Here is a 72,089-nt window from a genome sequence, read left to right as displayed (position 1 = left end):
AGTGGTTGGTGGTTCTCCTCCAATATCTATGATTTCACTACATTCTTATATATATATATATATATATATATATATATATATATATATATATATATACACTTTGTGCCATAAATACAAAATGTTGCATTTCCTAGATTGCTAACTGATGATTCCTTCTGGAATTTCTTCAATCATACTTTATGGTATAAGATGAGTCACCATGTTGCTTAAAATAGTACAGTAACCAGCAAATAATAGAAATACATCCATAAATATATGATAATACCATGTCCGAGGTTAATTGTTAGAGAAAAAGTGTAATGGAATCACTACATGAGTCCCCAAGCTATACACACACACACACACACACACACACACACACACACACACACACACCTTAAATGCCAACTCAGTCAAGCCTTAGTTTTTTCACATTATTACAATAGGTAGTAGTAATTAATTAATCGCCGGGATTAATTAAAAATATTGCATCAATTATCCCAGGTTTCCACACATGACTAATGCCTTATATAATTTATGGAAAATGGAAATTGGGCTTCAGTTCTGTCAAAATAAGGACATGTTTAAAAAAATAAATGAGTGAAGTAAATGAACAAAGCTCATCAGTGCCAAGTGACTTTGCCGGAGCATCTTTGTCACATTCATACTCAATACTCATGGTAAAACTACAGCCTGAGACTGGCAGCCCACAGTCACTCGGCCCTGATGCTCTCAGTCACGCAGGAATCTCATGAAGCACTGAACTGAATGCTGCCATTTCCTGGAAGCATATCTCTTATTTAATTATTCTAAGTTTAAATATTTTAGTGTGTCTTCTTATGTTGTATTCTCTGAAAAAAAAATTATCCTAAAAGGACCACAGGAATAAACTGTGGGGAAAACACTTTCTGGCACTAAATTCAAAAAAAAATTTTTAAATATCTACAATGATGACAATATTTTGAAATTTATTAATGTGCTTTTACTGCTGCCTCTGAGCCCATCACTTTAATTGCATATGACTGGAGGCAGCAAATGATATTTTTGCTGATGAAATGCAAAGAGAAAGAATGAGGTACCACCCTGCTTCTGATATGCAAAATAAAATTATGCACCCGGAAATACGCCTGCATGGCAGCTCTCATTTTGAAAGACTACGAGCTCCCAGACAGCAGCTCTTGGGATTGTTCACTATTCCAGCCCCTGTGCACAGAATCTGGTGAAAGCAGACAACAAATATTTTGCAAATGAATGAGTGAATGAACAAATGAGAGCGAGTTGTAAATTTTATTTTGTCTCCTGGAGCATGTCGGCAACCAAGCCTGAGTTTACAAGTCGGCCTACAGTTCTCTCGTGGGATAGAAAAATACAACATTCTGTAGTGGTAAAGGCATTCGACTTGCTTTTCTATCAAAGGAATAGTGTGATGCTGGAGGGCTGAAGAGGGACCCCAGCATCCCCTCCCTATGGAGACTGCAAGAAGAGAAAAGGGGGAGTAAGACACAGGAAGTATGAGCACTGATTTTTTGTGTGCATCAGAAGAGCAAGGAGATAAAAAAAAAAAAAACTTCCACCATCTTCCACGCAAAATATCATCTCCCCTGTGACTCTCAAACCAACCTGGGGAGTTGCCACATCAATTTGTCAGTGCTCTTTGGCAAGATAAAGAGAGGAGGGGGTGATGTTTAGCTTTCTGAGCAGCTCCTCCTGGCTCCCCTGCGGCGCAAGAGAGACAACAGAAGTAGCTGAGGACCCAGCCAAGGAGACTGACAGAAGGTTGGGGAGGAGTTCTGGAGCAAGGATAAAACACAAGGTCAATCCCAGTTGAATGAAGGGCCCAGCTACCTAGAGAGAAATAAGACTTCTCAGAGGTTGGAGGCAGTGCATAAAACATGCCAGGTGTGTCATCTGCTGCCTTACACATCAGCATGAATTTAGCAGCTTGAAACCCTACCCGTTAGTTAGCTACAGTAAGTAGTCAGTGGTCCAGCACAAACAATCAGGTGTGTTTTGTTTGCTTCCCTGCTGCTGTGATAAAGCTATAACCAAAAGCAACTTGGGGTAGAAAGGGATTACATGCCCCCACAGACATGCAAGTAACTCCTTAGTTGAGGAGCCCTCTTTCCAAGTGACCCTAAATGTGTTAAACTGACAAGAACTAACCTATGTTAACCGGGCTCTCTGCTTGGGGTCGAACAAGGCTCTCACTCAGAGTGATGCCAGCATGCGCTCTCATTTGAGGGCTGGAGAATCAGTTTAAGCTCGTTTGAAATCTTGGCATAGTTCATTTCATTGCAACCATAGGGCGAGGGGCTCTGAATTTTTGCGGACAGTTCACTTGATGGATATCCTCTAGAGACCAGCATAGTTTCTTGCTACCTGGGCATCCTCAATATGGCTACTTCTCCCGTCACAGACACATGGAGACTCTCCACTCTCACCTCAGAAAGGACGCTGTCGTAGTTACTTGTCTACTTCTGTGAAGAAACACCATGACAAGGACAAATTACAAAAGAAAGCACCTAACAGGGGGGCTTGCTTAAAGTTTCAAAGGGTGAGTCTGTGAGCATCATAGCCGAGAGCACGACAACAGGCAGACAGGCATGGTGATAACACAGCTGAGAGCTTACATCTCTGGACCACAGTCATATGGCAGAGAGAAAGAGACCAGGCCTAGTATGGGCTTTTGAAACCTCAAAGCTCATCCCCGCCCCCACCCCCGGAACATCTTTCCTCCAACAAAGTTACTCCTCTAAATTCTCTCCAGAACAGTTCCACCTACTAGGGACCAGGCATTCAAATATATGAGCCTATGAGGGTCATTCTCATTCAAGCCACCACAGACTCCATACTTCAAGTGTTTTCACTGGGTTAAATCAGGCCTCCTCAGATTAAACTGACTTTAGACCTTGATTATAGCTATAAAATCACTTCATCTCTGCCATGTAATGTCACTTAAGCATAGCTTCCCATCGCCTTTGCCACAGAGTGTTGATGAGAAGCAAGACAAGACACGGGTCTCACCATACTCAAAGAGAGAGGATAACACACAGGGACAAACACTGGGATTACTGCCCCCACCCCCACCCCCGACTGTGATCTTTTCTCCAAGCTGGGTTCTAGCCATCAAAGGGAGAGGAGCAGAGAGCAGGCAAAGTAATGATGGTGATCACTATTTCAGAGGCTGTGGAGGCCATTAAATACCCCTGCCATGAGACTTGACCTTGGATTCTTCTCTGGAGACACCCAGACATATCGAAAGAAGACAAGGGCAAGCTGACTCAAAACTGATGAGATTGACCATTGCTACCACAAGACTGGGCTTTCCCTGAACCATCTGAGAGCAGGCAATTTATAAGCATCAAGTACAGTTAACATTTCCTCTTTTAAATTGTTCTTTTTAATGAAGGGATAGTGAAAACAGCAAACTAATTAAAAACAAAGGGCACACAGATGTGTGATGCAAAATCATTTGACCAGCTGCACATATGAACATATATTCATAAAGAGTTTTTTAACCTAAGTATTTACAAGGTGTCATTACCCACAGTAGATATGATTAATGATAAATCATGGAAAACCATAAGACCATCTTGAATAAACTCAAAATGTACAATGTTTAGAACAAGAAAAAAATCTTATTTTGAACAAAAAAGAAGATATTGTAACTTACGTGAAAATCAGTTTTTTTTTTATTTTTTAAATTATTTTATTTTTGTACATATACATTTATATTATTACACATATATCAGGTTTTCCTCTTAATTACTGTATGAATGTTGATTAAGTCTAGAATGCCTGCCAAAACAGTTGTCAAAGAACAAGCTTACCCAAACCACATACACGGCACACTACTATCTTCCACCCCCCACATGTGAGTGCAGCTTACAGGAAAAGTCCTCATTGTCTCCTTAATAGGATTTATGCTGTACCACATTCACTTGAAGCATTTAATATTGTACTTAGTGCTTTTTATGTATAATCTCAAAAACTCATTGAAACATTAGCGAGTGACAGGTGACGATAGCCTTTTTGGAATTGAAACATTGGAAGGTCAGATAATTCACCCAAAAGCCATATGATGAGTAAGCAATCCTGCAATGACTTAAGACTTACCCACCAACTTTGGAAGGCCATGCTTGTGATTTTAATACTGGTCTCATACTGGTCTACAAACATCTACTAGACTCAGGATGTGTTTCAGAATCTTCTCTCCCACTTCTACAGTCATAGCGGGATAAGGCAGTGTCTCTCCCAACCCATTATGCTTTGCTACCTCCAATACAGAAAGACACTCCTCAAATTCCCAAATTTGGGTTGGTTGGTGTCCTCTCAGGGTCAGTAATGGACACTTGAAGGGGCTTAGAGTGGGTGGCCCTGGGAGTCCAGAGCCTCTGGGCACATGAGAGCCCTGGGTCACTCCTCTTCTGGAGCAGTCCCTTTTGCCCGTTTCCTCTTCTTTCTCACGTTGCAGGGATTGTTCCACCTCCATCTTTTCCACTGGTTGTTACTCTAAACCAAGGCTTCTCTCATCTCCAACATTCTGCAAAGCAGAAGCCAGTCTCCAAATTCTATTCTTCTTATCAGAGAAAAAGGCAAATCAGAAGTTCCCCCATTCATGCCGCCCTTCCTACAAAATGTGGGAGCTCACATTTGCATGTAATTTTCAGTGACCAGACTGAGATATTCAGGTGAAAGGGAGGTGAATACAACCAGTTGCTATGACAACAGCAAGATATAAAATAGCATAGCAATTCTTAGGACAAGCTTTTAAAATCACATAAATTTGAATAATAATAAGGAAGCCACTCAAAAGTACGTATATAAAAATGACCAGCCAATTGAAAGAATGAAGTACACCATATAAATATACTACTCTGAATTAATCAGGCAACTATAGATACATACACACATATGTGTATGTAATTCTAACCCTCAAGAGACTATGAGAAAAACAAGCAGGATGGATCACAATTCTGCTGCCTCGGTAAAGTTACTTGTCAGAATGATGCAGCTGCATCTATGGTAAATTTTCTCCATGTATACCACAACGCCGAGACTCAAGTCTCAAGAGATTGTGTGGGCAAGCGCAGAGTGGAAGCAGCTTTTCCTGACCACTCGACACTATTGACAGCCTCCTGCTGAAAGTTTCCTGGTTTCTCTCTGCTTCCCATCCCACTTCCTGTCTATTCAAGGGTTATTCTCTTCTTCTCCCTTTCCCAGCATTCTCTTATGTCTAATGAGACATCCCTAGTAACCTCTTGACTGGTGACTCCCACGTCTATACTCCCACTCATAAACCCTCCCCAGACATGCAGCTCTCCGCCGCCCCCCCGCCTCCGAAATCCCCACACATTTTCAATCATGTCTCAAAATTACCATTCCTGTACATAACCTGAAAGACCATCTCTCCTCTTCCTGAACCCTCTGATAAGGACAGTGTCATAAGCATCGTCAAATCAGAAAGATCTCTTCAGTCATTGTCTCTCTGCTCTCTCTCACACTCCGACAAGAGCATTTACTGCTTCCAGCTCTGAAATAGCTACAGAGCCTTTCTGCTCTGTACAATCACGATGGCTCTCATCAAGTCTAAAACAATCCAAACTGCTACACAAACCACACCAATGGGTGCCCTGTCATTCAAGCTTTCCTTGTTATGATGTTGTCATTTCATTAGAGAGTTCCAGGTCTTGCTCCAGATCCACTGAGTCAGAACCTACAACAGGGGCCTGGGAATTTATCACTTTCTAAGTGTTCTCAGATGGTTCCTGATTTCAGGCTAGTAGAGCCTACTCGGTCCTACCAGAATGACTTAACAGCCAAAACTTTCTGTGCCTGTTACTGGTAAATGAAGTACAAACTCCTCACATCTGAGCTCCTTCACATTTTAGCATACACATATTCTTCAAGCCATCTTCCCCAGAACTGCTTCTCACAGACCTCATGCCCCAAATTACTACCTACATATTCTAGAGCTGTGTCCTATCTTTCCCAGCCATAGTCCTTCATTTACATAATACCCTCAGTCTGCAGCAAACTGTATCCTTGTCTCTGAGTGTTCAAACTGCATCCATCCTTCAAAGTTCATCCTAGCTTTATGGCCATTTTTGCAGCACCACAATAGCAAGTGGACACATCAAGTGCTGTGTGTTGTGGTGCCAGTGTTTGGGTGCAAGTCTGCTTCTCCTCGATGATGTAAATGCTCCCTGGAGAAAATGACTCTACCATTATTCATCTTAGTATTCTCACAATGTTACAGTAAGTGGTACACAGCTGGTGCACAGAAATGTTCTGATGAAACCGTGAAATAACAATAATTAGAATGCACACTTTTGGAGGGAGGGAAATGGGTCAGCCCACTCCCGACTTTATTTATGGTACATTTTTTTCAACCTCCCTGATGTGACTCACATGATTATCACAGTCTGAGTGCACATTTTTACTTTTCCCTTTTACTAACCAACTCCTTGAAGGGAGTGCCTCTCTAAATATGTCCCCTTCCCAGCCATGGAAAAAAGAAAAAAGTGAGTTATTTGCCAAAATGCAGATTCAAGTTTGTTCCCAGGCCTGAACTCCCATGTCTGGTAAAAGGAGCCCAAAAACCTGCCCCACCACCACCAGCAGCAGCAGCAGCAGCAGCAGCAGCAGCAACATTCCTAAGTGACTCTGTTCCTTGAGGATGATGAGAATGTTCCAAAGCCCAAGTCCTCTGGGACCCCAACCATGAGTCCTCACCATGAGCGTGATGCTTCTGCTTTGTGACCTTTTATACCTTTGTGGGTTTTTTTTTTCACTTTTTAAGGAATCAAACCATTGTGATAAGTGGGAGTAGTAAATGCCAAGCACTAAAACAGGAAAAATGTGATGCAAAACACATATCTACTAATGGTGAAGAATAGAGTGCCTCCCCCCATAGTTAACTGTCGCTGCACATGTCTCTGCTCAAGCATGTACTAGTTCTGGGCTCTTGGTCCGGCTGTTTAGTCTCTTCTTACTTCAACCTCTCTCTATATAAAATGGAATATCAGAGACACCTACATTGTCATCTAAGATGATGTTAGGGACCACATGAAGTCACTCATGAAGGCGAAAGAACCTTCTAAGAAATGTCAGTCACTATTTCTCTGCATTATCACTATCCCAAAAGGTCCTTTCATTGTAGTTGAGAAAATGTGACACAAAACTAAAGGAGATCAACGATAAACTCTTGAGAATTCTGTTTCTTCCATCTGTTTCCTTCCCAATACCTGAAATAGACAAATGTCTACTGAACCTCTAAAAAAAAAAAGGACTTCAAACTGAGGAGGATCCAGTAGTGAACTAGAGTTAAAACTCCAATAGCTTTGTCACTGTCCCAGTGGGAGAATAAGGTCTCAGCTGTGGTTTCCATGTCAAAGTATATTAATAGAGGCATTCCCGCTCCCACCCACTGCATTGTTTTCCTTGCATGTATTATTTCAACTATTCTTCTACTGCTCAGAGGATTTAGGAAGATCTGTCCCTTGAAGACTAAACTGAATCTTCCCATGGACTAGTCTGCTGGGTGTTCCCTCCTCCATAAGTTGGGGGTTGGGGTCTCCTTCTTCTAGAAAGATGAAAGAGATGGGTAAATTTCACTATGCTCTTTATTAGGCCCCCTAGTCCCACAATCCCCTATGTGTAGACTGTTTTCATCCAAAGTGTGATTGCTGGATTCAAAGTCATTGCCCAATCATTATTTTACATCCATGTAGGTTATACTCTGGCAAAGACTCTAGAAATTGAATTTGTATGTATTTACTCTAAAGAATGCTCTCTGCGATACCCCATGTTTCAAAAACATTAATTAAATAAGTTAAAATTAAATGAAAGACAACCAAAACCTCAAAGAATATGCTGTCTCCTAATTTATTCTCAAAAGCCATTTGTTTATTTTTCTGACACCTAAAGGGCATAATTTCTTCTTACAGAGATTATTTTTTTAATCATTCTATTCTAATAACAGCTTTTTCTGGGGTGAATTAACATATAATAAGAGAACTCCTTCTAAAGTGTACAAATCAATGTTTCTAATAATTTATAGTCATACAAAATTCACCAGTATGTAATTTTCAAATATTTTCATAACTCAAAAAGCAACTTTATGCCAAGTCACACTCCATTACTCCTACCAAGGCCTGGAAACCATTAATTTCTCTTTTTGTGGTCTTGTCATTACATATAGCTCATGCACTTAAAATAAGCAATCTGTGGCATTTGTGGCTAATTTCTTTTTCTTAAAATATTCTCAAATTCCACCCCACCATGCTGTGCTGCATATCAGCACTCCATCCCCTTTTATTGTTGACTACTACTCTGTTGCATAGACAGAGTGTTTTGTTAATTGCCTCGCTATCTGATGGACATTTAGGTAATCTCATTTTGGGGGTAGCATGAATAGCTTCACTGTAAGCGTGACATACATATTGTGTGTGGTTAAATGCTTTTATTACTCTTGCATATATGGATAAGAATCATCCCAGTGACCTGGTAACCTTAGGCTTGGTAACGGAGATGTCCTACAGTATGTATTTACTTATCTACAATCCCACCAGCAGTAAACCTATCAACACTTTTCTCTGTCACTCTAATATGTGTGAAAAGGATTCTTATCATAGTTTTAATTGAATATGCTTAACAGACATTTGTGCATTACCTTCAGGAAAATACCTATTCACTCCTTTGCCAGGATTAACTTGTATTATTTTTACCTTTTTACTGCTGAGTTGTAAGAGCTCTTAATAGGTAGATAGATGATTAATGATAGATAGATAGATAGATAGATAGATAGATAGATAGATAGATAGATAGATAGACAGACAGACAGATGCTCACAGCCAAACTCTGGGGTGGAGCGCAGGGATTCTTGCATAAGAGTTTGGAGACAGAAAGACCTGGAGCTCCACAAGGAGACCCATGGAGCCAACAAATGGGGTGGGGTGGGGAGGATGCTGCAAAGACTGATGCACCAGCAAAGGACCATGCATGGTGAGGACCTAGATCCACTGCTCAGATGTAAGTCACTAGGCAACACAGTCTCTCTGTGGGTCCCATAATATGGGGAGTAGGGGCTGCCTCTGACATGCACTCTGGTGCCCACTCATTGGTCACTTCCCCCTGGTGAAGCAGCCTTGCCAGGCCACAGAGGAAGAGGATGCAGGCAGTCCAGATAAAACTTGATAAGCTGGGGTCAAATGATAGGAGAGGAGGGCTCCCTCTTTCTGAGGACTAGAGGAGGGGAGATGAGGGAGGCAGGGAGGGGCTGGGAGGAGATGAAATAGGGGATTACAATTGGGATGTAGACAAAAATTTTTTGTTAATTATTAAGATTTTTTTTTTAAAGAACAAGAAAGTACCTAATCAGGAAAATGATTTACAAATACTTTTCCAGGTCTGTCGAACCCTTTTTACTTTTTGGCTGGTGTTCTTTGAAACAAATGGGGTTAACTTTTATTTAAAGTTTCTTGTTTATGTTTTATTTTATGCGCATGAGTGTTTTGCCTACATATATGTATGTGCACTGCTTGCATGCCTGCTGGCCAGAGAGGCCAGAAGAGGGGGCCAGGTTCTCCTGGAACTGAAGCTATGCATGGTTGTGTGCTGAGGACTAACTCAGGCCCCCTGCAAAAGCGACAAGTACTCTTAACTACCAGGCTTATCTCGCCAGCTTGAAGTTTTTTATAAGACTCAGCGTGTGTGTGTGTGTGTGTGTGTGTGTGTGTGTGTGTGTGGTCATTTTTGTCTTGTCAGAAATCATTGCCTAACTGAGAGTCTGGAAGATTTGCCCCTGTACTTCCTTCTAAAAGTTTTATAGTTTCAGCAATTATGATTATTCTGTTTCATGTTGTCTAACAGTAAGAATCCAACGTCACTGCAGTGCCTGTCAAACGCAGCTGTGCCAGAAGCATGTTTTTAAAGACTATTTTAAAAACATAGCAGACTCTCTTATAGTCCAGGCTGAACTAGAAGTCTCTTTGAGGCTGAGGACAACCCAAGACTCCTGGGGCTCTCATCTGTATAGACGTATTGCTGGTACCACCACACGACAGTTAAGACTTCGCAGCATAATTTTCAGTCTCAGTTCACCATAAATGAATGGTTGATCTCTGGATTCTTGATCATATAACACTGACCATCCATCTTCACGCCAGCGTTGCCTGGCCTTAACGGAAGTTTTATACTAAGCTCTTAATAGGGAAGTGAGCTGTGCTCTTGATTCAGATGGTGGCTGTTCAGAGTGCCTCACATTCCCGATGGCCAGCCCTATCCGTCCCTACACTAAAGGCAGCTAGCCTTTGAAAAAGATTACATCAAACTTATGTCAATTTAAGTACTATTTCTGTCTTCACTGTATTAAGGTTTCTAACCAATGACCAAAACATGTCATTCCATATATTTTGTGATTCTCTTAAGACTTTTTCCTGCTTCTCTGTGAAAAACATCTCACACTTCCTTTCTTACATTGTTATAAAATATTTTATTATTGTCTTTATTAATGTCATCAAGGGAATAATCTTTATAATTTTAACTTTGAGATGTTTATTGCTACAGAGTGTATAAAAATACTGTTCATTTGTTTATTTTGTTCTTGTACTCTATAACTTTGCAGAATTCATTATTTAAGTTCTCAAGGTTTTTTGAGGATACGTTTCTTAGAAACTTCTTTATAGGCTATATCATCAATGTTATCTGTGAATAGAAATCGCTTTATATTTTCCTTTTTAGCATGGATATATTTTATTTTATATGCATAATTGACCTAACTAGAGCCTTCAATACAATGTGAAATAAAGAAAGTGAAGGTAGAGATTCTTAAACCATTCTCCAGTTTACGGAAAAACAATGACCTGTGAGTTCTTCATAACTCCCTTTGCTAAGAAATCTCTTCTGAGGTAAGTAGGCTACCAGGATAAGACCTGATAGGCTTTGATCATATAGTGGGGAAGGAGGTTCCCTTCTGTCACAAGCCTAGGGGAGGGGAATAGGGTGAAAGAGGGAGGGAGGGGGAACAGGAGGATACAAATGAGGGGATAACAATTGAGATGTAACCTGAATAAATTATTTAAATAAAAAGAAAAAGGAAATTTCTTTTATTTCTATAGATTATTCCAGTGGTTTTCAGTTTTTCATAAACACTGATTAGATTTTGTTCAGTGTGTTTTCTGTATCTACTGAGATGGCATGTTGGTTTTACTCTTTGTTGTATTACTAGCATCTTTGATACTGACTGAGTCTTCATAAACTGAATATCCTTATGGTACTGGGACAATCCCACTTGATCATTGCATATTATCTTTATTCCTATGTTGTTAAACTTATTTTGCTGGTATCTATTTGAGAATATTTACCAGAATACTCGTGAAGTACGTTGATCTACAGGTTTTTTTTTTATTTTCCTTTTTAAAAAATTTGTTTGCTTTACATCCCAATCATAGCCCCCTCTCTCATCTCCTCCCAATCCCACCCTCCCTCCCATCAGCCCCCTATTTCCCTCCCCTAGTCCTCTAAGAGGAGGAGCTCTTCTCCCCAATCAACTGACCACAGCCTATCAAGTCTCATCAGGGCTGCCTACATCCTCTTCCTCTAGCATGATAAGGGACCCTACCAGGGAGAAGTAACCAAAGAGCAGGCAACAGAGTCCATGGCAGCGGCAGTCCCTGCTCCCCTTATTAGGGGACCCATATGGAAACTGAGTTGCCTATCAGCTATATCTGAGTTGGGGACCTGGGTCCTCTCCATGCATGGTTCTTGTTTGGTGCAGGCCCCCCTGGGCCCAGATCTGTTGGTTCTGTTTGTCTTCTTGTGGAGCTCCTGTCCTCTCTGGATCCTTCTATACCCCCACTCATCCAGAGGACTCCCTGCGTGCCCTCTACCCAAAGTTTGGCTGTGAGACATAAACTTCTGCTTTGATCCTCTGCTGGTAGAGCCTTTCAGAGGACCTCTATGGTAGGCTCCCATCCTGTTCTCTCTCCTCAACTGCTTCTGGTGTCTATTCTGCTTGCCCTTCTGAGTGAAAATTAAACATCCTCCCTAAGGTTCTTTTTGTAACTTAGCTGCTGCTTCTTCTTCTTCTTCTTCTTCTTCTTCTTCTTCTTCTTCTTCTTCTTCTTCTTCTTCTTCTTCTTCTTCTTCTCCTTCTTCTTCTTCTTCTTTGGTTTTTGGAGACAGGGTTTCTCTGTGTAGTCTTGGATGTCCTGGACTCACTTTGTTGACCAGGCTGGCCTCGAACTCACAGAGATCCACCTGCCTCTGCCTCCCTAGTGCTGGGATTAAAGGCGTGCGCCACCACGCCCGGCTGTTACTTAGCTTCTTTAGTTCTGAGGATTATGATATGGTTATCTAGTTTTCTTCGTACACTGATTTTGGCATCAGGATCATACTGGCCTTCAGAAATGAGTTCATAGAATCTCATCCATGTTTACTTTTTGGAAGTTTGCAAACGATCAAGTAATTCTTTTATTCTTATTATAGTCTGTGCCAGTAAATCTTTTTGAGGCTTATTGAGACATGTTTCACTGCCAGACATACGGTCTATCCTGGAAATGTTCCTGCACACAAGAAGGACTTGTATTGAGCAGTTTGTGAATGGTGAGTTCTATGTGTTTGCTGGGTCTAGTTGGCTTATGGCATCGTTCAAGTCTTATTGAGGAACAATTTCTGTTGACTGTTTCCCTCCTGTGTATGATTTATACTTTTCTGACTATCATGTCTATTATACTTTTTGTTGAAAACTAGACATTTTAAACACTGATTCTCCCTCTCCCCAGCATCCTTCGTTTTAATTGTTCCCCATTCACTGGTGCTGCTGTTTGTTTAATGGCTTTTCAGGAGTTCTGTAAAGTCTGTAATTTTTTTTTGTCAAGTTGGTTTTACTAGCTTAATGTTAAGCTGAGGGTTAAACATAAATTTCTTGAATTCATTGAATTACTAAGTCTCTCAGCTTCTACTAAGGGACTCTATGTTGAGGGCGGGGAACAATATCAACATTCTAGTAGTTTTAAAACATGGCCAACCCTCACATCTTGCTATGTGTGCCTGTAAGTCTGCCAGAGGTGAGATAGTAGGATGTCCCTAGGTTGGATGTTTCCCAGCTCTGCAACAGTGGCTACATAATGGTCCTTCTATAAATGTAACTAGCCTTCTGCAAAAATGGGGTACACAGTTTCCTAAAGCCCCCGGTGTGCATCTCATTTGCTGGAATTTGCCATCGGTTCTTTGTTTAATATTTGCCCACCCCCATCATATAGTTGTGTCAAGTAGATGGACTCTGAACAACTGCTGTTGAGTGCTGTGTGTCAGCAATCTCCTAGGGCCAGGGCTCGCCTTGCTAGGTGAGCACTAAGTTAGATCAACCGCTATGAAGGGAGCTCTTCCAAACAGGGTCAAAACTGAAGACTCTTTGGAAATGGATCTTTACAGCGAGCTAAAAAAAAAATTTTTTTTTAATCTATCCTCCTTCAGTGACTGCTGGGTTCTTAGTCTCTGTAACAATGAAGTGTGTGAGCTTGTTAGTTGTCAGTCATGACATGGAAAGGGGCAGGCGACCGTGCTAAGATGCTCATGGCTCTTACTGAAATGAGGACATTTCTCTGAAGTGACCCAAAAACTTTTGCAAAAAAAAAAAGTGTTAGTTTTCAAATTTCTAAAAATGAGTTGCTTTCCCACTTCTTGCAGTGTTTCTGGATTTCTTACAATGAACATGTGTGGCAGAAGCTGACTCTTCTCTAGGCCTGCTGGCCTCCTGAGTGCTGAACTGCCCCAGTAGTTTGTTCTGGGACAGAAGCACTCAGCTGAGGAAGTAGGCAGACCAGGTTATGAGGGCCCCAGGAGACAATGTTATAAATGATACAGACGGTTTGCTGAGTGACAGACACATGAGGGATCTTTTGTACATTCCTCAGCATAAGCTCAATGCAATTTACTGAATACCTGCAAACCAACCTCAGCTCTATCCATGTAAAACTGAGCATGGAACTCCCAAAATCCTGATGGAGGCAGTCGCTTAGACGTCCCATCCAATGCAATGCGCTTGCTAATGAGGTCCCTTTAGGGTGACCTAGAACTGTACAGCTCCATCTGTCATTGGATAATGTTGTTATGACCTCTTTTTGTAACCTTTAGATAAATAAAGCTTGTTTGATGTCCCCAGATGCAATGTGTGTCTGGTCGTTCCAAACCTGCTGCACTTGACATTTGTTAATTCAGTCAACTTCCATTTGTTTAAAAAAATGGAAAAGAAAACTGATTTAATGAATCTGTAATATCATTCATAACAAATAAAATGAAAATGACAATCTGTTGGCTATTAAGTAGACAGTTCACATTAAATTAAAATAAAGACTTTCTCTTTGATCTACAAATTCTGAGTTCTTTCAAAGATGTGCCTCGGGCTTACTACCAGTATGTTAAGATGCATTAAATTTTTTCTACTGTAGAATTTATTAAGTTGTATAAAATTTGCTTAATAAAATTACTTCAACTGTACTACACTATCTCTAGAGAAAATAATTTTTAAATAATATTCTTTCTAAGCTATCTTAAAAGCAAAGGGTGGTTTTAAAAGTAGACATAGAAAGTTGCCTATAAAAATACATAAATGACCAAAACGCTACTGAAATCAGTTGTAAAAGAAGAGGAAGGGAGGGTGTAGCAACTACTTGCACCCATAGTCTGAGTTTTCAAGGAAGAAGCAAAGGGTTTTTTGTGAGTTATTTGGGGTTTTCTTTCTTTCAAAAGTGTGTGTGTGTGTGTGTGTGTGTGTGTGTTGTTTTCTGACATACTAAATATTGGAAGGATAACAGCATACACAGACACCCATTTTTAAAAAAAAAAGCATACATACCAAAACAAATTAAATTATAGAAGCCTAGTCAGTTATTTTTCTTGTGAGGAGTAATAAACTCTAATTAGATAATTAGGAACAGAAAATGTCTTGGTCTCAGATCCAGGACCTCGTGATGTACAGATGTGATTGCTTCCCTCCTGTATATCATGTCTCACCTTCTGACTGTACAGGAGCCCTGAAGAAGAGCAGCTGCCCTGCTGAAGTTCAGTATATGGTCCTCACATAGCACAGCAGTCACTGGTCCTTCCATGTCAAAGCCGTTGCCTCACACAATCAACAAGGCGATTGTGGGCTTTTGTTTGCCTGGGCTTTACATGTCTTAGCTGTGCCTGGGCTTTACATGTCTTAGCTGTGCCTGGGCTTTACATGTCTTAGCTGTGCCTGGGCTTTACATGTCTTAGCTGTGCCTGGGCTTTACATGTCTTAGCTGTGCCTGGGCTTTACATGTCTTAGCTGTGCCTGGGCTTTACATGTCTTAGCTGTGCCTGGGCTTTACATGTCTTAGCTGTGTCTGACCTTTCCACTGCATGTCTTAGCTGTGCCTGGGCTTTCCCCTACATGTCTTAGCTGTGCCTGGGCTTTACATATCTTAGATGTGCCTGGGCTTTACATGTCTTAGCTGTGCCTGGGCTTTACATGTCTTAGCTGTGCCTGGGCTTTACATGTCTTAGCTGTGCCCCGCCTTTCCTCTACATGTCTTAGCTGTGCCCGGCCTTTCCTCTACATGTCTTAGCTGTGCCTGGGCTTTACATGTCTTAGCTGTGCCTGGGCTTTCCCCTACATGTCTTAGCTGTGCCTGGGCTTTCCCCTACATGTCTTAGCTGTGCCTGGCCTTTCCTCTACATGTCTTAGCTGTGCCTGGGCTTACCCCTACATGTCTTAGCTGTGCCTGGGCTTTCCCCTACATGTCTTAGCTGTGCCTGGGCTTTCCTCTACATGTCTTAGCTGTGCCCGGCCTTTCCTCTACATGTCTTAGCTGTGCCCATCATGTACACGGGTTTTCAGAATACGCTTCATTTTACATGCTTCACTGTTGCCTGCTTTGTCTTGCTTATTAAGCTGAGAAATGCAGTCTTCTCAACTATAGGGAACATAAAGAGAGGCCTTTCACCAGAAAGGAAGCCTCTTGGGGAAACCAGAATTACTGAATTGTACAGTAGGAGGTGGTGGGGGGAAAAAAAAGTTACATGGCACTGCACCTAGAAGCCGTAAGAAATGATAACCAGCCTGAGCCAGTCCAGGCTTCCCAACATGCATAATTCAATATACCTGACCAACTGCATGCGTAAGTACCTTAGCAACTTTAAGTAGGTATAAAGACAGAAAATAGACTTGGATTAATGCAACAGAAATAACATTGGACAAATTCTACTCATACAACCCTCCAGCAAAATATCTGGAGCACTCCTCCTCAATTATTTCTAATATTTGAATGTGCTGTTGTACTGAGCTGGTATTAGTTGAATGAGATTGACCTCTAATAATTTCATTTATAATTTTTTTTAATTCTTGGGGTTTTTCTAATTGTTTTGTAATTGCTTTATGATGTGAAGATTGACTGTCAGCTTTGAGATGTCCGTATATTCTTTGACCAGATTGTTTGCAAATCCCTCTGTGGTTTTATGAGGTTTATCACTTATATCTGGATTATAATCACAGGCTCCACTTATACTCTAATATCCAAGCTGTAAAATATTGCAACAGACTAACATAAACATGAATGAGGGGACTGAATTGGGGAGCTCCAAAATCTTTTGACCCATTCATTTCATGCACAGGGTGAGTGACACATATACCAAAGAAATCCTCTGGTTCCAATCTACATTCTAAAATAAGCAAAGTTTATTCTAGTTATCCTGCATAATATACTAATTGGAAGCTCTGTATAAAGAAAAACCAGGCCACAAGATCATTTAAGTCAAAAAACAAAATGAAAATACTGAAAGACATAAGAAACGTCTTCCATGCTGTTCTAGATCAAAGGCTCCTCATGCTATTATTTAATCTTTATACTTTCTAAAAACAGCCTATAGTAAGCATAGCGATGACATGTCTCTCTGTTCTCCATTATATCTCAAAATTTATTTTCCTTCATTACTTCCTGTCTTTCCCATTGGTTTCATCATCTTTTCAAACAATGGATATTTAGAAAAACCATCTCTTTGCTGGCATAATCTGTATAGTGCCCTAGGTGCAATATCTCGGGATGTAAAAGGCTTTGCATGATAGTTTTACTAGAACTTTCCATTCAAGTGTCCCATGAGTTTAGCCGGTAGGTCCTTGATCTCCTGCTCTAACATGAAGATGCTGTCCAAATAAATCACCAATTTCCATCTAAATTTAGATGCTTCAAACTCCTCTGAATTTTCTCATTTTCTTCAGTCTCTTATATTCTTTAGTCTGCATGACATCTCAGCCAGGACACCTCAGTTGCTTAAACAAATTCACAGGGACACAGAAGACACTCAGCCTTACCTTCACCTCCCTTTGCAGTGCCCTGAGGGCATCCCTACATGCCACTGGCCTCGGAAAGCATCACTGTCAGAACGTATTATGCAGTCAGAGTGCTGCTGGAGCCTGCAGTCACCAACTTGGAAACCGCTGAACCTGCACTGCAGTCACAGCCATTTCTGATATAAGCAGTGACACCTCCTTAAAATCCCCTTCATCGCCATGTTTCCACCAAGGCTTCTAGAAACTTCCTGAGGAGCGTATCTCTCCCCTGAAGAAAAAAAAAACCTATTATGAATAAATAAAGTACAGCTTCTTCAAAATGCATAATTGACCCCTAGCAATTTTTAAATGTTTGGCTTTGTTTGATATAGCTGAAAATGCCAGCATAAAATAAATGTCATCAAACACAAGGAGGAAAAAAATGTCTTTTTAACGAGAAACAATCCCCCCAAAAAAAGTTTATTTTGAAAGCCAACCTATTATGGGACATGAGACAATTAAGCAGTGTGTTTATGGCTATTCGGGGAAAACTGTCTACAGCTTTATAAAAATGGCAGAATTGTGTGTGAAGTGGAGCAGGTCTGTCTCCAGCCCAGAATCAAGGACAGAAATGTCTTTTCCTACCACTGAGGGTTCTTTAATTATCTTCTTCAGTCCCTCAGCACAGAAAAACTTATTTTCCACAAAGAGAGCAAGGACCCCTGAGATAATGCAGACACAACACACTGAACCCTGGTGAGCCATTTTCGTTAGCAAGTGAAGCAATTGGGACTTGCCATGCCCTGCTTTCAAGTATAGAACTTTTTTTCAAATGGTTTAATTAAAAAGTGATTAATTTGTATTCAAGAAAAATTCGAGACATTACAAAAATCCAGGGCCTGTGATCTTCAGCCCTGAAGCCTGTGATGAGCCACAGAGAAGATGACCCAAACACACACAGTGAGCACCAGGAAAAGGAGCGCAGCCACAGACTGCAGGAACTGCATGAGTCTAACACACTGTCTCTACTCTGAAAAAAAGAACTGGAAATTCATTTCAGAAATACTCCCTAACTTTACACTGTGCCATATATAGCTGTATGCAACTGTATAGTGTAAAGTCTTTATAGAGCATATTAATTCAGTCAGTCTCTACAAAAGTTTCATTGTCTGATTTAAAGACATCCTTGTAGATAGTTTGATTCTGAATGTCTTATAGTTTGTGGGTCCCACCTTGCTATTATCTCTCAGAGCTGGACAAGTAGAAATAAGATAAAACCGTACTGGACATTAACTTAGCTTTATGCCCCTGTGACAAAATATCTGAGAAAAAGAATTTGAAAACAGAGAAAGGTTTATTTTGACTCAGAGTTTTAGGGGATTTAGTTCACGGGCTTCTTGCTCCCTTCCTTCAGGGCATATAATAAGGAGACCATCATGGAAGAAGGGTGTAGCATAGAAAAGCCCCCCAGGAGGCATTGGGGGAGCCAGAAACAAAATACACTTATCAATGGCACCACCATAGTAACCCATGTCCTTCAGACTCCTGAAGTTCCCATCAATACAATTTAGAACTCTGTGATCTGATCACTTTGAATATTGCTTTACTGGAGACAAAGCCTTCAGTACCTGACAATCTGGGGCCCATTTCAGCTCCAAATCACAATCAGAATGGATTTGCCTGAATGAACTTCTGTAACAAGCCCTCAGACCTTACCACAGCTGACGCCATGCTGGATGCACCATTCTGACCTTAGGACCCAGCACGTAGGCCCCAACTCCTGCCAAAATGGGAGCAAAGACTTGATCTGTCAAACACCTCATCCACAGTTCTGGGAAAGTCCCGGAATATACTACCCTTGCTTTTCGACTTCTGTAGTTTTGCTTCATACTAACCGTTCTTGGCAACCAAAGTATGTCAACTGGGATGAGGTTTTTGTGTATAAAAGACAAAAATGATATAGTTTAGACCACATGATTTGGCAAACAGCCCTTCCCGTTCAGCCTTATGAGTGCCCATATGTACTCAGGTGAAAGCACCTCACAACACTGCAAATTCTGTTTAACAGAAATAGCTTTCAGCAAACAAACTGAGGGGTAAGTAAAAGTCTGATAAAATGTTTAACTGCTAAGATTTTTCTAACTAATTTATTTCATTTTTATTTCTGCACATGTGTGTGTATCCTTGTGAGTGTGTGTTGTGTACATGTGGGTACACAAAGGAGCTAAAAGATAATTAATGATGGGCCCCCTGAGGCTGGAGTTACACATATCTGTGAGCTAACTTGCATGGGTACTGGGAACCCCAGTTAAGTCCCCTGGAAAAGCAAGAAGAACTCTTGACCTCTGAACCATCCCTCCAACCCACAGATTAACAATTTTCTACCTTTTTCTAGGCTGGTTTAATGTGGTAGCGGTGCATTACAGAAGGCTAATCAATTTCTGGAGAAGATCTGAATGCAAGTGGATTCCATGGTCTTTACATAATAACTGTCCTGACCTCCAGGAAGTGACAACAAAAAGTTAGTCTCCCGCATTAGAAATTATGTATTTCTCATCTTGATACAAGTCAAAGAGATAATGTCTGCTTCACTTGAAATGGGGCAGATTTTTTAAATTTATGGTCAGTGTCATTTTGTTTCAAAAAGAAATAAAACCAAGAAACAACAGGTATTAACTCTCTATTGAATCAGTGCAAGTTCTTAGTCATCTAAAGCAGGAGAATGTGGTAGTGCTACATGCAAGGTCACCGAGGTGATGGGTACAAGACACTTGGATCTGTCAGTACAGTCCACCACCCTCGGGCACAGCAAGGCCAACAGTCTCATCCTGCCTACAGTAAGCTGCAAGAGAAGACGCTGGGAAAACGGAAACTCATTTTAGTGGGAAAGGTGGTATCAGTCTAAGCCCATCTAAATCATTTGACAGACGGTTATAAAATTAGTCTCTGTAGGAAGCAGTTCTTATTTACCCACACTGGGGGTGGATACTGGACACGGAGACTGAGGTGAAGAGCACTTGCTGCTCTTGCAGAGGACCAGAGTTCCATTGTCAGCTCTCACACCCTGTGGCTCCCAACCTCCTGTAACTCCAGCTCCCAGGGAACCTCACAGCATTTCCTCTTTTGACCTCTTCATACACACCCACAGACAGACAGAAAGACAGAAACACAGCACACACACACACACACACACACATACACACACACACAATTACAAACAATAAAAACATAGGACTTTTTCAAAATTAAAACACACAAGAGACTATTTTTTCTTGATATTATTATATAATCGGTTTGGAATATATGTTGTCAAATCTCTACTGTCTTCTAAAAAAAATGATGTTAGGATCTGTTCATGATTCAGAACTCTCTTGGTTGCAACAGAAAAAGATAATTCCTACCGTGTTAAGTAGAGCAGCCTACGACACCCAGGGAGGCCATGTGACCAAACAGTTATATGCGCAAGGCAGCAGCCAACATATTTCTTATATTCCCACCCCACCTCACTGTGTGTGTGTGTGTGTGTGTGTGTGTGTGTGTGTGTGTGTGTGTGTGTGTTTCTCCAAATGTCAAATTTGGAACAGCAGCCATGGTTGACACTTCATGATGTCTGCCATACCGAGTTTACCATTTCTCAATTTATAAACTCAGCAAAGTCCAAAGCCCACATGTGGGTCAAAGGCCAATTCTAGCCTAGGGTTGAACACCTCACAGCTACCACAGGATTCTGACCTAAGGAAAAAAGTTTTCAGAGGAATGGAGGGTGACATAAGAACTAGAAAATGCTCACCGCTAGGATCCTGGTTTTGCTGCACAGTGGAGATCAAAAGAAATTTGAGGCCAGAGTTCAGACTGTTTATCTCAACCCAGTGATATTTTTTTTAATTGCTTTGCTGTAATTTTTAAGCTCTGATTCCAAATCTCATTGACATTTCTTTGTTCTTAGTTTTGAGGGTTTAACCAAATTAGTGACTGACATTTTTTAATAGAGGTCATACTGTTTTGATCTACTTGAAATCACAGTTGTGGCTTTGTTTGGAATGTTATAAAAGTTGCTTTATCAAGAAAAAAAAGAAATTAAACAAACATATTTCTAGAAACAGATTTTTTCTTTTTTTTTTTCTTTTCTTTTTTTTTTTGAATAAAGAGTCAAGGAACAAGTAAAATTAAGGAGTGGGGAATTCAGTATTGTTCTATACAAATTGATGCTGCAAGGAAAAAAATGGGTAAGTAGGTGTTCTAAAGCCCACAGCCAGCTGGCTCAGAAGTGCTGGCCCATGTGTTTCTTCAAGTTATTCTCTGTCCCCTTGACCCCTCACTCTTTCTTTTATGAATAATTAAATAGATACAGCAGGGAACGCTGCAGCTGGAAGCCCCAGATTTGTGCTCCGTCCCAACAGCAATGCTTCAAGTACAATGAAACAGGTAAAATCTTTTCTTGCAACTATATTTCTACCAATACTCTCTTCTACCTCCACTTTTACTAATTCATTGTGCATGTTTTCATAACAGTTTGCAAGACTGATTCTATATTACTAGTGATAACTAGATGGTAGTACACACATTTTTCTCCAAACTTACCCAACACTACACAAATCTTCAACGAAATATAGATGCATATGTGTGTGTGTGTTTATATATATACTTGAAAGCGTTAAAATGGCTTAGAATATTATATTGTTGAAGTAGTTATTTTAAAAGTTCATGGAAATCAGAATTTCTATCCTTGAGAAAATAAATCTATCTCTAAGCTCATCTTCTCAAGAGCTGGGCTTTGCAAAACCTATTACTATACCTTAAATGTCCCCACCAAGACTCGTGGAAATTCAACTCCCATCATCAAGTATTAAGAGAAGGGACCTTGAAGAGGTCGCTAGTTGTAAGGGTTTTATTCTCATTACTCTGGGAATTAAGAGGTTAGTTGCCTATCTTCAGAGTGGGTCTGCTATAAAAGCCAGTTTGCCAGTCTTTTGAGGGAGGAGCCCCTCTAATCATGAGCTGCCTTAAACCACCTTGGAACCCTGAAGAGAGGGTCCCCACCAACAGGAAGACACTTACCAGATGCAATCTCCATTCTTGGCCTTAAGTCCTCAAGGCCGTCGGGATTCTGAGCTGAATAAAGTCGTCATCAGCTACTCAGGTCATAGCATTCCAGTGTAGAACCATAAAATGATCTGGGATGCATCTCAACAACTCATTCCACAGTAAGCCACTGTAGAGTCTCGTGTGTGTGTGTGTGTGTGTGTGTGTGTGTGTGTGTGTGTGTGTGTGTGTTTAACATCACAGCCTGTGAGTCCTGACTAGTGCCACTGAGCCATGGGGTATTTAAATGTCCAAGTGGCATTTATTTTCCTGAATCCTTAATAAATAGTGTGGCATTTGGTGAAGGACTGCAAGATACTCTTCCAGGTGGCTCCCTATGGCTGGACTGGATAGGGAAGTCATGACTCCTGACCCCTGACCCCTGACCCCTGACCTAGATGTCAACAGTAAGACTCCATGGCAACAGCCCATCCAGCCCTTACAAACCACACAAAGCTAAAAATCATTCAATGAGATTCTCATGAAAATATTATAAGATACAAGGGAGGACTGTAAATAAGTCTCTTTTCCCCCATCCCCCGTACCCCCCCCTCACCGCCCCCGTGGAACTTGGAAGTCACCCTGGGTCTGGCGCTTGGCTAGCCTCGTGCTTATAATAGTGACACAGAGACTGATATGTACACTGAAAGGCGGCTCTCGTAATACAGGGTACTGAATAGGCATGAAGACAACTTTTCTGAATGTAGAGTGAAAATTCCAACATTGATGCTAAGTCTAATCAAGGTTGCTAGGCACAAACACAAAGCCAGCTGAAACTCAGCTACTTGCAGTCTTGCTTGCTTGTCTTGTGCCAAGCAGAGGCAGCCTGGCATGGTACGTGACCTCAGCAACTGGCGGTGAAATGACGCAAAGTACAAGTTCCTTAGAGACAGAGTCTCTATTTGAAAAAAAGACCGTATGTATCCCAGGCTGAGGATGGCCTTGACCTCCCGATCCTCCTACCTCTACCTCCTAAGTGCTGGGATGTGTGCCATGTTGTTTATGGTGCACAGTATTCAATTGTCCAGATACATTAAGTAACAGCACTGAGGTAGCAAGCATCTAGAACTGAGATTGGTCACCGTGATATTCACATTGAGACAGTTCAGCAGACGATATATACATATATAATATGGATATGTGTGTATGCATATGTGAAAGTTTTTTTCTATCACCAATGAAGAAAAATCTGGGTAGAGATTTAACTTTTTTTTTTTTAAAGAAAAATGACAAATAGAGGAAATGAAACACATATTACCAAATAACTCTTTTAAATCTAAGCAATGGTCTAGGGGGCTGAGGAGCAGCATTCCTGATCAGATACCACAGGTGGTCCTACTCAGTCGTTTGATGAGATGCCGCCGGATTCCAACAAGGGGAAACTTCAAGGGCAACCACCCAGCTCTCAGGCCTCATGTACCGATTACGTACTTTTTAAACTTGTTAAGTACAGAGATCCCTTGACAGTGAGGACTATCACTGCTCCAAGGGCAGCAGCGTGTTTTCAGAGTCACTGTTAAAGGGACTGCCAATTACAGCTTTTTCCAGCACCCCCTATGACCCCAGAGAAATTAGCAACTAAGCAGGGAGGTGCAACGCAGGGAGACTGATGACCCTGAAGGCATCCTAACCACATGTGCTGGAAAGGGAAATGGTGAGGTTGCAATATGAACAGTACACAGAGTTTTTAAACAGAGTTTTTTAACGTTATGATATAAGGGAACTTAAAAGCCTTGGACATTCAATTTCAGTTCTGATACTCTGTAATAGCATTTCCCAACACAAAAAAGTATATAAAGAATTTAAAATTCTTAGATGTAACATTTAAAAAGATAAATGGAAACAGATGAGAGATTAATTTTAATATTATACTTTCTTCACCCAATATACCTAAAAATTTCAATGTATAATAAACAAAAAATTATTAATAAAATATTTTTATTTTTCCTACTGTCTTAAAACTAGCATATATTTTATACTTATAATTTGATCACATTGAAAGTCTTGTGACTATTGTATTAGACACTATAGATGTATAGATACTTAAATAATAATTTACTCATTCAGTTAGTTAAAAAAATACTATAATAAGTGTTTACTGTGTGACAGAACACTTAGTATTCTTTACTAACTAGAGGAAATAATCAGTGTATCTCTGCTTTATTATGGAATTAACTTTGTTATTTGAGCAGGAACATAGAAATTAAGGATATAACCAAATGTCAAAGTCAACATGTGATAAGGTTAATGTATAAAATATTGCAAGAGTATAATGTAGTGTATCTTTAAAATGAGTCAGGGAGATATCACAAAAGAATGCATGTCTTGTCAGAGGCTGGGGGAATGCTGACTGAAAGGCGACAAGATCAGATAAGCAAATGGTACTTGTGGGCAGCAGCCTGATGGGGATGAGAGCTGAGAGTTTAACATGAGAACAGGACCACAGCAATTCTACTGCAGCCAAATGGGAAGGTGTGAAGCAGGCTCCATCAAAACCTTAGACCCCATAAGAGCCTCTGATAGGTGGGGGAGGTCTTATATGGTGAAACTGGATAGCAAGAAGATAGATCTTGCTGCTGCGTAGAAGGGTGTATCTGAGGTTTTCTAGGAGAGAAGATAGTGGGGGTAGGGGGGGAACGATGCTTATTCTTTCTCAACACAGAAGCTCTACTGGTAGAAGTAAGAAATGTCTAGAGGAGAGGCAGATTTGGGCCCAGGGGTCCCACTCAAACTAAAGCACCAGCCAAGGACAATACAGGCTGTAAACTTTAAACCCCTACCCAGATCTAGCCAATGGACAGAACACTCTCCACAGTAGAGTGGAGAGTGGGATATGACTTTCTCACGTACTCTGGTGCCTCATATTTGACCATTTTCCCTGGAGGGGGAGACCTGGTGGCACTCAGAGGGAGGACAGCAGGTTACCAAGAAGAGACTTGATACCCTATGAGCATATACAGGGGGAGGTAATCACCCTCAGGAATAGTCATAGGGGAGGGGAATAAGGGGAAAATGGGAGGGAAGGAAGAATGGGAGGATACAAGGGATGGGATAACCATTGAGATGTAACAAGAACAAATTAATAAAATAATATATATCTTGGATAAATTAATTAATTAATTAATAAAAGAAATGTCTAGAGGAAACAGAGCAAGAATCTGGAGGTAGAATCATTCAGGGGTTGATTTTACACCAGTGACTCGGTTCCTCGTGAACAGGAAGAGAAGAGAGATGTCACAGATGCCAGCTCTGTGTTTTGAGATCTGAAAGTGGTAAAGGGTGGGACCATATGATGAACTGCTGATATTCTAGAGAAACAAGAAGAACATGAGTTCGGTTTTGAGCATCCTCATTGTGAGATGTGTGCAGTACAGTCAAGAAGGAATGCCAGACAGTGACATATCCCTGAGGCTAAGAAAAGAAACTGGACCTAAAACTGTAACCTTAGGAGGTCATTGGCAGAAAGAAATTATCTGAAACTACAAAAACAGATAAAATCACCTAAGGCCCAAATATCAAGTAAAAGGATAGAAGGGTCTGGAGCTATTCAAAAGAGTCTATGCCATGTGACTACAAGGCGGTCAATAGCCTTCGAGTCAGGAAACAAAAATACAAACAAATGGTGAGAAATAAAAGCCAAGAAAAGGGTCGTTTTTAATAAAAGGAAGAGGGTGATGGCTATATGGAAAGTTCATTAAAGTCAAAGAACACAAGAAAAACAATTACCCATTGGACTTACAAACAGAACTATGTAAGAGCAGTTTCAGTAGAGAGGTGGGAACGGCTCAGCTGATGGAGCCAATGCAAACAGACAACAGGAAGGTGAGAGTCAAGACAGTCACCTCACCTACTTTTTTTTTCTTTTTTTTTGGTGGTGGTGGTGGTGGCAGTAGTGGGTGATGATAGTGGTGGTAGTGGGTGACAGTGATGGTGGTGATGGTGGCAGTAGTGGGTCATGATAGTGGTAGTGGTTTGTTGTGTGGTACTAGGAACTGAAACTAGGACTTCAGACCTTCTAGTCTTAAGTTTCAGAGAACTGTCCCACTGCTTTGATTTCCTCTTATGAGACAGGATCTAAGTTGCCCAGGCTGGACTTGAATATATGACCCTCTCTCTCTTCAGCCTCCTGAGTAGCTGGGATCACAGGCCTGTGCCACCATGTCTGTCTTATTTTCTGTTATCTCTTCTCCATTGTCTCTCTTCCATGTGTCAAGATCTGACCCACCATAAAGTCAACACTAACATACATGTAACATGTAACTAACACCAAGCAAACAATCATACAACGTGGATAAAAACTAAATTCCAAGAGATGACTGCCATGAAGAGATTATTCCTTTTTGAGGAATTTCTAGGAAAGAAAGAATACTCATGGAAGGCAAGAAAGAGGTTTTAAAGATATTTCCTCCTTTTGCCAAAGAGCTCACATGGTTCTACACCTGACTCATTCTGATTTCTACTGTTCCCTATTTTTCTTTATTCAGACCCCTAGATGTATATCTGTAGGCGGGCCAGAGGTTATAGAAGGCTGAACTAGGGGTAGAATAAAACTGGGTCACTAGGCTTGTGAGCACAAAGCCAACCCATCCACTCATTTCTAAGGCAGATTGTGATCAGAAAATATTTTCATGGAGTTCAAAATCTCAAAAGACAACAAAGTGGGGTTGGGCTGTCTCAGGCCGGTCACCATTTAAGTCAACTTCTACAAGCTGAGCCTGAGTGTTTGACCTAAGGGCAAAAGAGTCTAACACATCCCTTGTAGGGTTTTAGGGAAAGTTAAATGGGATAAGTTCTCATTGGACCACCTGGCATTTACCAAACGTTCATTCCTTTCCACAAGAGGCCTCTTGTCCTTCCAACTCTTGGGTCAAAATGTCTTTTTAAGGTGGGCATCACATGACATAAAGAAGAGGTATTAACTACCACCTAATACATCAGCAAAAATAACCTGTGAGAAAATAAGAGGGGAGTATAGTAATTGAGCAAGGTAATGTGTCAACACAGTTTGAAGGAGTTAGCAAAATCCTGAAATCCCAGCGAGGATTAAATCTGTCAGATAGGGTGATAAGCAGACAGCCCTCGATGCAATCACTTCAGCCTTTCCAGAAAAGAATGAGGCACAGTCTGTCTCCACACAAGAAGCGATTTCGTTACTGTCCTTAACACCAGAAGAACAAAAAGGATTTGTCTCCTTCTGCATGCCAGCTTCGGAATCACAGGTTAAATGAGTCGTTGGGATTTAGCATTATGGGGACATTTTTTTCACAATTTCGTCTTGTTTGATGATCGGGAGATTAGTGAGCCTGTGGTCCGTGCCTTTGGCCATTAGCCTAAATTTTTGAGCTGCTGATTGTCTCTCTAAATCAGGCGGTCAGCTGCCAGGCTCTGGAATAAAACTCTCGGATATTTAAAGAAGGCATGTCTAAGGCAAGATTCATCTTCCTTTGGGTCACAGCCACACATCTGGAAGCCTTCCACCTCTCCCTCCAGAAAGTATGTAAGATGCAAGTGAGAGAAATGTTACCTCAGGGTTAAGTGTTTAGGGAGACCCGATGTGCTTTTGCAAAGTAGATTGGTTAGCATTTACATATTTTTATGAGTTACTTTTTACTTCCTCATATCCAAGCCAGTGTTGGTACCAAGCACAAAGACAGACTTTCTCCTTTTAAAGAAGTATTCTTGTCATGATCTATACCAATTAGGAACCTCAGTTTCTAATTCTTATTGAGGTAAGAATCAGGACTCATTCTTTTCTGGAAAGGCTGAAATGATAGTGTCATGGGGCTGTCTGCCTATCACCCCATCTGACAGATCTAATTATCACTGCGATTTCAGGATTTTTCTAACTCTTTCAAACTGTTGACACATTAACTTTCTTGATTACTGTAGCCCCCCCTCTTATCTTATTAGATTATTTTTTCGGTTGGATTAGGTGGCTGCTTACACCTCTTCCTTATGCCATATAATACATACTATTGAATTAATTCCTAATGATCTGCATTTCCCATTCACAATAACATAACCCCTCTTCCACATCTCCTTCATAAAAGTATTTAACTCTAAGGGACTTCTGTGGGCCACTGCCCATATACACCTCCCATTCCCTCTGTCACTATGCTGCCTGCCTACCTACCTGCCTTTTTCTTCTTCTCTAATCTCTGGTCCCCCAAGACCCAGAGACGATGTTCCATCTTCTATGAAATGTTCTGATCCACACAGGAAAAAAAAAATGAGTTCGCACTCCAGTGACAAGCCATGGCACTTAGTTTAGCCTCATCCTCGGTGCTTTGCATCTTCCCACTTAATTACACTTACACAGAGGTAGAGGTCGCTTGCCCTGGGAGAGGTTGTTCACCCTGCTTCCTTTTAAGTGTGTGGGTGGCAAAGGTCATGCTTAAATTTTATTATAATTCTTTATACATTTGTGCTTTACAACTAATAACTGATCAACAGCTACCCATAGGTTTGTTTTTAAGTCTTAGCACATGTTCTATTTCACTGCTTATATATTTCTCCTTTTGCAATTTGTCTAAGACTCGAGTGTTGTGTGAAAAGGTGCCTACCTTTTCAAAGAGAGAGAGAAATGCTCATCTCTTTGACTTAGTTTCCAGACTCCTTTGCCTCACTCACCACATTGTTGTTTTCATTCTAAACCCAGACAAGGCCCTGGCAAAGTCAATTCTGCTTTGAAATTCTACTTTAAGGTCAGGATCCAGAACTGGTCCCATAGGTTTTTTTTTTTACTTCAATGACAACAATGTAGTAAATGTTTTCATTGTGAGAAAATACTGTCTCTCCTTGATAGTGATATCAAAGTACCAGTGTGTGGCTTGCCACTGCCCTCTCATCAGTTCATGTTAGATGACCCAACCTCCAGGAAGAGCTTTTGAGACATCACCCACTGAGGACCAAGACTGACAATGTGTAAATATCTCCTCTGGCTTCCCCTTCCTCACTCCCTGCCCCCTCCTTCCCTTGCTGTTGATGCTTTTAAGAACAGAACAGATCTTTCTGGAAGAATTAAAGGCAATCATATCACTTGGGGCATTTTTCTGACAGCTTGTCCTCTACCATATCAAAGACAGGGCCCAGCTGCCTTGAGTAAAACATGCTATGAACAGAAACACCCTGGACCTCTGGTAAGGAGTTTTCCTATGGAGGCAAAGGCAAAACTGTCACTAGGCAGAGTCTGGGGGAAGGTTGCCAGCCTTGGAGAGATCAGGATTCAGGGCAGCCAGTTGACTTTCAGTTAGATCCTACAACTTTGAATATCAGTGTTACTAATTTTTAACAGAACGCTGGGATTCAGGATCAGTTGGTAAAGCTTTTGCTGCACAAACATGGAGAACAGAGTCAAGATCTCCAAAACCCATATATAAACTCAGGTAGAGGTGGGCACATAACCGTAACCACATTGCTTGGGATAGGGCAGAGGGACACACTTCCATGGGCCTGCTGGCCAGTCAGTCTATCCAATTAGCAAGCTTTAGGTTCAATGAGAGACATTGTCTTAAAAAAATAAGATGAGAATAGGGCTTCCTCAAGACCCAGCTATTCCACTCCTTGGAATATACCCAGAAGATGCTTCAGCACACAACAAGAACATTTGCTTAACCATGTTCATATCAGCCTTATTCATAATAGCCAGAACCTAGAAACAGCCTAAGTGTCCCTCAGTAGAAGAATGGATAAAGAAACTGTGGTACATTTACACTATGGAATACTACTCAGCTATTAAAAACAAGGAATTCCCGAAATTTGTGGACAAATGGATTGAACTAGAAATGATCATAATGAGTGAGTTAACCCAGAAGCAGAAAGAGTCAAATGGTATATACTCACTTATATCTGGACACTATCCCAAGGGGCATGTCCCATGAAAGTCTTCACTTACCAGGAAACTGGGATAGAGGGGTGGACATCCTATTGGGACTCCAGGTGAGAGAAGCATGGGAGAATGGGGAAATAGAAGGATCCAGAGGGTCCTAGAAACCTACAAGAAGAATATTATGATGGGTGTATCTGGGCCCAGGGGTTCTTCTCAAACTGTGGCACCAGCCAAGGATAATACGTGCAGTAAACTTCGAACCTCTACACAGATCTAGCCAATGGACAGGACATTCTTCACAGTTGAGTGGAGAGTGGGATCTGAATTTCACATGAACTCTGGTGCCCCATCTTTGACCATGTTCCCTGGATGGGGAGGCCTGGTAGCACTCAGAGGAAGGATAACAGGCTACCAAGAAGAGACTTGATACCCTGTGAGAATATACAGGGGAAGGAGGACCCCCTCAGTCACATTCATAGGGGAGGGGAGTAAGGGGGAAATGGGAGGGATGGAGGAATGGGAGGATACAAGGGATGGGATAACAATTGAGATATAATATGAATAAATTAATAAAATATATTTTTTTAAAAAATAAGATGGGGAGTAACTGAGGAAGATATCTAGTGCTGACCTCTGGCCTCTACACTCACACACATACACCTATACACCTCACAAAGGGGCAGGGGGTTGACTTGAAAGTCTAGGCCTTTACAGAGCATAAAACATTGGCAAAGCATAAGTAAGTCTTAAGTTAGGTGTTAAGCACACATTGAATCCAAAATGAGTGTTTATACTAATGCACTGTCACAGGACAAATGTGATCAATGTTCCACTTACTGAAGCCAAAGCAGAAAAGCCACATTGTTCCGGTGGGGAGAAGGCAGAGCACACAGAGATCACTGTTTCTTCTTTCTGCCATGCTTCATAAAGAGAATCACAAGGTGAACGATTCAGTGGCGCAAGTGGTACAGTGGTGCAGTGGTGCCCTTCCATTACTCTTCAATCAGCTGAAAGAGCAGGGATCGGGTGGGCTTTTATGCTGTACACCTCCAGAAGAATTCACAGAGCTTGACCAGAAAGCAATGTTGCCGCCTAAACGATAAAGGGATAACTCTAATTTAATTTAAAAGGGTAAGGCATCGGGGAGTTGAACACCTCGGGGCTTATCCACAAGAGCTTAGGCCTTTTATTACTAGATTTATATATCTCCACACCACCCAGATCAAAAGTGAGTGAAAGTCATTTCCACGTAACGACTCTCTGGTAGTGTATGGATAATGAGTTTGTTATCTCCATCCATCTCTCATTAGAAAGAAGCTGGCCCTTTACAAACACAGCAGAGAGAAGCTAAGCCTCCTCTAAAGCTTTTATGTAGAAAGAGCTGAGTAAAATTTCCCAGAGCGTCAAGAAAAGCAGACTCTAACTTCATTAGCACCAGCTGGGCTTGACAAGTTTAACCTTGACACATTTCCTTTTCTGTAGATGTGAGACATAAACGCCCTTCTCACACAGGTTTTTGTTGTTGGTGGTGATGGTTTGGTTTTTGTTTTTTAAAGTTAACTGCTTCCATTTTGGAGAAGAAAATCTCCAGATATTTGTTAAATGGCAGAGTCTTCAATAAAGCCGTTTTTCAGGGTTTGTGAGCCTTTCCATCTGCCCCCCGCCCCTCACCACGCACTCTTTGTGATAAAGCATGTCACAAACCAGAGGAGAACTTAGATGTTTTCAGATGGCTTTCAACTTTCTGCATAGATGCTCTCATTTAATCCAAAGGTAGATAAAGAACCTGTGTGCTACTATTATTCTGCTACAGAGCACGGTAATAAAATGACTCCTAATGACATACTGCTGTACCCATAGATCAGTACCTTGCCTGGCCCTCATCAGAGAAGCTTCTTCTTGCAGTTGATGGAAACCAACACAGAGACCCATAACTAGACAACCTCCGTAGAATAAGAATTTGAAGCACTCAGCCCTAAGTGGGATATATTTATCAAGCCCTCCCCTAGAGGCTCAGGGAGCTATGCAGAAGGGAAACCAAAAAGGTCATAAGAACCAGAGGGGATGGGCGATTGCAAGGAAACATTGTCTTCCAGACACAACAGGACTGAATCATATATGAACTCACAGAGACTGTGATGGCATGCAGAGGACCTGTACAAGTCTAAACCACACCAAATCCCAGCACCAAGAAGGGGAGGTGGACACAAAGCCCCACCCAGAACCAAGAAGCCATTAGCAGTTAAAAACCTGCTGAGCAAGGGAAAATCCGTGTGCCCTGTTAGAGGCTCACTGGTCTACAAGGTACACTCCAGGCAGGCCCAAGCCCAGGCCAACACAAACAGACTCCATGGGGTTTGTGCTGCACGAACACATTTTGTTGTTGTTGTTGTTGCTGTCTTGTTTTGGTTTTGTCCTATTGGTTTTGACCTTTGTTTTATGTTGAGAGAGAGAGAGAGAGAGAGAGAGAGAGAGAGAGAGAGAGAGAAAGAGAGATGCAGTTGGGTATGTGAGAAGACAAGGAAGCCCTGGGAGGAGTTGGATGTATTTCATGTGTTAAAAAAATCCAAATAAAATACTTCTTAAAAGGATATGAAAAGAAGAGCAAGTTTGTAGGTAAAATTGGAAGACAGTTCCAAGGAAAACTGCTAACAGTTGGGGGTAGCAAGAAGAGCAGAGAGCTGCTCCCACTTTAGCCTGATTTGTAAGTTAGTAGCCTTAGTGTGCTCATACCCATTTTCAGACTTTTTTATTCTACAATTTGTTTTTAATTCAGAGATTAATGAAAGAATCGCTTCCCGCCCCCCCCCCACACACACACACATACATTAGCACACACACCGCTAGGGTCTGCCTTGAAAAGTTTCCAACTATTGTTGGGAAGCTTAAATTCAAGGGTAACAGCACACTAAACTGGGTCTGCAGCCCTCAGGTAGGGCGGAGGGCCACATCCTTGTCAGGGTTTCTGCTGCTGGGATGAACACCCTGACTAAAGAAACTGGGGCATGATGGGTTTATTTGATTACACTCCCACAGAACTGTCCATCATCAAAGAAAATCAGAACAGGAGCTCAAGCAGGACAGGCACCTGGAGGCAGAAGCTGATGCAGAGCCCATGGAGGGGAACTGCCTACTGCCTTACTCAGTCTGCTTTCTTATGGAATTCAAAACTACCAGCCCAGGAATAGCATGACCACAATGAGCTGGGCCTCCCTTACTAATCGCTAATTAAGAAAATGCCCCATAGGCTTGTGTACAGCCCAATATATGAAGGTGTTTTCTATGGCGATTCCCTCCTCCCAGATGACTTAACTTATGTCAAGTTGACATAAAGCTAGTCAGCATGGACCGTGATGCTCATAGCTCATCATACGGCTTCAGCCACAAAACAGAGGTGGATCTTTGCAATGGAGATAAAAACAAGGGGGGAGGTCCCCCTCAGTCACAGTCAAGGGGAGGGGAGTAAGGGGGAAATGGGAGGGAGGACGGAATGGAAGGATACAAGGGAGGGGATAACAAGTGAGATGTAATATGAACAAATTAATAAAATATATTTTTAAAAAACATTTCTGACAACAGAATGAAATCTTTTAAGGCCTATTGTCAATTAAAGAATCTAGTTTTCTTGGCACTTATGGGAGCAGATGATAGCTAATGACTCTGGGAAGGTTGCCTGATTGTGAGCAATAAAGGTGTAGCTTCATCCTGAAAAGACAGGCGGCTGTTTAAGAATGAATCCATCCCACCATAAAAAGATCTAGCCCATCCTCATGAAAACAAATGTCCTCTCCATTCGCTATGTTGCAGTAATAAGACCTGGCATTTTGTCTGAGGATGAGAATGTGCCTAATGGTAAATTCACTCCTCATAGATTTTCCACAGAGAGCCCCACATGTTTCTATGTCCCAGGCAGCGCTGGCACTGGATGACTGGAGAAACTCTGGGACCAATCTCCAGGCACACCATAGGGTACAACCCAGTGATGGTAGGAATGCTTCCCACCAGATGGCACAGTGCCCCTGAGGCCAATGGCTACCATTGGTGGCTTAGCTTGCCTTGCAGCAGTTGTGCTGTGATCTGACGCCTGTGCGGATGGCGCGGGCAGACTGAGCAAAGGACCACATCTAAGAAATGTGTGGTGTGGGCTGAACGAAAATGTCCCCATAGGCTCAGGAAGTGCCACTATTAGGAGGTGTGGCCTTGTTGGAGGAAGTCACTCAGGGTGGGCTTTGAGGTTTCAGAAGCTCAGGCCAGGCCTAGCGGTTCACTTTCTCTCTTCCTGTTGCCTGCCAATCCAGATGTAGAGCTCTCAGCTGCTTCTCCAGTCCCGTATCTTTTTACATGCTGCCCCACTTCTGGCCATGATGATGATGGACTAAACCTCTGAACTGTAAGCCAGCCTCAATTAAATGTTTTCCTTTATAAGAGTTTGCTATGGTCATGGTGTCTCTTCACAGCAATAAAATCCTAACTAAGACAGAGGCTGCTCCAAGTCACGCATCAGTGCGCTGCCTGGGCCAGGCCCACCCCTTTCCCAAATCCTTGCTACTCCTTTGACAGGCCCTTGTTCCATATAGGTTCTTCCAAGGCACCAAAATCTTCCTCTTCATACTGTTGCTGTCCTTTTAAAGCCATTTTCACTCTTTTTTTTTTCTTCTGGATTTGGCTGAAACTCAACGCTCTAGGCAAATTCCCTCTCTTCTTCTCCACATTTGTCATATTCTTTGCTATATCTTTCTAACAGCTCTGCCTACTTTGCAAAATATAATCTGCTGTAATTTCTTTTTTCAATTTTTGAGGTTTCACTTCTTATTTTATGTGTATGAGTGCCTGAAAGTGTGTCTGTGTGCCGTGTGTGTACAGTGCCCATACAGGCCAGGAGAGGGCATTGGGTCTTCTGGGACTGGGGATGTAGGTGTTTGTGATCTGCCAGTGGGTGCTGGGAATTAAGCCCAGGTCCTCCGGAAGAGCAGCTAGTGCTCTTAACCACTGAACCATCCTCCCAGCCCTCCCTTAATTTCCTGTGTCTTCCTTTTCAGGAGTGATGGCTGATTTACAATCTCAGTGTTTAAGGAATTACTCAATAATGAGAGTGATACATTGTCAAATAGGATAAAGCATGTTCAGTGTTTTCTCAGAGTAAATAGTTGCCATTCAGCTGAGAAAGAATCCTTACCTGGTTTGGGGGGTGCGAGGTTCGCATCTGTGTGCTCAGAAATCAGAACAAAGAAGTTCTGGTACTCTCCAGGTGCAGAATACCCAGCAACATTGGGGTGAACCTATGGTTTGGAGCACCACCTACAATTGGTTTGAAGACTGGTATCTTCTGTCACGGTAAGAGAGAAGGTAATATCAACCACAGAATCAGGGGTTGGGGATAGAGTACTAGGGTTTGTTTGGGTAGCTGAAGTTAAACAATCTGCAGGTACAGTATGAAAGATACTGGTCACTGGTCACTTGCCACTGGGATGGTCCAAATTTACTTACAGACAACTCCATGAAAACCTCAAGATTTGATCAAGTAGTGGTAGGTTTCTGTGTAGAGGGGTCATAAAGAGGACAGTATAAATTAGGAAGATTGGATTCCCATCCAAAAGATATGATTGGTGGAGGGTATGGCAGAGGCACAGAGCCTCTGTTGGGATTTATGGTGATATGTGTGTGCTACAAGGAAAATTTATAAATAGCTCCCAAGGTGATATTTTTCTGTTACTATAACTGTGGCTATAGTAGACAATTATACAGTAAGAAAAACACCTAGATGTCCCTCAACCAAAGAATAGATAAAGGAACTGTGGTCCATTTACACAATGGAATACTACTCAACTATTAAAAACAAGAAACTCTTGAAATTTGCAGGCAAATGGATGGAACTAGAAATGATCATTCTGAGTAAGGTAACCCAGACCCAGAAAGAAACACATGGTATATAAGTGGATATTAGCCCAACATAGATGTCCTCTGAGAGACTCCATGCATCAACAAATTGAGACAGATGCTGGGAGTCACCCCTGAACTCCAGGTGGAGCGCTTAGAGTGTTATGGAAGAATGGGGGTAGAGCATGGAAGGACTCAGAGGGTCCAGAAGCCCCACAAGGAGACCATCAAGGCCTGTGGATCTGGACCCAGGGGGCCCAGCACAAACTGTTGCACCAACCAAAGACAATGCATGCAGTAAACCTAGCCCCCCTGTTCTGATCTAGTCAATGGGCAGCTATTCTCCATGGTGGTGGGGGGAGTGGGGACTGCCTCTGATATGAACTCTGGCGCCCCTGATTTTAATCACTTCCCCTTTGTCGGGAATCCCAGGGGTGGGCACACAGAGGAAGGACAAGCAGGTTATCCGGTGAGACCTGATAGGCTGTGGTCATATGGTGAGGGAAGTCCCCTTCTGTCAGAGGTCTAGGGGAGGAGAATAGGGCAGAAGAGGGAGGGAGGGTGAGAATGGGAAGATACAGGCAAGGGGATAAAAATTGGGATGTAATCGGAATAAATTATAACAAGTTAAAATTTTTAAAAAAGAAAGGAAAAGATGCCTTTGTTCGTGACTGTGGGTTAGAGTCCTCAATCAGAAGATGGATTCATAGTGCAGACATTGCTGTCTATCCATCCTTATGGTACTCAGTGTACCTAACATACAGCTCTGAGCTCTGCTGGTCAGACTTTTCCAGTCTAACAGAGACATGAGGAACAAAGAGGTATACGTGAGAAGTCAATAAACTAGGCCTCCTAGCATGGAAGGTGGCTCTTGTCTGATTGTTTATAATTTCATCCATAAAGAATTGCAGGCCAAGATACCGTTCTCACAATCTTCAAAACCAAACCATACTTTCTCATGAAGCCTAGCTCACCAAGTCAGAATGGTTGTTATCCTGCCAAAGCTGTGAGACCAACTTTTTCTAAATACTGTCTGACAAGAGAGGGTCCCACATTGCAGTTGTCTGGAAACCTAAAATCTAGATGTGGAGTTAGCATCCTGTAAGCCAGAACTTCTGGAGGATGTCACTGCTTCTCACATCTCTCAAGACGATTCCAAAGTAGACCCAAGGCTGGCAACATCTGCAGCAAAGTCCCTCCTATCCTGCTATGAGTTTAGTTCTAGGGTGCCTAGCTTGTCTCAGTTTACCTAGTCCCAAGAAGAGCAGGGTAATTTTGGTCAGGTCAGTGCAAAACTACAAGTTTTCAGTAACTAGAGTTTAGCCCTTCAGTTAGGGGAGGGATGATCTTGTTAACCAATACTTTCCAGTGAAAACTCACCTCAAATCAAAAGCTGCTGTGCTTTCTTGGTGGGTATTTTGGGGTTTTGGGTTTGGTTTGGTTTGATTTTGGGGGGATTGGTAGGGGAGTTGTTTTTTTTGTTTTGGGGGGGTTGGTTTGGTTTTTCTGTTTCGTTTACTTTCATGCTATATCTCATTCCCCATCCTAAGGACTTGGGGATGAAATGTTTACAACCTGAGGGACATTGCCTTATAAGCAAAAGAAAAAGGGTTGAAAATGGATTTCAGAGAACACCTATGAAATATCTATGATACGCTGAGCCCCAGTGAAAATGCTGGGGAGAGGGAGGAATAAGAAAATGAGCTTTGCAATCAGGATGCTCACTGCCTGCGCACCCTAGAGTCACTAGAGCCCAGGGAAGCAGAAAGGGAGGAGAAGCACTAAAAAGTAGGCCAGTGGGCCAAGAGAATAAATTTGCAGATTTTATACTGCAACCTTTAACCTTCATAGGAAAAGACAGTGTATGTCTGCTCAAAATAAGAAGTGTAAACGGCAAGACTACAAAGGCAGAAACCTGAAGACTGGTAAAATGGACACGTTGGGGCTCTGTTACAGCCTGCCTGTACGCTCGCCATCCTTTACAGATGAAAATATGCCCTTTAAAAGCTTATTTCTCCTGTATCACTTTAGAGTAATGCTTTATTTCAAAATCAGAACAGAAGAGCTGATTCAGAACCACTCAAAACTCCTAGAAAATGCAAGGTCAATGAACATTATAAAACCAACGAGCAACCAAGCTCGTTCGTTCATTGGTAATTGGCCTCCATTTTGGAACTTGTGCTCATTATACTATGAACAACTCTTTCTTTGGTAATTCACCTAGCAAAAGCAAAAGTAAGAATTGCATGGATGCCGGACTGATAGAGCAAGGCACATTAAATAGATGTGGAAACAAAACATCAAGAAAAAAAAAAGGCAATCTTAGAACTGCATAAGAAAATAAAGAACAACCTGTTCCTTTCGCAAAATCAAGCATTTGGTAAAAAAATAACCCAGAAACAAAGTTTCATCATTTATTCTAGAACATTCTCAGTCTCTATACAGCTTGATATAGTCAATTTGTGGTGGTTTAATGGTTAAAATTCCCTGGAAAATGTGGCTACGTTACTAGGAAGCCAGGGTTCCCTTTTTGGATTCTTAATCTTGCTGATAAATAAATTTAAAGATAGACTAAAAATGGAAATCAATGGCCATTTTATTAGACTTTAAAAGAAAACAACAAGGCAGAAAAGCTGAAAATCCCACCCGTTTCTAGAAAGGGGAAGATGAGAAGGAGAGAAAGCCATGCCCCTTTAGTTAGGCATAGAAATCAGGAAGCCACCACGGAACAGAGAGGGGGACCCCCAGGAAAAAGGGAAGGCCTGGGATACCAAGGAAAGAATTCCCAAGCTCTGTGGGGAAGAGTACATAGAAAGAGAAGGGAAAGCTATGCCTTTGAGCTAGAGCTCAGAAGAGCCAGCAGGCTGAGCAGTGAAGACCACAAGCATCAATGGGAGGAGCTCTGGGGGACTGTGGGTAAGTTACCTCAAACAGGATAATCGCCCCTTCCATCTCTTGACCTGTCTTAGGGTGAATCAAATTTACTAAAAAGTGGTTTCCTGGTCAGGTGGTTAACAAGTCTAGCTGGGTTGGTTTTAAAGAGAGGGCACAATAATGTGTAATAGTCAAATTTCTAAAGCAATTCAGAATGTCAAGTCTCCATCCTGGGCCTGAACTAGATCTCAGATTTCATTCTTTTTATTTCATTCTTGATGAGGCAAAGCTCTCATACCTCCACCTTTCCATAAGGCATTTCAAATCCCAGCAGGAGCAACCCTGTTGCTTCCCTTTCCAGCACTGCTAGGGTGGGGAAAGTGTTAAGTGCAGAGTAAAGACCCAAAATATTGGTTGAATTAAGCAAACTTTATTTTCTGTCCAACAGGCTCATCTCCCTAAAGCAAGGTCTGAGAAAATAGCAGCAAACCCAAGAGACATTGGGGTTTATTCAGCTTAAAAAACTGCAAGACTAGGGAGTTTCCAAGGGCTGGGGAATTTTTTTGGTTACCTAGGAATTTGGCTGGACCTTTCAAAATTATTTGGCAAAATATCTTATCTTTTAATCTTATCAAAGTAGAAGTCAGGATATGATCAGAGTATAGGGTGAGAACATGTCAAATTCCAGAAAATGGGTCAAGCCACAGTCAAACCCAAGTTTTACAAAAAACAAAAATGAACATATTTGACCTTGTAATAAGATGGTTTCTAATCTTAAAATGGAGTCAGGCTGGTCCATCAACAGGTTGGGGGGTGGGCATTGTTCAAACTTGACTATGAGAGAGAAGTCCATTCTCAAAGGTCTCCAAGGCTGATAACATCTATCTCAGTACCTAATACTTGCAAGTTAATTTAAAATTTTTAATATCTGATCAAAAAGGGGGAGGGTTGGAGAATTGACTCTGTAGACAGAATATATATCACACAAGCATGGAGACAATATCCACCTTAGAGCCATATTCAGTGGTGGGCATCTATCTGTACCTCCTGTGCAGAGACAGAGAGAAGCGAATCCTTGGAGCTTACTGACTAGCCAATCTAGCTGAATCTGTGAGCTCCAGATTCAGTGAGAAACTTGTCTTTAAAAAAAATAAGGTGGAGATTAAAAAAGACACCTGACATTACCCTCTGCCCTCCACACACAGGAACACACACGTGCACATGTACCTGAACACACATAGCTCATACACATGAACACTTAAACACACAAACCCACAAGGACCCTATAAGAGGTAACCCTCTATCATCACTTCATCCCAGAACACAGGCAGAGAGAGAGAGAGACAGACAGACAGACAGACAGACAGAGAATGAGAGAGAGGGAGAGAGAGAGAGAGAGAGAGAGAGAGAGAGAGAGAGAGAGAGAGAGAAAGAGACCTATCCCTAGCTCATAATAATAGAAGTATTATTACTTCATCTCAGAACACAGATACATACACACACACACACACACACACACACACACACACACACACCACCACCACCACCACCACCACCACCACCACCAGAAAAATATGTCAAATTTCAAAATATTTAAAAACACAGAAGTTCTGTTTCTCTTTTAGTGAGAAAACCAAAGTGAGTTGTTAGAGATTTATGTTACAACTCCCAGTCTCTCCTCACAAAGGTCAAAGTTTCTCTGTGATTGGGTCATTTCTAAAAGCACCTCAATTTAAACAGGAATCAGTTCTGGGTGAGAGGGTCAAAGGTACAGCTAACTGCTCAGTTTTGTAAATTGAACTCATCAATTAGTGGCTTAAAATTGGCCATGTTGGGAGTCTTTACTTGACAAGAATTAACAAGATCGACTAGAAAGCACAACTTTTTAAATATTATGTGTGTGTCTGTGTGTGTGTGTGTGTGTGTGTGTGTGTGTGTGTGTGTGTGTGTGTGTGTACCAGGTACACGAATGAGCCCTCAGATGTGAGAAAAGGGCTTTGGATTCCCTGAAACTGGAGTTACAGGCAGTTATTAGCTACATGTAGGTGCTGGGAACAGAACCCAGGTCTTCTGCAAGAGCAGTAAGTGCTCTTAACCACCGAACCCTCTCTCCAGCCCATCAGAGCTTTCTTAAAAATTTGATAATATTTGTCTGTATTTATTAGCTATAAAATGATATGAGATAGATAGATAGAGAGATAGAGAGATAGATGATAGATAGATAGATAGATAGATATTGATATTGGTTGGTTACTTCCACAAGCTTTATGCCACCATTACACTAGCATATCTTGTAGACAGGACACCATTGTAAGTCAAACAATGACTGCCTTCTTATACCAAAGGCCTTTGCAAATAAGGATGAAGGCTCTCTGTAGCCACCTGCTCAATTTCTCCACGTTCAACGAGTTGTATAGGTATTATCTTCAGCAATGGGGTCTTGTTGTCAGTTTTCAGAGAGCAACCTATACTTTTAGAATGATTGAATCAAGCTAATCAAGATTCTCATTACCTAATATTCTTAATGTTCATACAATAGATCTCAAAAAAAATTTAGTTTACTCTTAGGATGATTAATCACTGTTGCCAACCTGACACACTTAGAATAAGGAACCTCAGCTGAAGAACTGCCTTCATCAGATTGGCCTGTGAGTATGTCTGCAGAGGATTTTCTTAGCTGCTAAATGACGTAAGAGGGCCCAGCTATGGGCAAGAACATCCCTAGCAAGTGGGCTGTATGAGAAGGCTAACTGAAGATGAGCCAGACAGCAAGGCGTCGGCAGTGTTCCTCAGTCATCTTTGCTTCAGTTCCTCCCTCCAGGCTCACACTCTGAGTTCCTGCCTTGATGATGGACTGTAGGCTGTAAGAGAAGATAAATATTTCCTTCCCCAAGTTGCTTTTGGTCAATGTTTTTATTGTAGCCACCGGGAAACAAACTAGGACACTGCCTAGGTAAAGGAAGTTCTGTACCCTTTAACCAATGGCTCCCACTTCTCTCTCCCTATGCTCTGCTGGTGGCAACTGCTATTGGACTCTCTACCTACCTGGGCTGACATCTTAGAGTCCATGTAAGGATAACACCACACACTCATGTGTAGTAGCTCCCGGTTCTTTCACTGATTAAAATGTCCTCCCATGCTCTCATCCACGTGATTACAGGCCACAAGATGTTTTCCTTTCTTAAAGCTCAGTAGTGTCCACTTTGTATATGTACAGCATTTTTCTTATCTGCCTGCCTGTTGATGGGTAGCTAAATTGTTCTAATATCTCTCTGTTACAGAAAGCAAGCACTGTACAATGAATGTAAATATGTAGTCGACATGCCCATTTCATTTCTTTTGGATATATACAAGAAATGGGATTGTTGAGCCATGTGTTGTTTCCCCTTTTGAAGGAATCCTCATGCTCTCTTTCATGGCAGCTGTGTCACTTTACCTTCCCCCAGAATGTACAGGTTTTCTTTATATCCACATCTGTGCTTCTTCTCTGTCATCTTTTTTTATAATTTATAATTGCATTCTAACATGTGTGAGGTAAATCTCATTGTGGTTTTGACTTTTTTTATCATTTGCCTAATGATTAATGATATTGAGCACTTTTTTCATATGTGTGCCTGGAGGTAACTTGTATATTTTCTCTTGAAAAACTATTTGTTAAAAGTTTACCTGTAGCTGGGCTTGGTGGCGCACTCCTTTAATCCCAGCACTCAGGAGGCAGATCGCTGTGAGTTCAAGGCCAGGCTGGTTTACAAAGTGAGTCTAGGACAACCAAGGCTACAGAGAGAAATCTTGTCTCGAAAGCAAAAAAAAAAAAAAGCAAAAACAACAAATAAGTTTACCTGCACATGGCTTATTCTAGATCATTACCCATCTTGAGTGTCTTTTAAAAATTAGATACATTTGTGCTGTGTGTGTGTGTGTGAGTGAATGTGTGTGTATGTGTGTGTGTGTTGTTAGTAGTGGTGGGTAGTGGTATATGTGCCAATATGCATGTATGAGTGGAGCCAGAGGTCAATGTTGGATGCCTTCTGTCTCTTCCCATCTCATTTTCTTAGACAATGCTAGTCACTGAATCTGGAGCATTCAGGTTCTGGTAGACTATCTGGCCATGAACTCACATGAGTACCTGTCTCTGCTTCCTGAGTGCTGGCATTACACACATGAAGACCACAGCTGGCTTTCTATATGGATGCTAGGGATCCACGCTCAGATCCTTGCGCTTGTGTGTCAAGCACCATAACTACTCTCTTTCCAACCCTTAGATACATTTTAACTGCATTTCAGAGTTGGAAAATAGGAGTTTCAACACATAAAATGCTCTTTTTTACCTTACAAGCATGATAGAATATGAGAAAAAAAATTCAGTCCTGAACCTCAACTCAAAATAGATCTACCTTACAAGGTCATCTGTGGTAGAGAAGGATTGGTAAGGCCACCTGGGGGTCCTACCAGGGATCAGACTCCTGATATTTGCCCAGGTCATGGGCCAGAATGCCCTTCCCTTTCCACAGCTCTATAATGATGTCCTTCTTAGAATTTAAATACAAAATTTGATTCCAAAATCTTTCTTCTCTACCATATCAAAGTCAAGCTGAGAAGAGCAAAGGAAAGGTGGCTTATTTCTCATTCTGAGGGTGATGTTGAAAGCAGGCGATATTCTATTTTTGTTCATGCTTTGTAAGCATAAACATGAAATTACTGTGAGTCTGGACTGGTAGGTTTCTGTTTGTTTTTATCCAAACAGGTTGAAACACTGGCTTCCTATTTCTCTCCCTGGAAGATGCTTGATGTGTGTAGAGCTTGGCTTCTCATCTCCCACATGCCTTTCTGTGACTGTCTAAAGTGAAAGGACAGTGGGTCAAGCTTCCATTGATTTAGCAATCTTTCCTTCAGCAGCGAGGAGAATGAAATGTGTCCTGTCCCTCCTGAGAAGAACGGTAGAGAAAATTAGACTTTTCAAAAGGCAGTCACAGTCTGTTCAAAGAAATACATTCCTTGCCCTGCCCGACCTCTGCGACCCTAGCTAACTGCTCACATGTGGCCACCCGCATCATACCTCTAGTCCTTTCGTGCACAAATGCCCGCCGAAGCCTTGGCCCCAGTGCCCAACACTGGGCTGCCCTCTCATGGAATCCTGCTTTCCTGCAGGCTCAGAAAGCTCTTGAATTCTTAAGTCCTATAATTAAGGAATTAATTTCATTCTCATAATTGTTATGGTTTCTCCTTTTCTACGCCAATGTAATAAGCTGGGGGTAGTGGTGAGCAAAGGTGGGGGCAGGCAGGGCAATGCCCAGGGACACTGTCTCATTGTACACATCTCCATGCTCATAAAATTCAGCCCCTCTTCTCCAGCTGCCCCTTCTTGCCCCGTCACCGGGTTGACAGCATCATTCAGCTGTGGCAACACCCATCGGCACTGCAGACACACACCATTTGCAATTCCTCTACACCATAACAGTTTACTCTTCTCCCAGGATATTTTCCAGGAAAGGGGGTGGGAAGGAAAAAACAAAACTGAGAAAAAGATTTTTGCTTTCTAGCTGCCCTGGAGACTTTTAAACTGAGAGGTGCCATCACACCACTAAGCTGGCAAATAAACCTTAAACAAGACAAAAGGCTTTGTTTTCCCAAGAACAAGGGGCACCACAGAAACCAGATGCCACCAGGAAATTCCATTAATTCAACACCAATAGATTAGGCTCTAACTACCTTCTTCCCTGGGAGGATGTTAATAATTCGATACCAAAAGTAAGGGATAGAGGTTAAGGACATGCTCAGTAAAGTGTCTGTCAGGCAGTGTTAAGAGCCTGAGTTCAGAACCCCTGACACCCAGATAAAAACTCTAGTTATGATGGCCCTTGACTGTAACCCTCACACTGGAAAAGCAGAGGAAGGGGCATGCCCCAAATCAATGAGCTCCAGGGGCAACAAAACACTCCATAAGAGTCAGCTGGAGAGGCTGGCAGGATGGCTCAGTGGGTAAAGCGTGTGATGAGGAAGCATGAAGACCAGAGTTTAGAAGCTGGGGTGGCCATGCACATCTGTAAACCCCAGTGCTGGTAGGAGGAGACAGGCAGACCTACAGGGCTTTCTAGCAAGCCCAGAGTCAGACACTGCCTCTAAAAGTAAGGTGGAGAGTGACTGAGAAAGATGCTATACATCAGGCTTGTGAGGGCAGAGAGAGAGGGGGGGGGCGGAGGGAAGGAGAGAGAGAGATGGAGGGAGAGAGGGAGGGAGGGAGGGAGGGAGGGAGGGAGGGAGGGAGGGAGGGAGGAAAGGGAGGAGGGGATGTAAGGAGAGGAGAGGAGAGGAGAGGGGAAGAGAGAAGAGGAGAGGAGAGCAGAAGAGAGGAGAGATTGAGGAAGTGAAGAAGACAGTTAATGCCGACATCTGGCCTCTACACACACACACACACACACACACACACACACACACACGTTTTAGTTTATATTTTTGACTGTGTGTGTGTGTGTGTGTGTGTGTGTGTGTGTGTGTGTGTGTTTTAATAGAGGAAAGGTGACTGTACTTACTTCTCCCAGGCACTATATATCCAATCTAGGCAGTGCTGCACCTTGCTAGGAGACAGACATTCTAAAGAAAGACACTTGACTGAAAGCCATCCGCAGTGTTCCCAGCAATTCCACAGCAAGGTTGTAGGGCACTTCTCAGCCAGCTGTAGACACAGGTCTGTGTTTGAAGGTGAGCAATGTGCAGCCAAAGGGGAGCTAATTAAGTTGGCTTTGAATCACTACTGTAATGTAATTATCTTTGTCCTCCAAACTTTTACTGTTTCTTTTCTTTTGGTTAATTATTTGTTAATAAGACCTTTAAAATGAGGAAAGAGTAAGATAACCTAATCCTTGGTGAAAATAGCAGTTTCTGGGCTGGAGAGATGGCTCAGTAGTTAAGAACTGGCTGCTCCATGAAAGGACCAGGTTTCAAGTCCAAGCATCCACGTGGCATCTCACAAGCATTTAACCCCAGTTCCAGGACATCTGTTACCCTCTTATGACTTCCTCAGGCACCAGACATGTACTTGATGCACATAACACACATGCAGGCAAAATACTCATATATATATAATTAAACTTAGTCTGAAAAATAAATCTACTTTTTAAAAAGAAAGAAAGAAAATGCCAGCTTCCAGTATAGTGGTCTCCCATAACACAGTAGCCTTCCACTAATGGAATATACAAATCTAGAAGGGTATACCAGATGGTTTTTTTCAATTATTAAAAAAAATTAAGACATTTATATTTTAAGATATTTTTATTATTACAGTCATATATTTATGTGTTGAACATATGCATGGTGTCTTTGTGGAGGTCAGAGGACAACTTGCTCAGGCTGGTTCTCTCTATCCACCAAGTGAGTTCTGGACATCGAACTCAGGTTATCAAACTTGGCCATGAGCACTTTCACTCATGGCCTGCCCTTATTTATATTTTGATATATTTTTTTAAAAGATAGAACACATAGCTAACTACTATTGTACCACGTGGTTTCATCTCAGGCATTCTAACTCTGAGCATATGTCTGATTGGCTGGCAGTGTGTCACTGATCTGCGTTCATCCTTCAGGGAAAGAGGGGCAGCGACAGCCCTGTGCATAATCATTTAGCTTTCAGCGCTTTGCACGGTGTCATAGTCACAGTGACTTTAAGATATTTCTGCAAAGAAGCCAACATGCTAATGCCAGTGATGAGGAGAGAAGAATAAGAAGGCAACAGAAAAGCTGGGGACAAGGCATCAATGCAGCTCCATAAGCACTACTCTTAATCAGTCTGTTTAAGGTAAATTAGATGCTCTAACAATAAGCAAGAAAGCCATGTCTTTTCACAGAAACTGACGCTGTGGAAAGAGCACTGTGAAAATAGGTGTTTGGAAATGTTTCCATCATCGTACGATTGTGTTGAAGAAAACACTGTAAAGATCTCGATGGAAACACGCCTATCTGAATACTATTTTTAAACCTCTTAAATGAAGAGTTTGGGAGAGTTTTCAATGTCTCTGCTAAAAACAGTAAAATGCATTATCTTCAGATTAGTGTTGCAAGAATATCTTATTGTGATCTCAGAAGAAGGAAATCTGTAGGACATATTTTAATAATAAAAAACCATTGGAAGATGAGCTTAAGATTGTAATTTGACTTCAGTAACTAAGTGAAGCCTGATGTACTCCTCCTACTTGTTCTGATAAATGTTCTTCAACTATAGCAGGCATTGGAAACCAAGTCTAAAAATAAACTTGAGTTTAAAATGTAACTTGAAGCGTTGGAAAGATAGCTCAGCCACTACACTTGTTGTCCTTGAAGAGAACCAGGGTTCCATTCCCAGTATCCACAAGGTGGCTCATGACTATTGATAACTCCAGTTTCAGGAGATCCAATGCCCTCTGGTGACCTCAGCACGCATTTGGCGTTGTTGTTGTTGTTGTTGTTGTTGTTGTTGTTGTTGTTGTTGTTTTCGGTTTTTGTCGAGACAGAGTTTCTCTGTGTAGCCTTGGCTGTCCTGGACTCATTTTGTAGACCAGACTGGCCTCGAACTCACATCAATCCACCTGCCTCTTCCTCCTGAGTGCTGGGATTAAAGGTATGTGCCACCATGCCCAGCCTGTATCTGGCATTCTTGTGGTGCACATACATGCAATGTAGTCAACACACTTACACAGATAAAATAAAATAAATAAGATTAAGAAAATGTATCTTTTAATTGCTTCAGTGAAAAAAATTAAACTAATGGTTAACTAATAAAAATAGTGTGAGTGCATTGTTCTCAGTTTAAAATGATAATGATATTTGATGCAGGTAAAAATACTATGCAGTCATAATCAAGTAAAACATCATTTTTAAGGATTCTGTGTGTGCTATGTGTGCATGTTTAGGAACCAGAGAACATCTGTGGTATTATTCCTCAGGCACCATTCACTGGGGGTATTTTTAGACAAAGCCTTTCCTATTGGCATGGAACCCCCTTTCCTGCTAGGCTAGGCTGGCTGGACTGTGAGCTCAGGGGTGTGCCTATCTCTGCCTTCCCAGAACTGGGAATACAAATGAGCAACACTACACCTTGGTTTTGTTCACTTTTTTTAACATGAGTTCTGGGGGTTAAAATCAGGTTCCCATGCTTGGGAAGAAAGAATTTTACCAACAGATCTAGTTTCCCAGCCCCAGGTATCTTATGTCTCACCTTTATGCATCTTATGATAGAAGATAGATAGATGATAGATAGATAGATAGATAGATAGATAGATAGATAGATAGATGACAGGCAAACAGACAAGCAGCAGACATGATCTACAGTGACTTTGAAACCTGATGAGAATCACTCCCAATATATTATGATATCTACTGCATATAGCATACAGCTAAAGCTCCATAGTGGGTAAGTTAAAGAGCATTAAACCATATTCAGAGTGGTGCATCAGAAAAGCTTAAATTAGAAAAAATAAAGTAAAAAAAAAAAAAAAAGAAAGAAAAATAAACTAAACAGCCATGAAGTTTAGGTCCAAATATGACACTGACCACAGAATCTAAACTACCTTGGTACTCAGACCCCCCAACTCTCCCAACACTAGTTCACAGAAAGCCCTGGTGCCATAAGGATGCTTAGAAGGCAGTGGGTACATTCCCCAGATGCTGTGCTCTCTGAGAAGGAAACTCTACAGATAGCAATCCAGTCCCCAGCACCTAATCAGGACCCCACCTGCAAGCTGCGAGCTGCTGAAATCAGGGATACTCAGCTACAACGGCTTGATCTGAGACCAGAGATGCTGCCAGGAGTCAAGAACTACAGCATCCCTCTGAGCAGGGCTGGGCAGAAGCCAAATGGCTAGCCTCAGAGGACTACAACTGGTCATAATGGACCCAGCCTAGCCAGGCTCCACAGCCTAGCTGGGATTCTCATGCTCTTGGGAGTGGCTGAGCAGGTCTGAGGAGATAAAGCAAAAATCTAGGCAACCAACAACAATCAAAAGGCAGTAGCTGCTCTCTCCCTGGCAGGCAGAACCTGGGCCCCACTACCTGGTTGGAGCAGGCATACACCTAAACAACTTCTAGAAGCCAACAGATATTCAGGCATTCTAGGGTAATCTGAGCCTAGGACCCAAAGCCTCAGGGCCTGAGGGCAGGGTATTCAAAGCCCAGCCAAAGATAGGAAAACAGGCTTTACATACACTACCTTAAACTGATACTGGAGCTGCAGAGCACCAACACCAACCTCGGCTGACTTAGTGGGGAGCCCGGGGTGTAGAGCAAAGTCTTCAGGAGCCAAAACCAGGGCATCTGCCTATGCCAGGGAAGAATTCCCTGACCACCATGGGCAAAGGACCTCAATGTGCAATTACTCACCAACAAACTGCTCTCAACGACCAGTGCAGCAATCCAGAAGATATATCCCAACATCAGACACAGCAAGATGACTAAAGACCAGTATAGAAACATGAACAACAAAAACTGAAACAATATGGCATCTCCAGATCCCAGCTATCCCAAAGAAAGCAACCCAGGGAATTCAAGCACAACTGAAATACAAGAAAGTGACCTCAAATCCCTAGTAATGAAGATGCTAATGGAGGAAACAAATAAAATCCATAAACAAAAGCAGGAAGATGCAGCAAAACCGGTAGAAGACATGAAAGAGGCCTATAGAGAGACACTGGAAGGAATCCAGGAAAGTTCAAACAATCAGTTGAAGGAAATTAGTAAAACAGTTCAAGATCTGAAGATGAAAATGGAAACAATGATAAAGACCCAGGTAGAAGAAAAACAGGAAAGAAAAAGCTTAGAGAAGAAAGCAAAAAAACACAGAAGCAAGTTTCTCTAACAGAATCCAAGAGATGGAGGAACAAATTGACAGTCTAGAACATAAAATCATAAGTCTTAAAGCAACCATCAAAGAAAATGCTAAATCTGAACATTCCTGACACAAAATATCCAAGAAATCAAGGACACCATGAGCAAGTGAAACCTCAGGATAATAGGCATTGAGGAAAGAGAAGATTCCTGACACCAAAGCCCAGAAAATATTTTCAACAAAATCATAGAAGAAAATGTCCCAAATTTAAAGAAGGAGATGTTTATAAACATACAAGAGGCCTATAGAACACCAAATAGAATAGACCAGAAAAGAAAAACCTCCTGTCACATACTAATCAAAACACAAAATATACAGAACAAAGAAAAAATATTATAAGCAGTGATAGAAAAGGGCCAAGTAACATTTAATGGCAAACATATTAGAATTACACGCAACTTCTCAGCAGAGACCATAAAAGCCAGAAGGGCCTGGAGAGAGATCCTGCAAACCATAAGAGACCACAGATGCCAGGCCAGACTACTATACACAGTGAAACTTTCAATAACATTGATGAAGAAAACAAGATATTCCATGATAAAAACAAATTCAAACAGTACCTATCCACAAATCCTGCTTTACAGAAATTACTAGAAGGAAAACTCCACCCCAAAGGGACAAGCTACAACCAAAACTACACAGGAAATAGATAACTATACCATTACAAAAACACAACCACACAAACTCCCTACTTTAAGCAACATCAAAATTAAGGGACTTAACAGTCACTGGTCATTAATATCACTCAACATCAGTGGACTAAATTCTCCAATAAAAAGACACAGACTAACTGAATGAATGCATAAACAAGATCCAACATTCTTTGGCATTCAAGAAACACATCTCAGCCACAAGGATAGGCATTACCTCAGGGTAAAAAGTTAGAAAAAATATTCCAAGCAAACAGTCACAAGGAGCAAGCTGGTATAGCCATTTTAATATCCAATAAAATAGACTTTCAACTAAAATTAATCAAAAGGGATGAGGAAGGACATTTCATACTCATCAAAGGTAAAGTCAACCAAGATGACATTGGAGTTCTGAACATCTATACTCCCAATATAAGGGCACCCACATTTGTAAAAGAACTATTAACAAAGCTTAAACCACTCATCAATCCCAACACATTAACAGTAGGAGACTTCAACACCCCATTTTCACTGAAAATGTCATTGAAACAGAAACTAAGCCAGGAAATAAAGACATTAACCAACATCATAAATCAAATGGATCTAACAATATTTACAGAACATTTCACTGAAACACAAAGGATTATACCTTCTTCTCAGCACCCTGTGGAACCTTCTCCAAAATTGATCACATAGTAGGTCACAAAGCAAGCCTCAACAGATACAAGGAGATTGAAATAATACCTTGTATCCTATCAGATCACCATGGTCTAAGGCTGGACTTCAACAACAACAGAAATAACAAAAAGCCTACACACACATGGAAACTAAACAACTCTCTACTTAATGACACCTGAGTCAGGGAAGAAATAAAGAAAGAAATTAAGGACTTCCTGAAATTCAATGAAAATGAAGAAACAACATACCCAAATTTGTGGGACACATGGAAAGCGGTATTAAGAGGAAAATTCATAACACTAAGTGCCTTTATAAAGAAATTGGGATCCAATTGAGAAATGGGGCTAAGAACTAAACAGAATTCTCAAGAGAGGAATTTTGAATAAACAAATGCTCAATATCGTTAGTCATCAGAGAAATGCAAATCAAAATGACTCTGAGATTCCATCTCACACACATTAGAATGGCTAAGATCAATAATTCAAGTAACACCACATGCTGGCAAGGATGTGGAGAAAGAGGAACACTCCTTCATTGCTGATGGGAATGCAAACTTGTACAACCACTTTGGAAGTCTATCTGGTACTTTCTCAGAAAACTGGGAATAGGGCTTCCTCAAGGCCCAGCTATTCCACTCCTTGGAATATACCCAGAAGATGTTCCAGCATACAACAAGAATATATGCTCAACCATGTTCATAGCAGCCTTATTCATAATAGCCAGAACATGGAAACAGCCTAAATTCTCCTCAGTTAAAGAATGGATAAAGAAACTGTGGTACATTTACACTATGGAATACTACTCAGCTATTATAAACAAGGAAATCCTGAAATTTGTGGACAAATGGATGGGACTAGAAATGATCATACTGAGTGAGTTAACCCAGAAGCAGAAAGACTCAAAGGTATATACTCACTTATAATTGGGCACTAGCCCAAAAAGTACATCCCATGAAAGTCTTCACTTACCAGGAGATTTGGATAGATGTGAGGACATCCTACTAAGACACTAGGTAAGAGAAATAAAGGAGATAGGAAATAGAAGGACCCAGAGCATCCTAGAAACCTACAAGAACATTATGATGGGTAGATCGGAGCCCAGGGGGGTCTGCTCAAACTATTGTACTAACCAAGAACAATACAATAGTAAATATCAAACTCCTACTCTGACCTACCCAATGGACAGGACGTTCTCCACAGTTATATGGAGAGTGGGAACTGACTTTGACATGAACTCTAGTGTTCCATATTTGACCACCTCCCCTTGGTGGGGAGGCCTGGTAGCACTCAAAGAAAGAATAAGCAGGATACCAAGATGAAACTTGATAGCCTATGACCATATAGTGGGGGAGGAGGTGAAAGCAGGAGGGAGGGAGGAATAGGAGGATACAAGTGATGGGATGGCAATTGAGTTGTAATCTGAATAAATTAATAAGATTTTAAAAATAATTTAAAAAAAGAAATTGGAAACATCCCACATAAACAACTTAATGACACATCTGGAAGCCCTGGGGGAAAAAATAAGCAGAAACACTCAAGATGAGTAGACATATGGAAATAATCAAACTCAGGGCTTAAATCAATAAATTAGAAATAAATAGAACAATTCAAAGAATCAACAATATCAGGAGCTGGTTCTTTGATAAAATCAACAAGATAGACAAACCATTAGCCAAACTAACTAAAAGGCAGAGAGACACTATCCAAATCAACAAAATCAGAAATGAAAATGGAGACATAACAACAGACACTGAAGAAATACAAAAAAAAAAATCATAAGATCCTACTTTAAAGACATATATGCCACAAAATTTGAAAATCTAAGGGAAATGGACAATTTTCTTGATCGATTCCACTTGCCAAAATTGAATCAAGATCAGATAAACAAATTAAATAGTCCTATTTCTCCTATAGAAATAGAACCAATCATTGATAGTCTCCCAACCAAAAAAAAAAAGCTCAGGGCCAGAGGGATTCAGTGCAGCATTCTACCAGACCTTCAAAGAAGAGCTAATACCGATACTCTTCAAGCTACTCCAAAAGATAGAAATGGATGGAACATTACCAAATTCATTCTATGAGGCCACAGTCACATTGATACCTAAACCCCATAAAGACCCAAAAAATAGACAATGTCAGACCAATTTCTTTTATGAACATTGACACAAAAATGCTCAATAAAATACTTTCAAAATGAATACAAGAACACATCAAAGATATCATTCACCATGACCAGGTAGGCTTCACTCTTTGCATGCAGGGATAGTCTAATGTACAGAAATCCATCAATGTAATCCACCATATAAACAAACTGAAAGAAAAAAAAGCACATGATCATCTCCTTAGATGTAGAAAAAGCATTTGACAAAATCCAACACCCATTCATGTTTAAAATTTTGGAGAGATCATGCATACAAGGCACATACCTCAACATAATAAAGTCTATATACCGCAAGCCAATAGCCAAAATCAAATTAAATGGTAAGATACTCAAGGAAATTCCTCTAAAATCAGGGACAAGGCAATCATGCCCATTCTCCATAGCTCTTCAATATAGTACTTGAAGTTCTAGCCAGAGCAATAAGATATCAAAAGGAGATCAAGGGTATCCAAATGGGAAAGGAGGAGGTCAAATTATCCCTATTTGCAGGTGATATGATAGTGTACATAAGTGATGCCCAAAATTCCACCAGAGAACTTCTATGGCTGATCAAAAACCTTCAGCAAAATGGCTGGATACAAAATTAACTCACAAAAGTCAGTAGTCTTCCTATATACAAAGAACAACCTTGCAGAGGAAGAGATTAGGGAAAGTACACCCTTCACGATAACCTCAAGCAATATAAAATATCTAGAAGTAACTCTAACCAAGCAAGTAAAAGACTTGTTTGAAAAAAAAAACTTCAAATCTCTGAAGAAAGAGATTGAAGATGACATCAGAAGATGGAAGGATGTCCCTTGTTCATGGATTGAGAGAATTAACATAGTAAAAATGGACATCTTACCAAAAGCAATCTACAGATTCAATACAATTCCTATCAAAATACCCACACAACTTTTTAAATACACTGAAAGATCAATTCTCAACTTCATATGGAAAAACAAAAAACCCAGAATAGCTAAAACAATCTTGTACAATAAAAGATCCTCTGGAGGAATCTCCATACCTGATCTCAAGCTGCACTATAGAGTAACAGTAATTAAAACAGCTTGGTACTGGCACAGCAATAGGCTGGTTTATCAATAGAATCAAATTGAAGACACAGAAATGAATCCACACACATATGGTCACCTAATTTTTGACAAAGAAGCCAAATCTATTCAATGGAAAAAGGATAGCATCTTCAACAAATGGTTCTGGTCTAACTGGATGTCTAGGTGTAGAAAAATGCAAATAGACCCATATTTGTCACCATGCGCAAAACTCAAGTCCAAGTGGATTAAAGACCTCAACATAAAACCAGAGACACTAAGTCGATTAGAAGAAAAAGTGGGTAAGAACCTGGAACACATTGGCACAGGAAAAAACTTCCTGAACAGAACACCAACAGCCCAGGCCTTAAGGTCAACTATCAATAAATGGGGCCTCATGAGGCTAAGTTTCTGTAAGGCAGAAGATACTGTCAACAGAACAGAGTGACAGCCCACAGACTGGGAAAAGATCTTCACCAACCCTACGTCTGACAAAGGGCTAATATCCAAAATACATAAGAACTCAAGAAATTAAACACCACCAAATCCAATAACCCAATTAAGAAATGGGGCTCAGAACTAAACAGAGAATTCTCAAGAGAGAAATATTGATTGTCTGAGAAACAGTTAAAGAAATGTTCGTCCTTAATCATCAGAGAAATGCAAATTAAAATGACTCTGAGATTCCATCTTACACCCATCAGAATGGCAAAGATCAAAAACTCAAGTGACACCACATACTGGTGAAGATGTGGAGAAAGGGGAACACTCCTTCATTGCTGGTGGGAATGTAAAGTACAAGCACTTTGGAAATCTATCTGGCGCTATCTCAAAAAACTGGAAATAGTGATTCCTGAAGACCCAGCTATTCCACTCTTTGAAATATACCCAGAAGACACTCTACCACACAATAAGGGCATATGGTCAACCATGTTCATAGCAGCCTTATTCATTATAGCCAGAACCTGGAAACAGCCTAAATGTCCCTCAGTAGAAGAATGGATAAAGAAACTGTGGTACATTTACACTATGGAATACTACTCAGCTATTAAAAATAAGGAAATTCAGAAATTTGTGGACAAATGGAGGGAACTAGAACTGATCATACTGAGTGAGTTAACCCAGAAGCAGAAAGACTCACAGAGTATATACTCACTTATAAGACACAAGAGGCATGTCCCATGAAAGTCTTCACTTACCAGGAGATTGGGATAGACGTGAATACATCCTTTTGGGACTCTAGGTGAGCGTAGTATAGGAGAATGGAGAAATAGAAGGACCCACTGGGTCCTAGAAACCTACAAGAAGAACAATCAGGATGGGCAGAACTGGGCCCAGGGGTTCTGCTCAAACTACTGCACCAAGTATGGACAATACATGCAGTAAGCAGCGAACCCCTACTCTAATCTAGCCTATGGACAGGACATTCTCCACACTTCAGTGGAAAGTAGGAACTGACTCTGACACAAACTTTGGTGCCCCATATTTGACCACTTCCCCTTTGTGGGGAGGCCTGGTGGGCATTCAGAGAAAGGATAGACAGGCTACCAAGATGAGATTTGATAGCCTATGATCATATAGTGGGGGAGGAGGTCCCTCTCAATCACTGACATAGGAGAGGGGAATAAGGTGAAAGCAGGAGGGAGGGAGGAACGGGAGGATACAAGTGATGGGATAACAATTGAGTTGTAAACTGAATAAATTAATTAAAAAATAAAATTTAAGTTCAAACTCTTGTTTTAAAAAAAAGATGCTCCTCGAACTTGAAGCAATATGTACAATGTTACTCATTTTTGGTAAGGTTATTTTCAGAAAATTAGTTCATAGACTTACTGGCCCTTAAGGGAATTAGAGCAACTTATAAGCCTAAAAATCATTAGAATTTTAACAAAAGTTCTTTGATTTGAAACAAAAAAGCTTTGCCCAGATAGCAAGTGAATATTGTCAGGTGAGAAGAGAGTGTGGGATGGAGGAAGGAAAATTATGTATTTTACTAACTTTAGCAATTACTAAGCTTTTGCCAAATGCCATATTCTAGTCAGGTTTATATTTCTTGTTATTCCATTTTATTACTTAAAGAGAATAACTGAAAAATCAAAGTCCCATGAATGTCTATTCATCTTTACTTCAAACATCACCTTGGGGATCAGGACATCAGATATGACATCTTTCATATTTTCCCAGAGTACTCAAGTCCTTTTATGCCAAACAAGAAGAGGTAGGAACCCGGGAGCCACATTCATACTCAGTGACATTTCTATCTCTTTATACTATATATATATTTGTGATCATTACACCTGCTGGTTCAAAAGGACTAGAAGACCAGGTTCAAGAAGTCTGAGACTATTTAGTGGCTGGACTAAAATAAGTGTCTGAGAAAAAGAGACATATGCTTAAAGAGTCCAGCAAATATATCACTCACACAAATTGGAAATTGGGAACATCCCAGAAATGAGGTGGGTGGATCTTTGTGAGCTCAAGGTCAGCCTGGTCTACAGGGTGAGTCCAGTACAGCCAGGGCTACACAGAAAAGCCCTGGGGAGGGAGGAGACAAGAATTATACCTGAAATGATCCTGTCGTTGCTGATGGACAATACCAAATGTGGCATTCCAAAGGGACGTCCTAGAACCTTAGACTACTTTCTGGACAATAGTATAAGCAGTTGAGTGAAGATGGATGAGTAATGGCAGCACAGGGTTCCAGCATTATTTCCATATTGAAACCCAGATACTACCATCAGATTCCATGCACCAATGTTTCATTTGTCAACACACGTTTGAAATGAAGTACGAATACAAAACAGTTAAAGGTAGAAACTCTTCCCATTATAAATAAGCAGCAACAACTTTTAATCAAGTATAAAATACTATCTTCCGCTTGAATAACTTTCTTAAGAAATTAAAATATGCAAATCAATGAAAACTATGTCTCCAAGTAATGGTGTGATTACGTGATCGGGGTCTTTATCCAGGATCACGAATGCCACTTATCACAAATACCCTTCAGAAGGCAAGGCTCGGGAGCTTGCTGTGTAGACCATGCCACAGCTCCATAGAAACTGATTTGGTTTTCCAACACTTTTTTCTTGCAGCCATCTCACGGATTGCAATTCTTGTTGATTTGGAACTTATGAATAGTTACTGCTGGGCTTGGGATATCCTTTTGGACAAACTGATTTCTGGCACCGAGGAGTTAATTCTCATGCGTTTTACATGACACCCACAGAGGTTAATTATTGAGCAGGCAGTGTGCATTTCATTTCCAGGAGGAGATAGACATCTCTTCAACAATCCACAGAGATAGCAGAAAGCAAAAGGAAGAAGATCTGATCTCCATTTCACCGATGATGGCGCAAATATCCTGAATGGATATCCTGCAGCAGCCTAATGAGGCAGCACAGCTCACAGCGGAAATTTGAAACATTCTGAGACACCGTAGAATAGAAGACGTAAACCTACTTTCATTTTCTTATTTCTAAGAGTTTTTTATGCCACGTCTTCAACTAGGACAAGGCCTTTCCCACCCTTCATCACTCCTCCTGGACAGTGTATGCTAGGGAGAGTGTGTCAGCAGGTTTCAACCATAAACAGTCACTGTAGCCCCAAACAAGCATCTGAATTTGGTGTCTGTCCATCAGCAGTGTCATGGCAACACTTATGCTCTTTAAACTCTTGCCACCTTGTGGAAATAGTCATGACACACCCCAAGGCACAAACAACAGGGACTGTAGCATGCTAAGTGAGTTGTTCCATGTCTCTTGAATAATTCATTTCACTCCGAGAGGCACACTTCAACCCCCATTTAGAATCAAATGTGCAACATGGCTCTAGTAGAAATCAAGTCTGTAGCCCCAGGATATACTGCAGTCAATATTTATTGAAATCCTTTATTGGCTGGAGGCTACCTTCTTTTAGATTTAGATGAATGTCTTTCAAGCCCTATGGCCTGAAAACCTTTGCCACTATCATGATTTATATACTCTATGAGTAAAGAAAAATCTCTAACCTTTGAAACTGCTATTCTAAAATGTTTTTGTCAAAAGACCTGAAAATTCCCAAAGTGTGCCTTAAAAACACAATATAATGCCTACTTTATCAGCTCAGATTTCTCTTACTTGCAAATCCACAGAATTTTCTTCCAATCACAGTATCACCTGCACTTTCCATACACCTAAGACAAAATGCTGTCTCATAGTAAATGTTAAGTCTGTGAAGTGGAAAAAAAGACTTAATAAATTTCTGTTGGTTAAGCAAAACCACACAAGGTTTTCTTCTGTAAGTACAGGCTCAGATAGAGAAAGAAAACTTGAGCCAAACAAAATAAACCATGCATTTTATAATCAAGACTTTATAAGTAGTCCATATGCATGGAGATTTTGAATTTTAATCCTAAAAAACATTCCCTAAGAAAGTATATGTATCAACCACAGAGGATAATTTTCTAAGAATAGCAAGTAAATATTACTTCATGAACTGTACAGACTAGGGAGCAAGAGGGTGTGATTCTACCAATTAGTTAGCTTTTAAAACAGGATGGGTGCATGCCTGGGACACTGCAGATGTAGTCCTATGGCTCTTTCAGTTGGTGCATCTACCACTAAGATACCAGAAAACAAAACAAGTCATTGTCTGATAGAATGGGGCTTTAAGTGATGAAAATTAATTCAGAATGATAGGGTGATTGATGTTCTGTCTTATTCCAACTCCCAAAGATGAACAGCATCTTCTTTCATTGTTTTTTTTTTTCCTGCCACAGTAACTTTTCTCTAAACCTCTGCTTCTCCCTCTTCCTCCCTGTATCCACAGAGGAAGAGAGATCCTGAAATGAACTTTTGTTTCGTCTTCTTTCTCCTCCACCTAGTCTTTCTCTTATCGTTTCTCAGCTCTCAGCATTATCTTCTTCCATTTGCTTCTGCCATGTTTTCTCTCTCTCTCTCTCTCTCTCTCTCTCTCTCTCTCTCTCTCTCTCTCTCTCTCTCTCTCTCCTATTTCAGTTTGGCTTTCCCTGTTTTGCAAAGAGCAGACCGGATTCTACACTTCTGGAAATGAGAGGATACACTGGCCAAGAACTTCTCAGGGAGTGAGTCACTATTGTTCCCAAAGGTTTTATCTGTCTTCTTTACAAGTCTCCTTGCTGCCCACAAAGTGCCAAGCTCCTGATAAACGGGACAGCAAGGTGTCACATTTTTCCCCTCTAAATGCAGAGTAAACTTTTCACAGCCTTGTTCCACTGCACTGAAAAATGAAACTATAACTACATGCCGGAAGATCCTTAAAGCATTCCTTTCCAGGCATGGCCCCTGAGTGGCTTCAATGTAGCAAAACAAGTGCTTCAAAGAAAGAATACTTATCCTTATAAAATGATTTCCCACAAGAAAACTCAGGCACTTCAACTACATTTTCCAGGAATCCTAGTTACACCATGGGCACCAGAACCTACATCTGGTATATAAAGCATATCAAAGAGAAAATTCCTTCACAGTGGGAACACAGCTCTGTGGTCCTTCCTGTTCCCTGTAGCTACCATAGAATAGGCAGCAAGTGAGTATTGATAATGATTAGACCTGAGTCTTACAACCTAACAGTTTACCAAGACTAGAATCCAAACACATCCCTTCTCTTCACAGTATTTTATTAACTATGGAAATAATAGAAAGACCTTTACAGTTTTCAATAAGCCACTACTTTCAAGGAAAGCCCTTCCTTCACAGGTCTATTAATTTGTCCTTGTAGGTCCTGCTGCTTTAAGCCGGAAGCTGACAAACTATGGCCATGGCTCCTATCCAACCTACCACCTGCTTCCATAAAAGTTTCACTGTGGCATAGCCACACACATTTGCATAATGGAATGCCCCCACGTTGTCATGGCACAGTTGAGTGGGTTTCATAGAGACTCTGTGGTCCTTTACAGAAACTCCTGATGATTATACGAGCAGTTGCCATGGCTACTAGTACTTGGATTTACATGGATTATTAATGGCCACAACAACTTTATAACTATGTCATTCGTATTATTACTAAAATACCCTGAATGTTTGGAGGGAGAATGTTTGGGAGGCTATTGGGTAGAATCCTCATGTTGGGGATTAGTGACCCTGTGAAAAAATCCTCACAGAACTCCTGTGCCCCTACTGACAAGTGAAACCACAGCAAGAAAACAGACCAGACACTCAACCCGCTGAACTGTGGTCTTAGCTCTTCTGGCCTCTGCAGGTGGGAAGAACACATTAATCTCATTTCCAATCCTCCCAGTCTATGGAGTGCTGTTACAGCAGCCTGGGAGGACGAAGAGAATCATCATTTTAAGAGAGGAACTATCAATCTTGTGAGGCGTACCAGAATAAATGCAGATAGTCTGGCTGGAAAGCCCATGTTGGTAATCGTTCCCCAAGCCTGGCTGGAGATTGGAGGAAGCTAAAACTCTCTGAACAAAGAAACTAAGCAATACTAAATACTAGGATATGGTATGAAGCAAAACATTCAGAGTGAGTATTTTTTTTTAAGCTGACCAGTAAAGAACCACAAAGTAACAATAGACCTGGCATAATAAGTGCAAGAGCCAAACCCAAGTCCACCCTTTAAAATGCAGATCCCTTGTATTAAATCCAGAGATGAGAGAAATTAGCTAGAAACTGAACAAATGTTGGATGGATGGATGGATGGATGGATGGATGGATGGATGGATGGGTGGGTGGGTGGATAGATGGGATGACACATGATTATATAAATGAATGGATTGGTAAATGGATTGAAACCAGTATGTTGCAGAGAGAGCACATAATGACCCAAAAACCGAGGCCTAGGGAGATGGCTTATCAATTCATAGTGCTCTTCCAGAGGACCCAAGTTCAGTTCCCAGCACCCATGTCAGGAGGCTCACAATTGCCTATAAGCCCAGCTCCAGAAGACTCAGCACTCTCTTCTGACACTCACACATAGGTGGCTTTTACTCACACACATATACATAAAGAAAAAGAGAAGAAATAATTTGGGATCATTTGGACTAAAGTAAATCCAGAGGTCCTATTTGTAGACCTCTGCCAGCAAAGTGACTCTGACCCAAAAGGGCTGTTTCTAGATGTTCTGAATCTGAAATGTACTCCCCAGAGGCTCATGTGTTTGAACCCTTGGTGCCCAGCTGTTTGGGAAGGCTGTGGAGCCTTTATGAGGTGGGGTTGTGTCAGAGAAAGTGGCTCACCAGAGACAGACCTTGAGGACCACTCTTGGCTTCCTGACTGTGGAAACGTGAGCAGCTGGCCTCCCTCATCCTGCAGCTATGCCTTCTTCTCCACCGTGATGGAGGAGACACCATCAAACTGGAAGCCAAATAACCCTTCCCTTCCTTAAGTCTCATACATTCACGTATGTTGGTGTTGCGAGTTACATGGGACAGAGAAGGAAAGAGGGTCACTCCAGAATGTAATGAGGCTCTGAGGCAGCAGGAACTGAACCTTGAACAGCAGTCCCAGAAGCATATGTATTGGTTGTTAACACAAGCTCAGTTTTTTGTTTTGTTTTGTTTTGCGTAAAACAAGTTCCTCATTCCAAAGCCCGTGATCTAATCTATATGTTTCATGAAGGAAAGCATCATGCCCCTGCAACTTCAATCCTTATTGTGCACTGTTTGCAGTATTCAATGATGCAAGACATTCCAGAGGTGGCAGGACGGTCTTGTGACCAAAGTCATGCAAAGGTTGTAAAGCTCCTTCAGAAAAACAACTCTGTAGATAACAGAAAATAATCACTGTTTTCCACAATGATTTCAAGGTCAAAGTGCTTCTAGAAAGCAACTATTCAGTTTGATGTTTACCCTAGATACAGTGAAAACCGGCTAGTTCATTCTAATGTTTACCCTAGATACAGTGATTTTACTAGAACCCTACTACAGCTATATTATCATTGCAGTGGGAAAAAGTAACTAATACACTGGGTGTGTCCATCAGAGTCATGGTTCTCAGCCCTGATGTGCATTAAGGTCCACTAGGGAATCTCCTAGAAATTACCATCTCTTGAATTTCCTCTAACATCAATTGAACCTGATTTCTTGGAAGTAAAGACTTGATGGGCTTGGGCCTGTTCAGTGACAGGGGCTGGGAGCCATGTATAAAGGCATCAGGAAACAGCTGAGTAAATCACAGAGCGGGAGCCCTCACCAGCTTTTCAGACGCAGGCAGCAGCAGCCTCATCATTCCTAAAGCTAACTTCCGTTAGGTCCTTTCTTACTCACTTGTGGCAGGTTAACTAATGCAGACCTCCTGGAATGAGAGAGCCCCACTAAGCTGAATCATTGTCATGAAATGAGATCCCACTTGTTAATCATCAGATTCTGAGGGTCTGCCCCCTCCCCTCTCATCTGTGCTGAGAATTACAGGACACAGTAATCGTAGTGAGGCTCCAAGCTGCCCCGCCACGACCTACAGAAACTGAGAAAGGCAGATCAGGAGATATTAAAACTGTTACTATCAATATGGTAATTTATTTTCTTTTTTGACTGACTTCTTTTTTTTAAAGGAAATAGAAAGTTTTCAATGGCATAGAAGCTTTCGGTGGGGAAATGTTTAAAAGTGGGGATCGTAGGCTCTGGAAGGTACCTAGTGCTTTTAGAATGTTTGTAGAGATGGCTAAGGGACAATCAGAGGCGCTAATTCAGGATTCTCTATGGACGCAGGCATGGTTTCTGAAGCAGAATCCAGCTTTCGGTGTGAAGTGCCATCTCTTCTTCGAGGAAAGTGGCACAACCCCGGGGAGGCAGGATGAGAACCAGAGGACACACCGCTGACGTCAAAGGAGCTCTGCCTTCCAAGTCCACCTAGACCATCGAGGCCCACTTGTCTCTCAATGAACCCCCAGGTCTGTGTAAAGGGACATAAATCTTTTCCTAGGTTATTTGGGTGAGTCTCGTGGAGAATGATGCTAAGCTGCAAAAAGGAGGAACTGTAGGTAATGGAGAGAATGCACACGGCACTGTCTTCTCTTTCAGCACTGATGATTCACTTTTCTCTGAGATTTTTTTTCCAACCTCCCTGATTGTGAAGCAGCTCAGTGGCTCACACTGCCACCGTAGCCATTCGGAGGCAGACTCCAGCTGTTTGGCCATTGCACCGACTCCCTGCTATGATCCATCCTGTCGCTTATGGAACAACTGAGTTTATCAGCATGAAAAGCCTCTAAGGTGTGAAGAGAGCTGGAAGCACAAGTGGGTTCTTTCTTATGAGTGGAAAGGCAAGTGGTTTATCGTGGCTGTAGTGAGCTAAAATCTACCACTTTTAGCTCTCATAAATCGAACTATTCCAGACCTGAGCCATGGGGATTACTCTATAATAGTGCGTTGTTGAAATGTCTTGTGTGACTGGAAAATGAGCATTTTTAAAGTCTCAACACAAGTAGCTACATCATCGATAACAGAAAGTTTTCAAAAGAGTGATATTTTTTTAAATACGGTTCTCATGCAAAAATATTATATTACATCCACATTGCTGCAAAACCAAGAAGACAGACAGATGGCTGGCTAACTCCTTACTTTTTTAAGTGGAAAGAACTAGTAAGAGACCATCGGAAATCTGCTGAGGAACATGGAGAGTCTTTTTTTTTTTCCCCCTTCACAAAAAATTTGCGTTTATAACTATGGGCCATGCTTGAACACAATTCATGTATAATTAGCAAGAGTATTTCTGCAGCTTGGAAGCCAGAGATAAAATTAATATATTGGTTGATACCCACAACAGTCTCTCAGGTGTCATCGTTGAGAATTATTATTTTCAGCAGTTCATGGCTCATTTCTTTAAAATTAAAATTAGTGTTGTGGCACACAAGGATAATTTTCCTGCTGTCTCTACAGAGAATAATATAAGCTTGGTGAGTTTAATGAATGATAGGTTACTGCCATTCAGAGTCAATGCGGTGGGTGAGTTTGGATTTGGTAGGAACTGGAACCGTAGCCTTACTATTGCATCTTCATTAATACATGTGTTAGCTGATAAATTATGCCCAGCATCTCAATTACCTTATCAAAGAAGATGATTCCTAATGACCAAGGAGGGGATAAGAAAGCGAGGAGGAATCAGGGCCAAATTAGTTGAGATGAAATTGAACTGTCTGCAGGCTGGCAGATCAGATCTAAACTAGTTAGCAGGAAACGCCTGGCTAAAATTAGCAGGAAAACGTGGAGACAGTGTGGAAAACAAAAATAAACAGGAAATAGAACATGACAGTCATGGAAGGTGACTGAGAGAGGTGGAGATTCTACAACTTTCCTAAACAAGCAGCCAAGACTGGCTGGTGCACACAATTGTAGAAGGTTCACAAATGCAACCAGCAAGTGTGCACATGATCCAGAGGGCTGGCAATACTGCTCTTTACTGAGCCCAGACCACCGGGTGACACCCAGGTTGGTACTGTGTCCTGGACTCCTTTGCTGGTGAATTCTTTCCACACAGACCATCCCCTGCCAGTTTTTCCCTGTGCTCCCTGTCAGTTACCTTCTAGCTAGATTTGGCCTAAAAAAGCACTGTAAAGAAAATGGAAAATAGAGAGAAGGAAGACTCTGGAGTATTCCTGACCCTGTCTGTGTTAGACAAGAGCTATAGAAGAGACTACATCCTCTTCTTTGTCCCCCTCCCAGTGAGCGTTCAGCAGCGAGCCCTGACTGTGGACTCTAGCACCACCACCATCTCTCAAACGCAGACAGCCACAGCTGCTTCCTGTTTCCAGAGCACCTACTGGCTTCAATTGCCTCTCAGCTCCTTAGCCAGTAATGACTGCCCCTCATAATAAATGTATTTTAGGTGCTTTCATTAGAGTGGCTTGTTTTTGTGGGTGGACTTTGGGTGCCACCTGGGAGAGGCCACAAGAGAGCAGCCTTAGGAATCTCCAGGACAGACTCATTCATTCTCACTCTCGCTTTAGGGTGGAAGAATGTAGAATATAAGGAGAAAGTGCCCAGAGTCCAGCTTTGTGTGCGTTCACTATATTACTCCTCAAGTAACCTTGGAAGAGGACACCTGGAGCCATACGCTTCCCAAACAAGCCCTAAGCAAAGACACCAGAGCTCCCCTCCCATTCAGGGAATGAGGCATCTTCACTTAATCTAAAGGAAAGGAACACAGAGCAGCAGTGGACTAGCAGAACAAGGATGTGAAGCCACATCCCACCATCTTTGCAACGGGGGTCAAGAAAGTTGTATGAGGGCAGCAGTCTGCATTTACATATTTATGGGCTTATATCTGTGTCTTAGTTAGGGCTACTATTACTGTGATGAAACACAGTATGACCAAAGCAATTTTTGTAAAAGAAAGCAGTTAATTTTCTTGTTTATAGTTTCAGAGGCTTAGTTCATGGTCATCAAGGCTGGAAGCAGACGGGCATGGTAATGGAGCAGTACTGAGAGAGTTAACAACCAGATCAGCAGGCAGCAGGCAGAGAGAGAGAGAGAGAGAGAGAGAGAGAGAGAGAGAGAGAGAGAGAGAGAGAGAGGGAGGGAGGGAGGTTTGGGCTTTTGAAACCTCAAAGCCCCCATCACCACCACCGCCCCGGTGACACACCTTCTCCAGCAAGGCCACGCCTTCTCCAGCAAGGCCACGCCTTCTCCAGGGTCTGCCAACTTAGAATTAAACATTCAAATATATGAGCCTATTGGGGCCATTCTCATTCAGTCAACCACAGTGTGTAACAATAATAACAAAAGAAAGAGAAGCCATCAATATGAAAGGGAATAAGGAGACACATGGGACGGGTTGTAGGGAGAAACCCAGAAGAGGGAAATAAGGCAGTTATAATTTAATGAGATTGTGTTAATATTTTAAGAATTTCTTTATCTTAACTTTATCTTCATGTGTGAGTGTTTTGGCTGCATGGATAACTGCTCATCACTTGCATGACTGTGGAGGACAGAGGAGAGCTTCGGATCCCCTGGATGTGGAGTTACAGACAGTTGTGGGCCGGCATGTGCTTGCTGGGAGTAAAACCAAGTCTCCTGGAAGAGCAGCCAGTGCTTTAAAAACTCAAGGAAGAAGGCCCCAGAGGAGCCTTACAAGGCACCAGGACATGAGAAAACCAAGCCAAGAGCAGTAGGTGGAGATCCAGGCCATGCAAGCCACCAGCGCAGGAATAGAGACAAATAATAAGACTCAAATATAATCGGAAGTCCCTGACATTCAGAAGGAGTTCACTGCTGCCTCTCAGGGATCATTACCATATTGCTTCCCATAATCTCCTTAATGTGAAATTAAAAGTCACCCCTGCTCTTCATCTGCCTGCCTATTTGCTCGATGCAATGAAATCCCTCTTCCTAATGCTGCAAATGAGCTGCCGACTTGAAAAATCCCTGAGACACTCCTGGCATTTTCTTGAAGGAAGTCGTCCTCAGCCACCCTTAATTAAACCAACATGGCAGGAGAGGCTCCCTTTTCCACCCCCTTCAAAGAACGCCCTGGAATCTTCTGGATTTCCCGTGTTGGGTTCTCAGCCGTGCGAGCTGGCTGCGAGGCAATTCGGTCCATGTGGAAATCGCTCATGTTAACACACTCAGGGGGCCTTTCTCCATAGGCGTTTCCAGGGAACACCTGCCTCTGTACTCTATGGCCCTGGGGGAAAGAGGGGAGAGCTGTGTTTGAGTTCCGGTGAGAGCAACACGGACAAGGACACCTTCCTCCAGCATGCATTTCCTCAGCTCCTCTGACAGCCGCTCTCGGGAGCCTCCAAGGCTAGGAGCCACTTATGACTGCCCACATGAGCCACAGGCAGCATTTGGCTCAGTGGATCCACCATCCTGCCTCCAACTCCAAACTGAAAAGGCATTCTCTGCATCGGTGACATGCCAGCTTTGAGTGATTTCCCATCTCAGACACTCCAAGGAAGCATAAGGGTGGAGGAATGCCTCCTGAAATTAAGCCATCTAAAGGGAGCTGGTAAGATTCAGGGCAGCTTGCACATCCCCAGCCAAAGTAACTAGGGTATGTGTATCCAAGAGCGGTCTTCATGAGTCTCCTTCCTCTCTCCTGTAATAGTGTAGAACAGTGGCCATGAGCCACTCAGAGCTTAGGGCTCAACTTAAATTCTGGGCTCCAACACCGACTGAGTGGTTAAAGCAACTACCGTCTCTGTTTTTACCCTTCTGTGTGTAAAAGGGGGAAAAAATCTATAAAATGGTAGTTATGAAAGTGCCGACCTCAAAACTATTCTAAGAACCAAATAGGTTAGCCTGTGTAAAACGCTTATCAAAACACGCAAAACTGCTCTATCAGAATTCTGTTTTCTAAGTATCCAGGCACAGAGCTTGTGGCGCCTGCAACTCGAGGATGATGATGTAATTGTTCTTAGAGGGTTTACTAGTTTCAAGACATCAACTACCCTGCTACTAGCACCGCTGGGAGAGAAGGCATACTTTGAGAGCGTTGACTGCCCTTGAGGAAAACAGAATGTACCCCATGGGCAGTGTGGTCTTCATGTGAGTCCCCTAGGTAAGAGGAGCGCTGCTGCCTCTGACATGGAGTCTGTTGCCTGTTTTTTTTGCCACTTCCCCTTGACAGAGCTACCTCACCGGGCCTTAGTGGATGATGATTAGCTCAGTCCTAATGGGGCTTGATGTGGGGGGGCGGGGAGTCCTAGGGGGTGTCTCCCCTTTTCTGAGGAGAACGGGAGGGGAGATGAGGAAAGACAGAGAGAGGATGGGACCAACAGGAGAGGAGGGAGGCGGCTACAACTGGGATGTAAAGTGAATAAATAAATAAACTTAAAATATGGGGAAATTATTTTTTTTTTAATGCAGAAGGGAGTTCTAGTGGTTAATTTAGCTGTCAGCTTGACAGAGTCTAGAATGACCTGGAAGATGGCCTTTGGGAATGCCTGTGAAAGACTGTCTTGGTTGCTCTATTTTTTTAAAGATGTTTTTAATGGAGGGGAGGGGCATGTGTACAGATGCCAGCAGGGGACAAAAATGAGCATCAGAGCCACTAGAGCTGGAGTTAGAGCAACGTGTGAGCTGACCAACAGAAGTGCTAGGAATGGAACTCCAGTCCTCTGGAAGATCAGCCAGTGTTCTTAACCTGGGGCCATCTCTCTAGCCTTTTGACTGCTTTGAGGTGAGGAGACCTACCCACTGTGGGGGACACCATTCCCTGGCTGGGTCCTGGACTGTGTAAGGGAGTTGAGAAGGAACATCGTTAGCTTCTCTCTGCTCCTCAGGCTGGGTGGAATGCGCCCGGCTGCTTTAAACTCCTGCTGCCTTCATTTTCCCCACCATGACAAACTACAGCCCTAAACTGTGAGCTAAAATAAGCCCATTCACCCTTAAGTTGCTTCTCTCTGAATATCTTACCACGGCCACAGGAAAAGAAACTAACATGGGATTTTTTTAAAAATTATTTATTTATTCACTTTACATCCCAAATGTAGTTCCTTCCCTCCTCTCCTCCTGGTCCCATCCTCTCACCCCTCTTTCCCCTTCTCCTCAGAAAAGGGGAGTCAACAACAACAACAACTCACCGCAGCACATCAAGTCGCATCAGGTCTGAGCACATCCTCTTCCCCTGTGTCCAGGCAGCCCCACCAGGGAAAAATGATCAAAAAGCAGGCAACAGAGTCCATGTCAGAGATAACCCTGATCCCCTTACTAAGGGTCTCACATGAAGCCAGAGCTGCTCATCAGCTAAATCTGTGGGGGGGGGGGCCTAGGTCCAGTCCATGCATGGTCCTTGGTTGGTGCTTCAGTCTCTGCAAGCCCCCCTGGGCCTTGGTTAGTTGGGTCTGTTGGTCTTCCTGTGGAGCTCCTCTCACTTCCAGGTCCTTCTAGCCTTCTCCCTACTTTTCCCACAAGACTCCCTATGCTTCGCCCAGTGTTTGGCTGTGAGTCTCAGCATCTGTGTCAATCTGCTTCTGGGAGGAGCCTCTGAGGACAGCTACGCTAGGCTCCTGTCTGTAAGCATAGCCGAGTATCATTAATAGCGTCAGAGATTGGCTGTCTCCCATGGGGTGGGTCTCAGGTTGGGCAAGACATCGCTTGGCTATTTCCTCTATCTTTACGCCTGCACATTTTGTAGACAGGATAAATTTGGGGTCCAAGTTTTGTGGGTGGGTTGGTGTTCCCCTCCCTCTAATAGGAGTCTTGTCTAGTTAGAGGGTGTACTCTTCAACCTCCATGACCCCTGCTATAGGAGTCTCAGCTAAAGTCACCCCCATATCCTCCCAGATGCCTACCCTGTCCTTGGTCTCCAGCTTGTCACAGAGATGCCCCCACCCATGGTTTCTCTTCTCTATGCAGGCCCTGTGTCTTCCCGCCCCCGCTCTCCCCATGTCTGGTCTCCACCCTCATTTTTTTTTTAAACTTTGGAAAGCCTCTGCCTTTCTCTGTAGCTAGTGTCAGTACTCCACCCGCCATGCTTTGTAAGCCTCATTGTGCTTTTAAGCATCACCTCGGAGTCTAGTTATGAAACTAGTTCTAATTGCTCCTATGGCCTCATAAATAAGAGGCTGCATCTCTAACCTGCTCCCCCACAGCCCCTGATGATGCTGACCTATGGACTGACTACACACCCAGTCTCAAGCCTTCTGTGCATACCAAACCCAAGTGCAGGTCCATTGTCATGAAGAGCACCTGCACCTCTCCCAGCAGGCTACGCTTAGGCTACAGGAGCAGCCATGCTGCCATATACTGAGAAGCAGTGAACATAAGAACTTATGGCCCCAGGTGGCAGTTCTTAATCAATTCTAGGCATGTCCCATATTCCCAGTGACCCTGTCTGACCCAGATAACTATGAAGCATGGCCAGTGTCTTCAGTGTTCCTCTAAGGGACTGAGCCAGAGTTAGCTATGGTGGGACCCCACTTGTGTTCCATTCAGCATTCAACCTCCCTGATACCCCAGTTTTATTTTGTTTCCAAGAACTCATCTTAATGATAAATTCATTCATTCACCAAATATTAATGATTCACTCTGACTCCTGTGTGTACCTGATGCTAACCCAGACCCTGTGGATGTAGAAATATCTTGGGCCTTATCTTGATAGTCCTACAGCCCCAAAGGTAAAAGTTCACAAAAGCACTTGAAGATAACGGAAGCCGGAGGTAGAGAGAGAGCACTCACACAGCCAACACCGCTCTCCAGCAGGAAGCGTGCGCACCTCATGGTTTCAGTTGTCAGCCTAACCTATCAGCGTTCAACCAAAAGGCAAGCTGCTGGGCACCACTGTGAGATGGCAAGACCCAGCACAAATTGGGTGGCACCTTCTGCTGGTAGCTCAGGGGGCAAAAAAAGTAGAAAAGGAAGCTTTGTTCTTGCTTGCTCGCCTTCACTCTTGCTGAAAATTCTTTTCTCCTCTGCTGCTGCAGTCCTTCACTGATATCAGGGCCCAGCATTGAGTTTCCAATGTGGATTGAAGACTAAGAACTCTCCAGAGGTCCTCCAGGCCTTTTGCACTAAGTTAGGGTTGCTAAGGAATCCAGCCTCATGGGCTAAGCAACCACGAGGTTCTCTGCTTCTCTGATGTAAGACAGCCATTGTTGGATACCCAGACCACACACCATACACTAAAAACTCTTCTTAAATATGTATTTATTCTATCAGTTCTGCTCCTATAGAGAATCCTCATTAATCCATCTTCCAAATATATTCATCACTAATAACCTTTTCCAGGGGAATGACAAGACCAGAATCAGTAAGGACATCAGTTACTATCTCTCCTACCCCTTCTGTCTCCAGGGAGCTCTAATGACAAGATTCCAGAGAACAGAGCTACCTGCAGCCTAGTGGCTCTGGGGACTAAGCTTTCCTGAGCCCAGGCTGGCTATACCATCTTATCGAGGGCCTCAGTGCATCAAGATGCACAGGTATGAGCTGGCTTTCTATGGCTCTTGCCCAGTGCAGGAAACAGCATCATAGGGACAAAGCAGATGGAGGGGAAATCACAACTACTCACAGGGTGACAAGAAATCCTCACTCGGCCTCCTCGGCACCTTCAGGGGAATGGCAGCTGTGGAATGGGACTGTCTTTCATTGGAAGCCACTCAGATGCTCTGTCAAAGAAGAGCTGCCAATAGCAGGATGACTTGTTTCCCTAGGATCTACCTGAGGAATGGCACCCATCAAGAAGCCTGAGACCTGTATCAAGCTGAAAAGAAATCTGCCCAGAAACAAATCACAGGTAAGGAGCCCTAGTCTCCATATGTAACCAACCATCTCAAGACATAAACAAATGAAAAAGAAAGCATCCTTCCAAGAATTATCAAGGAAAGACAAAGAAACCTCTCCTGTAGACTTCTCATTAGTCAAAAGATCAATCTAAAATCTTGGGCTAATCATATCCTTTAAAGCCAAGTCAGCATTCCAGCTCCAAACTGATGTAGCTATGTAACTTACTGTAATGGAAGATTTAGTTTCTTATAAACTCAGTTGTTATGTAAATATGTTTTTGTCTTAATCCCAAGTGAGGGACTTTAGTTTGGGCTTTAGTTTGTCTGCAGCTGATAATTGTCTCATGCATGGCGTGGTCATTTCAGCTGGTAATGACATGAAGAGAGGTGTAGTCTAGGACTCTGAGGAAGATAAATAGGAGAGCCCAGAGAGAGAAAGTATGGCATGTGTTGGTGTTGTATGGCATGTAACAGTTTGGAAAGACCAGAGGCAGACTCTGTGACAGACTGACAGAACCATCTCAAACCAGCAGCTCTGGAGGAGACTGCTTGCTGTGTTTGCTGTTGACAGAGATTGGTATAGCCTCCCCAAAGAGCCCAATTGGCCTTAAACATCCAGAAGAAGTAAAGGAGTCTGCACCCCATCTTCCCACTAACATTCTTTCTTATGCCCAGGGTT

The sequence above is a fragment of the Acomys minous genome (genome assembly GCF_964271855.1).
Source record: "Acomys minous genome assembly, chromosome: 8".
Taxonomy (NCBI): domain Eukaryota; kingdom Metazoa; phylum Chordata; class Mammalia; order Rodentia; family Muridae; genus Acomys; species Acomys minous.
The sequence above is the reverse complement of the archived record's forward strand: the minus strand, read 5'-3'. Positions refer to the sequence as shown.